Genomic DNA, 62,344 nt, shown 5'->3' with positions numbered 1-62,344 from the left:
AGCGGCGGAGATGAAGAAGAAAAGAAAGGAAGAAAGAAAAAGAAGAAAGAAAGAAAATTTTTTTTTTTTTTTTTTTTTTTTACAAAGAAACCCAGTTTTAGGCGTGGGCACGCCTAACCGCTATGGAGTCCGCAGATCCTGAGCGAAAATTTTTTTTCATCAGGCGTGACCATCTGGCGTGGGCACGTCTAACTGCTATAGCGTCCGCAGATCCTGAACAAAAATTTTTTCTCCTCAAGCGTGACCACCTGGCGTGGGCACGCTTAACTGCCAATTTCCTGCCACCAAGCAACAAATCACTAAATGCAATTAACACTTAACAAAAACTCCGAAAATATAAGAAAACTAAAATAAAGAGCCCTGGGTTGCTTCCCAAGCAGCGCCTTTCTTTAATGTCTTTGGCTAGACATGCTATGCTTGTTCACGGAGGATAAAATCTTGTGGCTCGCTTCAATGTTTCATCTTCAATGCGATCCTGGTAACCCTCATAGATAGAGTAATTCTTGAGCACACGAATTGCGGGATTCCATGGACTAGTAAATGGTGCTAAACAAACAAGTGATGATCTTAAATCTTCACGAGCACTTATTGGTTCGAAATATTTTGCCATCATGACTCTTAACTTATTCCTGGCATGAAATTCAAAATCGTCTGGTATAATAAAATCAATCTCACTAACATGAATTAAAGAGTAAGAGTCAGGAAAATATTGATCAAGGAATGGAGGAGATGTCACCGCATTTGGAGATTGTTCACTGGATTCATTCACTTGAACCATTTGATGTTGGGGTCTCAATTTTTGCTCTTCAACTTTCTTTTCAACTGCATCTTTAGATTCCTCTTCTTGAGACTCTTGCAGTTCCATGTCATTTGTCAGAATAATTGCACTCTCATCTTCCTCATGGTCGATAATAGTTTGTGAGGGCAATTCTTCACTCATTCGAGAAGCCAATGACGTTATCCTAAATGTCAATTGATCCATTTGATCTGCTAGGTTACGCCTGCTCACTTGTGTCTCCTGTTGAATTTGATATGTTAATTCAACTATCTCTTCAAGAGACATACCTGACATAGATGATGATTCTTGAGACTCATACTGCTGAAAATTCATTGGCCCTGTTGTATAATCATAACTGGAGTTATCCCACCATTCTTGATCATACCCGTTTGGATTAGAGTTATACCACGTTTGAGACCAGGGTGAAAAATCTCCATGATTATTGATTGGGACATTCAGATTATCTTGATATTCGGGGCACGTACCGGTTGAATGATCCCTGGCATAACAAATTTTACAGGTTGCAGCAGCCATTCTTTTTTTAATAGAGTTTATTGCCTCTAAATATGCAAACTTAGAAAAACGATCAATCTCATTGCCTTCCCCGAAAACAAAATCCAGTATATCACCAAAATACGGAGTGTTAGAAGCCATAAACTATATAATAAAAAATATAAGAGAAAAATAAATAAATAAAAATAAAAACAAGATGAACTCAAAAAGAAACAAATTAATCTGGCACCAGTCCCCGGCAACGGCGCCAAAAATTGACAGGTGCCGAACCTGTGCAATAATAAATACCTGCTCGAATAAAATACAAATTCTGTATGTAGCGGTAAGCAGGGTCGAATCCACAAGGACTGGGGATAATTTAATTTCTTCTCAAGTTCCAGATATGGGGGATTTTTGAAAATGAGAGTAACTAAATTACTTGGAATGAATTAAAATAAAATAAAATAACTACAACTCAAATAAGTAATTATCACAATAAAAGTAATAATGGACGAACTCTAGCCAAGAGACAACTTCAGAGATGGTTCACTTAATTCGATCACAGATACAAGGATTATTCCAATTACTATCTGATAAATTAGTCATAATTGTCATACACGCGATAAACAACCAACTCTTCCTCAATTCGTCGATAGCCAAGGTACGACCGTTGACTATTTCTCTAATCAGAAAATAACCCTAGGTACGACCACAGAAGTTCAATTCCCTAATTGCATGAATAATTAGAAGAGCCTAATTCTAACCAATCAACACGTTACGAGGGTCTCTTTAAGTTAGCCTGTCTATCTCCCTGACACAAACCCAATCATGCCAGTTGCCACCAGTTTAGAATAATTAAACAATTACGGATTTAACTATCCTAATTGGTTTCAGGTTATTGAATTAATCTAGAATCCGGGCCCTGGATAATCGAATAATAAAACAATCATATGAACATAAAGCAGAAGATAGACAAATACCAGTGAATAATGGAAATAAATAAAAACTAATTCGATCTCACAAATTTAGTAGAACCAAGTCCTCCGTTGTTCTTGACTAGACAAACTTAGCCATGTCTCATGAGAAAATCTTCAAGTAATTTCAATGAGGTCCAGGCCATCAAAAGAGCCAAGAAAGAAAACAAAACTAAACTATCCTAAAAACTATTGATTGATAAGAGTTCTCTGTACGTTTGTCTCCCTTTTTAAAGCCAAAAGGAAGTCTAATGCTATCTCTAGTGGTCCCCACACCAAATTCAAAGTCTTGTACGTTTCTTTTCCTAGAATCCAAATGACTCATGCTTCTTATCCGTGGTCCCCGCACATGTGGACAAAACCTCCAAAGTACTTCTTGCTCCAAGTCTCTTACGTAGCTTTCTTTGAAAAGCCCACATGACTAAATGCCTTGCACTAGCTTGTGGTCCCCACCAATTCAAGGACCCAAAGGTTGAAGCCCTTAGAAATCTGCATTTTTCCATACAAGTCCTTTCTTTTTGGTAATTCTCTGCTTCACTCCTGAAATTGGTTCCGAATACCAAATATGAGTAAATATCAGCAATTAACACAATATTTGTCAGGGATAGAAGGGGAAATCAATATTAAATTTACTAACAAATTATACCCTATCAGAACTTTACCAGTTCGGATCCAACTTGTTGTACGCAAGACCCGACTTACTGAGTTTTTTCGTAAGACTAGATCTCCCGGTTTGAAGGAGAAGTGTCTTACTCTAGCATTGTAGTGTCGCGCGACCTGTCCCTTGTACTAAGCCATTCTTATAGTTGTTTCTTCTCTCTTCTGCTCGAGCAGATCTAAGTTGAACTGCATCTCCCCCTCGTTATCTTGGAGCACGAAATTCTACACCCTGTTTGATGGCATAAGAACTTTTGTCGGGATTGTGACGACCCCACCTCTCCCTAGGGCATATCTTAGAGTTTAGCAGACCGCCTGTCCAACTTTCGTCAGGACTCATTCCCTCACGTTAACAAAAATGGGTGCAACCTCAAGAATAAAAGAAATAATAGTTCCTAAGTTTGAAACGTACAAATACATTCATTTCGATCTCAAACATCCATACAATCCCTAATATATCAAAATATTTAAAATTCAGGTACATTCAACCCTAATTGAGTGACTAGTGCGAGTACAATCGCAAAATTTTCAAAAACTAGACTATGCTAACTTGTACCAGTCTCACGCCTCGCTCATACCCCCTGTAAGAAAAACAAATGGCGTGGAATGAACTAAAAATCCAGTGAGGTTCCAAATAGTAAGTTGAACATTATTTAAAAGTGCAAGTATCAAAGTAATAAAGTAGCGAGTATAAGAGTTCATAAAAGTGAGCAATAATACTTCAAATAGCAAATATTAAAATGAGCGAGTGTAAAGTTTTTAAAAAGAAATAATAACTTGATAAGTAATAATCATGTCAGAATATGAGGGTACGGATGGCTCTCAAGAGCCAAAATTTTCATTATTTCACCAGAGCTTGATCAAATAGTAGTTGACATTCCGTTAACTTTCAAGTAAAGTAACCAATCTAGTAGAGCACCACTTAGCTACAATCTCCGTCCACCATCCAAACCCCTTACCGGGCCCAAAATTCTCAATAAACATGGGTGATAATTCTCGAGTATACTGATTAATCGAGGAGGTATCACTCCACTCAACAAACCAAGAGACCCAGGGTTCGTTACCCAATCGACCAAACCCTTGCCGGTTCGATTCGAGCAACTTGCCACAGGGTTTCTAGAATTTCCGGAAATGCGCGCATCATACACAAGTATCTCAAATCAATTGCAACAAATAAATAAGTATATATCACATTAGGACAAGTGCGATAAAATACACTCTTACCTGACCAAATCAATCACATATCAAGTATTTAAATCAAGTATCACGTTCAATCATGTACTTGGAAACACTAACCAAAGATTTAATACTTGTCAAAATCACGTTCAGGTGTAACTCCTTGGTTGGAGTCCAAATCTACAATAAAATATCATTTAAGAGTTTGAAATCAACTAGGGTCCGAAACTTAAGAGTTTCGCATAAAGAAAATCAAGTAACTAAAACTCGTTTAAGCAGTATTCAAGTTTCTTATTAAACTCTAGAAAATTCATGCTCGCTAATTTAGTTTCGATAAAGAAGTGAATAATACTTTTGAAGTCTCACTTGGTATAAAAGATCGAGAAAATCGTATTTATTTGTGTCGCTACTTTCACTTTTTAAAGTGTACGAGTTCCGGCAAAATTTCAGCTTATATACCTCTTCTAAAGAAAACTCGAATACCCTAGGCAATCCAAATTCAATTCAACTTCAAATCATTGCTTAAGTTGCGAGCACACAAACCTAATCCTCGAGTGAAAAGTTGGGCAGCATACCCTTTGTATTTAGCTATTTTCCAGCCATTTATGGATTCATTATTTTCCTCAACTCAACCCAATTTCCATACATAAATAAGCTTAACACAATAGCTCTTCAATTTGATTCAATGTCATCCAAATATAAGTCAATTCGAGTAATGCAACCATCCAAATCAAAGCTAGAAACTAGTATTAAAGAAGAATAACTAAGTAACAGGTTTAACATCTTCTGGCGTTTTGGTCACAGCTGATGCTACGCTTATTGGATTGGAGTACACTTTATGGCGTTTCGCAGCCAAGATAGAGAACTACATTTTCTATGAAGATATCAATACCCAATTCGTGCATTTTCAAGGTCAAAATGTGAAATCTTAGAGAAAACAGAAGCTGCCCGTGAAAAAGGGCATTTGGCAGTCAGGGGTATTTTAGTCATTTTACAAGCTACGATGCTCCGATTAAGCTAAAATATTTCAGGTAGATATTTAATTCCATTCCCTATAACTTTTATGTTTCGATCAAGACCTGATTCGGCCTTTATCATGTTTGAATATGCAGTGCAGAAATAGGGCAGATTCTACTACACTTGTTGGAATTTGATGTTTCAATGCTTAAAACTAACATTTATGCCTTGAATCACTACCTCAAGTCCTAATCCAAGCTCATCATTATCATATGCTAACTAAACAACGATAATCACAACTGAAATTTTTAAACTCTAGCTAAACATTCCACCATATCATTCAAAACTAACTAATTAACCATAGGAAACCAAGAACACATGCTTATTTTCCAATTTTAACAAGATTAAATATAAGAAAAGGAACGGAAACCATTATACCTTACAAAAACTGCTTGTAGGTGAAAACCAACCCCTTTCTTTCAAAATTTTACCACACAAAACTTGTCAAACACCACAAGGTATGTTTAATCGGTTTAGATTTTGAGATTTCACTCAAACAAGATGGATTCAAGATAGAAGTTGAACTTTTCTCTCTTGATTTTTTTTCTCTCCTCAAACTTGGCCAACATGGAGTAAATGGAGAAGAAATGAAACCAAGAGAAAGATAAGAAGATAGGAAATTGGTTTGGTCAAAGTTGGATGAATTGCCGTCAAGTGTCGCCGCAAGATTAAAGCTCAATTTTTTTCTTTTTTTCCTCTTTTCTTGGTCAACATTTTCGGCCACTTAAGGCTAATGAAGGGCTGATATTTCTGAAATAATAGCAAGGATATTAAGGTAATAAAGTAGTGTTCAAGTGGCGTATTCAATCGGTAACAACCGGTGTACGTCGGTTCAAACCGTTTTTCCCTAACTCTCGCGTACTAGTGTTTTAACTTATGATTTACTAACTTATTATTATCACTTCTAATCACACACTTTTTCTTATGTAAACTTACACTTAACCACCAAATTTAGTACACATTCCGTACCGATTAATGATACTATTAAAAGACATAAAAACCCTAATTTACCCTAATGATGAAAGTAAAGGGGAAACTCTTAATTCTATTCTTTATTCCAACTATTGAGGGAGTAAATGAGTTGTAAAACTATCATAAAGTAATTTATTCGAAATAAAAGGAAATTTGAAGAAAATATGAAGAATTTTGCGAGTCCTCACAGGGATTACTGCTTCCGCTCCATAAGTTGAAGCAAATGGAATTTCTTGGATGGCCGTCTGGGGTGTAGTTCGGTAAGTCCAGAGTATGGCAGGCAATTCATTCATCCAACCAATTCGAGCGGACTCTATTCGAGTCTTTAAACCGTGCAGGATAATTCGGTTGACATTTTCTACCTGACCATTAGCTTGGAGGTGTCCCACGGAAGTGAAATGTTGCCAAATCCTGAACTCGGAGCACCAATCTTGAAATGAACTGTCGGCGAACTGTCGGCCGTTGTCAAAGACCAGAACTCGTGGTATGCCAAACCGAGGGACTATGTTCCTCCAGAAGAACTTTTGGATCAACCTGCTGCTGATGGTGTTGAGTAGTTCGACTTCTATCCACTTAGTAAAGTTGTCTATTGCCACCATCAGATGCTCATACCTTCCTGGAGCCCAGGGAAATGGGCCAAGCAGATCTATTCCCCCTTGGAAGAACGGTCATGGACTTTGAAGAGGAACCAGCTCTTGAGTCGAGGTGTGATGAATTGGTGCGTGTAGTTGGCATGACATGCACCTTACCACCAGTTCAGCCGAGTCTCGAAAGATGGTAGGCCAGTAATACTCGAACAACATCTCCTTCTTGGCCAGAACCCGTGGGCCAACATGATTTTCGCAGATACCCTCATGCAATTCGTGCAGGATGTAGTTTCCCTCATCAGGTGTCACACACTTCAACCACGGACGCAAGTAGGATCTTCTATATAGCACTTCATCCATGAGCACATACCTTTGTGACTTGAGAATGATTTTTCGAGCCTCTACCTTATTTGAGGGGAGCTCTCCGTTGGCTAAGTACCGCACAATAGCATCCATCCATGAGTTCATCACTTGAATCACTGCAGTGTCTAACTACTCGTACGCCTGACCTTTGATGTCTTCTACTAACACTTCCTTGTTCAGCGTGCCAAACGAAGTGGAGGCTAGTTTGGACAAGACATCAGCTCTTTTATTCCGACTCCAAGGAACCTGTTTGAGCGTGAACTGCTTGAACTGACTCCTCAGCTCTTGTGCCTTGGCGACGTATTTTTTCAACGATTCTTCTTTGACTTCGTAATTTTTCAAGACTTGGTTCACTATCAGCTGCGAGTCGCTATAGATCTTTATTGATTCAATCTCTAATTTTCGAGCCATTTCCATCCCCGCAATCAGAGTCTCATATTCGGATTCGTTATTAAAGGCTCTGAAATTGAACCTCAAGGCGTAAGCCAACTTTTCCCCCGTAGTGTTGATCAAGAGGAGCCCAGCTCTACACCTTTCTCTGCCTCTGCTTGAAGCTCCATCGACATACAACGTCCAGGTCGAGACGATCCGTATCGCAGCCCCTTTGGTTGTCCTGCCTCAGCAACTTATTTGACCTACTTGGCCTCGGTTGCTTCTCCAGCCTGGGCAGCCTCTATAGCCTGTTCGGTCTCGGCTGTCTCTACGGCCTGTTCGGTCTCGACAGTCTCTTTGGTCCGTCTGGCCTCAGCAGTCTCTATGGCCTGTTCGATTTCGGCTGCTTCTCTAGTCTTAGCAGCCTTGACGGCCTGTTAGGTCTTGACTGCTTCTCCGGCCTGTTCGGCCTCAGCCCCTTGTAGCCCGAAGGAGACACCTTCCGCTATGAAGTCCGCTAGCGCTTGTGCCTTGATGGCCGTCAGAGACTGGTAACTGAGGTCATATTCGGACAGCTCCACAGCCCACTTGACCATCCTTCCAGACACATCCGGCTTAGATAGGATCTGTTTCAGGACTAATCGGTCACCACTACGATGGGATGAATTTGGAAGTATGATCTAAGTTTTCGGGCAGTGTGAACTAGCATCAGGACATACCGCTCAACCGCAGAGTATCTGGTCTTCGCCTCTTGCAGAGCACGGCTGATGCAGTATACTGATTTTTGGACCTTGTCTTCCTCCCGAACTAGCACCGTGCTGACTGCTTCCTTTCCTACGGCTAGGTAGACGAACAGGGTTTCGCCCAGGCCGGGAGAGGTCAAGGTTGGCAGTTTGGCGATGTGATCCTTCAGTTCGTCGAATATTTTTTGGCATCTCGAGGTCCACTCGAACTGGGGGCCTCTTCTTAAGGCCTTGAAGAAAGGAGACCCCCGAACTGCTAATTTCGATAGGAATCTGTTCAAGGTTGTCATCCTACCAATTAATCGCTCACTTCCTTTATATTTCGGGGAGGAGCCATGTCCATGATAGTCTTCACTTTGTTGAGATTAGCTCTTATTTCATTTTTGGATATCATGTATCTTAGGAATTTGTCCGACCAGACCCCAAAAATGCATTTCTTAGGGTTCAACCGCATCCGCAAGTTCCGAAGGACGTCGAATATCTCTCTAAGGTCTGTGATGAACTGCTCCTGAGTTCGGCTTTTCACCAGCATGTCGTCCACGTAGACCTCCATATTTCGGCCTATCTGATCTTTGAACAGCTTGTTCACTAACCTTTGGTATGTCGCGCCTGCGTTTTTTAGTCCAAACGGCATGGTGACATAACAATAGGTACCGTACTCAATGATGAATGAGGTCTTCTCCTGATTTTCCTCATCCATAGCTATCTAGTGGTATCCTTTGAAGGCATCCAAGAAATAAAAGATCTCGTATTTCGTTGTTTAGTCCACAAATAGGTCAATTCGGGGAAGAGGGTAGCAATCCTTTGGGCAAGGTTTGTTCAGGTCGGAGAAGTCCACGCACATCCTCCAAACCTTATCATTCTTTTTGACCAGCACAGGATTAGCCAGCTAGGTCGAGTAGAAGACCTCCTTCACGATCTTGGCCTCTAATAGTTTGCCAACCTTATCCTTGACGACCTTATTCCGTGCAGGCGCAAAATTCCTCTTCTTTTGTTTCACAGGCTGAGCACTGGAATCCACGTGCAGCTTGTGAACTGCTAGTTCGGAAGAAATTTCGAGCATGTCCTCTGCACTCCAGGTGAAGATTTCTGCATATTCCGTCAGAAGGGATTCTAGCACCTTTTTGGTCAGTTCTTTCAGGCATGAGCCGATCTTAACTACGTAATCTGGTCGTTCCGGGCTGATCGGCAGTTCTTGCAACCCTTTATCTGTCTCCAATCTTTTCTTCTTCTCTGTTGGCTCCCAAGGCTCTAAGTAGGCTGTTTGACCTACCAGTTTCTCCTTATCCTTAAGACTGGCGGTATAGCAAATCCGAGTTACCTCTGGGTCTTCTAGCACTTCAGCTACTCCCGCAGGCATGAGAAATTTCATGTTGAGGTGCGGGGTCGAGCAGACAGCTCGGAGTGTGTTCAGGGTAGGCCGCTCCAAAATCATATTATACGATGATGGCTCCTTTACCACTGCGAAGTTTATTGTGACAGTTCGGGATTTTGGCGACACTCCTACCGTGACTATGACAGTGATCATCCCTTTAGGCTGTATCGATGGGCCCGCGAAACCAATCAATGAAGTTCGGACGGGGATGAGTTGCTTGTCTTCCAGCTGCAGCTTTTTAAAGGTCTTATAATATAGCACATCAATGATGCTCCCATTGTCTATGTACATATTTTTCACTTTGTAGTTGCATGTTATGATCTTTATCACGATAGTTTCATGATTGTTAGAGGCAAGAGGTATCGCGTCCTCAGGTCCGTAGATGATCTCTTCGTATATCTTCAGTCGTTTGCTCGGATTCTCTCCCATAGGAAGAGGCAGTTGCTCCGCCGAGCTGCATGACTATTTCCTTCGACAGGTCCTCTAGCAATGGTGTTGATTACTCCTGCCAAGTTCTGCGCTTCCAATTCGGGAGTTCGGTTACGGGGACCCCGAGGTTGGTCGCGCGGGTAGTTTACGCGTTCTCGTTTGTACCCCCTTGTCTCTGGTCAGCTCGTTCATCCCATATGAACTGTGTTAGGTGTCCCCGTTTGATCAACTCTTCGATGTCTTTCTTGAGGTGATGACAGTTTTCGGTATCGTGTCCTATATCACGATGATAAGCACAATACAACCTTTGATCTCGCCTGCTCTTATCGCCGACCAATTGTCGGGGGGGCCGAAAGAGACCCTCTTGTTCCATTATTGCGAGGACCTGAGCCTTAGGAGCTGCAAGGGAGATCCAGGCCCTTTCTCTCAAAGGGCCAATTCCTGGACAAGCGGTCAAAGGTATTCTTCCGTGCCTGACTAGGTCGCGCGTCCCCCGATCTGTGCTTTTTCAGCGCCTGTCGTCCCTCAGTCTTTCCTGTGTGCTCTTTAGGCGGTTGGCCTCCTCTGCATTAGTTTTCTTGTGAGTTCGGTCCAGCATCTCCCGAACTGACTTGGGAGGTTTCTCGATGAACTCGGTGTACAGTTTCTGTTTACGCAATCCATTGATGAAAGCAGCCATGACAACCTTATCGTCCCGGTCCCAGACCTGAAGGGACTCATTATTGAACTGCACCATGTATTCGCGCAGTGATTCCTCAGGCTTTTGTAGAATGGTTGATTTTATTGAAAAAGACCGAAGCCGCAGTATTTATTTCACTCAAGATTGGGTCTCTACCAGGTGTTATACCCCTGGCTTCAGGAGGTATGCACGTTTGGCATATTCTTGCTTTGACCGAGATCTTTGGGAATGATTCTGTATTACAGTTCGGTGGAGGAACTTTAGGACACCCCTGGGGTAATGCGCCAAGTGCTGTAGTGAATCGAGTAGCTCTAGAAGCATGTGTAAAAGCTCGTAATGAAGGGCGTGATCTTGCTGCTGAGGGTAATGAAATTATCCGCAAGGCCAGTAAATGGAGTCCTGAACTAGCTGCTGCTTGTGAGGTATGGAAGGAAATCCGATTTAATTTTGAAGCGGTGGATAAATTGAATAAAGAGAAAGAGTTGTAATTACCTTTTTTCTCTTAGTTAAATTTCAATTAAACTCGGGCCCAATCTTTTATTAAAAGATTGAGTCGAATACAACGATTCTATTGTATCTATTTTAGATAAATATATACTTATCTAGATAAATATTATTTTAGATTAAATAAAAAAAATCTAAGAATCAAATCTTTCTATTACTGTTTTGGATCCACAATTAATTCTCTGGATCCTAAGGGTTGGCATATTCTTTTATATTGTGCAGTTTTTCCTAAGCAAGCCGTTTTATACCTATCCTGTATATTGTCCTTTTCGTTCCCTATTGATGGAATAAAACCTTAAGTTATTACTTATTATTAGTTACTTATTAGACGAGATTTTATGAAAAAAAGATTTATAGAATAAAACAAATATTTCTTTTTTTTCGATGCGAATTTGACACGACATAGGAGAAAGTACTCTTTATCATGATATTTATAATGAAGAGGGGTTCCATCATATTATATTCATGTATAGTGACATATTACCCCTGAATTTCCACAAAACAAAAAAGAATTCTTTTTAATACTCAAACTCCCTATTTTATTAGTTACTAAAAAAATTCTAGTGATTGGATTTCTATGTTTATTTTATATAGGAAATAAAATATTCAAATTCAAATAAATAAATTTTGGATCGAATGACTATTCATCTATAGTATTTTCATGCAAATAGGAGGCAAGAAAAGTCTATGGAAAGATGGTGGTTTAATTCGATGTTGTTTAAGAAGGAGTTCAAATGCCGGTGTGGGCTAAATAAATCAACGGAAAGTCTTGGTTCTATTGAAAATGCTAGTGAATGTGATGAGCCGGATATAAAAGATAGGACTAAAAACATTTGGGGGGGTCGTGACGATTCTAGTTACAGTAAGGTTGATCATTTGTTCGTCGTTAAAAACATTCGGAATTCATCTCCGATGACACTTTTTAGTTAAGGATAGTAATGAAGATAATTTTTCCATATATTTTGATATTGAAAATCAAATTTTTGAGATTGACAACAATCATTCGTTTCGGAGTGAACTAAAAAATACTTATTGGAATTCTAGTTATTTGAATAATGGATCTACGAGCGAAGATACCTGCTATAATCATTACATGTATAATACTCAATATAGTTGGAATAATCGTATTAATAGTTACATTGACAGTTATCTTCAATCTCAAATTTGGATTGAGACTTCCATTGTAAGTGGAGGGGATAATTACAGCGATAGTTATATCTATAGTTCCATTTGTGGTGAAAGTAGAAATAATAGTGAAGGAGAGGTTTCGAATATACAAACCCACATGAAGGGGAGCGATTTTACTATAATAGAGAGTTCTAATGATCTCGATGTAACTAAAAAATATAGGCATTTGTGGGTTCAATGTGAAAATTGTTATGGATTAAATTATAAGAAATTTTTGATATAAAAAATGAATATTTGTGAACAATGTGGATATCATTTGAAAATGAGTAGTTCAAAAAGAATCGAACTTTTGATCGATCCTGGTAGTTGGGATCCTATGGATGAAGACATGGCCTCTCTGGATCCCATTGAATTTCATTCCAAGTAGGAACCTTATAAAGATCATATTGATTCTTATCAAAAGAAGACAGGACTAACCGAGGCTGTTCAAACAGGCATAGGCCAATTAAACGACATTGCCGGAGCAGTTGGGGTTATGGATTTTCAGTTTATGGGAGGTAGTATGGGATCTGTAGTTGGGGAAAAAATAACCCGTTTGATTGAATATGCTACCAAAAAGTTGCTACCTCTCATTATAGTATATGCTTCGGGGGGGCACGCGTGAAGAAGGAAGTTTGAGCTTGAAGCAAATGGCTAAAATTTCTTCTGCTTTATATGATTATTAATCAAATAAAAAGTTATTTTATGTATCAATCCTTACATCTCCTACTACTGGCGAAGTAACAGCCAGTTTTGAAATAAAAATTATTTAAGTACAATAACCGGTTCAAGTGTTGTTTTTACTCAAGTCTTTACTACTTCAGGTTTTTTAACTGAAATAGACCAATTTTCAATATTAGTGTCTGCTCTTCAATCCGAATGGTTAATAATGCACGTAACAATGATGATATTGGGAGATGCGTCCCTTTTATGTGGATCATTATTGTCAATAGCACTTCTAGTCATTACATTTAAAAAAAATAAAAAGATTCTTTATAGAAATAATCTTTTATTAAATGAGTCATTTTTCTTTGTTGAAATCGAATATATGAATGAAAGAAGTAATCTTTTGCAAAATACTTCTTTTTTTTCTGCTAAGAATTATTATAGGTCTCAGCTGATTCAACAATTGGATTATTGGAGTTCTCTGGGCATCAGTCTGGGGTTTATATTTTTAACTATACGTATTCTGTCAGGAGCAGTATGGGCTAACGAAGCGTGGGGATCGTATTGGAATTGGGATCCAAAAGAAACTTAGGCATTTATTACTTGGATAATATTCGTGATTTATTTACATACTCGAACAACTAGAAACCCGAAATGTGCAAACTCAGCAATTGTAGCGTCTATAGGCTTTCTTATAATTTAGATTTGCTATTTTGGGGTCAATCTATTAGGAATAGGGCTGCATAGTTATCGTTCATTTACATTACTAGCTAACTGAATTCAAAAATTCATTTAAATTATCTTACGAATACAAGGGAGTGGGGCGCATATAAAAAAATTTATTCAAGTAGGCACGAATCGTATGAATCGAATACAATATTCGATTCATACGATTCGTGCCCATATGATATCGTGTTCAAATTTATTTCTTAACTTTGCTTAGAAATGAAATTTAAGTGAAAAGCTCTCTTTGTTTCATTCTAGAACTTTTTCATTATAATTATAGAATCAATAATTTCAAAATCATAGGCTGTTTTATTTATGAAAACTATTTAGAAAAAGAGTTAGATAGAATAACTTCGACTTCGTCAACTGACAGTGAAAAAATGAAATCGGGGTACATGCCAATGCCGAGTACGGGTAAAAAGAAAGAAATCGAAAGAAATAACTCGCGTGGTCCAGAATAAAAAAAATAAGAGTTTGGAATATTGAAGAACTTGTATCCATAGAATATATGGCGTGACATAGATAATGAATAAATAGGAGTTAATATCATTCCAATTGCCATTACAAAAGTAATTAGTATTTTTGGCATTAAAAGATATTTTTGACTGGTAATTATTCCAAAAAATACTATCAATTCGGCAACAAAACCACTCATATCTGGTAATGCAAGGGACGCCATGGAAAAGGTACTAAATATCGTGAGTATTTTTGGCATTAGGATAGCTATTCTGCCCATTTCATCAAGGTAAACAAGACGTATTCTATCATAAGTCATACCTGCCAAGAAAAAAGTGCAACACCATTAAATCCATGAGAGATTATTTGTAAAAGAGCTCCATTGAGTCCGTATCAGTTATAGAACCAATTCCTGTAATTATGAAACCCATATGAGATACGGAAGAATAAGCTATTCTTTTTTTCAAATTACGTTGGCCAAGAGATGTTGAAGCTGCATAGATTATTTGTATTGTGCCTACTATCAGTAACCAGGACGAAAATATAGAATGGGCGTGAGATAATAATTCCATATTGATGCTAACCAGCCCATATGCTCCCATTTTTAATAAGATTCCGACTAGAAGCATACAACTGCTGTAATGTGCTTCCCCGTAGGTATCTTGTAACCATGTATGTAGGGGTATAATATGCAATTTGACAGTAAAAGCAATAAAAAATCCAATATAGAATATTATTTCCAAAGGTAGAAGATACAACTGATTGGCTGATGTTTCAAAATTTAATGTTGGTTCATTAGAACCATATAAACCGATACCCAAAACTCTCATTAAGAGAAAAATAGAACCCCCCCGCCGTATACAAAATAAATTTTGTAGTCGAGTACAGACGTTTCTTTCCTCCCCACATAGATAGAAGTAGATAAACAGGAATTAATTCTAACTCCCACATAATGAAAAAAAAGTAAAAGGTCTCGAGAAGAAAATAATCCTATTTGAGCACTGTACATCGCTAACATCAGGAAATTAAATAACCGAGAATCCCGAGTAACCGGCCAAGCTGCTAAAGTCACTAAAGTGGTGATGAATCCCATTAGTAAAATAGGTCCTATAGAAAGTCCATCTATTCCTAATCTCCAATGAAAATCAAACAACTGTATCCATTTATAATCCTCCATCAGTTGGATTAATGGATCATCTGTTTGGAAATGATAACATAATGTATATGCCGTTAGAAGGAGTTCGAAAATGCATATAAATATAGTATACCAACGGATGACCCTATTTCCTCTATGGGGAAGAAAAAAATTAAGGAACCTACAAATATTGGAAAAATTACAATTATTGTTAACCAAGGAAAATAATTCATAGTAAAGACAAGATAGACTTGGACCAGAAAAAAAGCTATGCTCAAAATATTGTTGGTAAAAAAAAAATCAAATGGATTCAAGTAAAATTTTTTCAAACGTATCAATAAGTTAGACACATGCTGCGGGTTGTTTCATGCCATAAATAAACTCGAACACTCAAGAAATCTGTTGGACAGGTGGATTCACATCTTTTAGAACCAACGCAGTCTTCGGTTCTTGGAATAGAAGCAATTTGTTTAGCTTTACATCCGTCCCAAGGTATCATTTCTAATACATTGGTCGGGCAAGCTCGAACACATTGAGTACATCCTATACATGTATCATAAATCTTTACTGAATGTGACATTGAATCTATACATTTTTGAAAGTCATAAATTTTCAACCTAGTAAACTTAATTAACAAATCCTATATTTAGATACCAGATGAATCAACAAGTTATCAGAATTTTTCAAATAAATCTACTTTTGGATTGGTTTATGAGAAAGGTCCAAAATACTTTGATTTCTTAGGTTTTTGAAAACAAGGTCATACTTTAATTTAATATAGCAAACATACTAATTTGAATTCCTTTATGAAGGTGAGCAGCGCTCTTGGAAAAGGCTCGCGACGAAACGAACTGGGCTGCAAATAGTCGCGCGAGCTGGATGAAGGACCAAATTGGCCTGGGGGGTAGTCCCTGGAACCACTGACACGCTTTTCCCTCTGGGAACATTGGAAAGGTCTTGCACCTGATCGCATCAACGGCTGTTTGTAGGCGCATTTGTGTCAGGAATGCGAATAGATGGTCCTCCAGATCCATGGTCGCATCATAGGATTTCATGCTTGGTATTTTGAACTTTGCGGGCAGCGGGTAATTCTCAATGTCTGGTACAAAGGGGGAGGCGGTATATTTGTCCGCCTCCAGGTCTAACAACAGGTCCAGTTCGTCCTGTATCTGGTACTCTTCTTTCCTTGGAGAGGGCTCCCTCCGCGGGAACCCCTGGAAGGGCTCAGGATGCTCTGTTCGGGAGTTTCTGTGAGAGGGCTCCAGAACTTCAATCTATTCGCGTGTGAGCTCCTTCCTTGCCCGCTTTTGCCGGGGGTTGGGGCTTCCTGTTCTAGACTCCGATGGCTCGGTTCCACCCGTCTTCCGAGCCTTAGACTCCTCGTCATGATGATCTCCGGTCTACCCTTTGAGGTAGTTCACGATTGCCTCAAAAGTAGGCAGGTTTTCTGCCACCGCCTGCACTAGTTGTTCAGACGGGATTCGAGAGAGCTCCGTCCCCTCGTCCCCGAGAGTTGGACCTTGGCGAGGATTTTGGGGGTCGCTTCGCTCGTTCCCCTTGGATCTGTCAGCGTTCCTATGAGATCTAGTCTTCAGCATGTTTTTGCAAGAGAAGAATTACGTTCCCACAGACGGCGCTAATTGATGCGACGGCCGAGAGCGTGATCCGAATTGTGCTGTGTCGAGCTGAGTGAACTGGGCTGGAACGAGCTGACGGGAGAGAGGCGAACGAACTGTCCTGCAAAGAGAAGTGAACCGCGGGACTAGTTCCCCGTTATGACTCCGACGGCCAAGTCAGAAATAGTTGAGAGTGTAGCACTAGTATAAAGTACTGTGGATGGTGTACCTTGTTTTGTCTTATTGCATTGTATTTATAGAGCTCTTGGTAGTAGTTTCGTTATAGGATGAGGAGTCCGTCTAGAAAGGGAGTCTTTCTAGGGCTCCGTCCACTACTCCGAAAGGTTCGGGGGCCGCGGCCCGCCAAGCCCATCCGGTTGAGAGACAGCGGCCACGCGCAAACTGTCAACCCATCTGCCCGAGCTGATCTGCCCGAACTACCAAGTCACCATGTCCGAACTGACACATGACCATGGTGGATTGGCCCCACTATAGGTACCATTTTTTTTTAGCATTTTTTAGACCATCTTCATGATGCTCTTTGGACACTGTAATGAATATAGTTACTTTAACGACATCAATACTTCCTACTTGTTGGCTTTAGCTGTACAGAGGGATAATATTCATTACTGTGTTCTAGACTATCGGATGAAGGGATCCTTTCTTCTAGAATATCGGATGAAAGTGACTTGGATATATAGGATGATGCATTAACATCGATTTACATCACAGAATTTGGACTTAGGAAGAAAGCAAAGACTCAGTCTTGGTCATTGAAGCAATTTGAAAATCTCAATATTCTCCACTCTCTTTTTGGACTTTAACATCCTTAATAATCTATTATTAGAGAAAATGATAAATATAGTTACTCACATTTTCCAAAAATAATTTATTTTTCTGGTTAGTCCATCAAGTATAAATTCGGGTTCCTAATCCAAAGAATGATGCCAGAACACTATTTTGAATCAAGATAATTGTATAAATCAAATCTTCATATACACAAAAACACACACACACACATATATGTATATATATATATATATATATGTAAGGAACTAATTGTGCTTGAATAGCAATCCAAAGTCATGATTTTATTACAAGGATAATAAGTAGGAAAAAGTAAGAAGACTGCAACTAGACTTTTTGGAAAATCTAATTGACAACAAACACCATAATACAAATGTTGACGACCACAAGAGATTGTCCGTTACCCATCTTCTCTTAGACGAACTGCACTTTCCATTCACCATTTATCCAGTGTCCAGTGCAAACTTGAGGGATATGAGAAATTGTTTGACAATCTTCACTTTGTTTATCCAAATTCTGCACTTTGTGGATTAGCTCATCACACATGTCAAACAATCGAAGGAATTTAAGCCAGGTCAAGTTTTGGAGGCCCAAAGGCAGGCCCGCCATAAGTTTGCAACCAACAATAATAAATTCTTGGAGACTGGGCATCGATTTCTCTTCCACTCTTACCCATTTCAGTCTTTGTAATTGCACAAGGTCTAATCTCTGGAGTTTTTGGAATCTTCCAGCCTTAAAACACAATGTCTCCCCTTGATAAGCACGAAGGAGAAAAAGATGTACCAGATTGGGCAAATGTCCAAGGCAGCCTATTGCATTCTCATCTTCACTCAACTTACTATTCTGCAAGACTAAAGTGCCCAAGGATTGAAGTGATATTACCCATTCTGGTACTCTCTCTAAATGCCCATTCAACGACAGCCTTATAAGAAATCCAAGTCTTGGAGAGACGGAATGTTGGAGATCAAGGGTCTCCTCTTCTTTAATGGACCCGATGTGTAACTCTCGAAGGTTGGTCAGCCTTGACAGGGAGTAGAGCAACTCTTTTCCATCTTCTCTTCTCAGCTTTGTGATGGATAATTCTCGCAACTGAATGAGCGTCCCAATCTCCCTTACTATTTTACCACCATCTACTTCTATATTATGCAGCCTCTCCAAGGAAGTAAGCTTTCCAATTCCATCAGGAGATTTAAAGCCCCAAAGTGCAAAGTTATTTGAATAATCACCCTCTCTGCCTACAATAAGGGAACGGAGTTTTCTTAGCTTTATAATTTCCACGGGCAACTCCATTATAGTGGTTTCGGCCAGAATTAAAAATTCTAGGTTTTGAAGCTGCCCAATAGATTTTGGAATGATTTTAACTCTTGTGCCACTTAGATCCAGATACTCGAGCTGAAATAGTTTGAAAACCTCCTTTGGGATGTTGTCCAGTTCCGCTCTTGCTAAGTTTAAAACCTTTAGGAACTTGGGACCACCACGTAAAAACATGGACAAAAATGAAGTTGTGAGAGGTTCTTCATACCCGAATGTTTCCACGGACCGAAGACACTTTAAGCTGCTGAAGCCTTGTGGAGGTTTATCAGTGAAGTTATGGATTGCTAGGTGTCGAACTTTGTCAGGCCATCTTGTGCAATATCCAGTGATTATGGCTGTGAAGCTCTGCTCTTTAGATTTTGAAACAATGATTTCACGTAGAAAATCATGAAGACCACATTTCACCAATTTGCCATCATCCCATGTTTCTTTAACTTGGATTAAGCTTCTATTGACGAGTTCTTTTAGATATCTCATAGCTATATCAGTGGCTATCATTCCTTCTTCTTCTTCTATAAATCCTAGTGCTATCCATTTACCAAGTATATCTTCGATATCAATTGGATGATCTTCAGGATAGATACTTAGATATAATAGGCAGTTTTTAAGATGGTGAGGCAAATCACTATAGCTAAGTAAGAGTATCTTTCTAATTCTATCAAGCTTACCGCTACCATCTACCTCATTGGCAAAGCCACGAAAAATCATCTCCCATTCATCTATCTTATCCTTGTCCTTCAAAGCCAAAACACCACCCATTGTTACAATTCCAAGTGGTAGGCCCTCACATTTTTTTAGTATTTTTCTACAAACTTCTTCTAGATTTGAAGGGCAACCATTACTTTGAAATGTTCTATTGCAAAAAAGAATCCAAGAATCTTCATAAGAGAGAGGACTCATCTTATGGATAAAGTCATGGGATGCTAAACAGGATGCAGAAGCTACATCGGTAATTCGTGTTGTCAATACAACACGACTAGCGATGTTGTAGTCAGGCAACACATATTTGATAGCTTCCCAGGCATCTAGACTCCACACATCATCAAGGACAAGGATGTACCTTCTTTCTTTGAGGAAGTCCTTGACAAATTCGCTGAGCCTAATACCATCCATGGATTCCACTTGCGGAGGCACCGGCTGTCTGATTCCCTCGTACAATTGTTGAATCAAGTTCTTGATGATGACTTTGAATTGAAAATTTTGAGAAACAGTTATCCAAGCATGGCTCTGAAATTGTTTCTTCACTGCAGCATCATCGTAGACCTTTTTTACCAGGGTGGTTTTACCGAGTCCCCCCATTCCCACCACTGAAACTAGTTTCAAGTGGGAATGGTCATCAAGGATTTTGGAGATGAGCTCTTTTTTGGGCTGATCGATGCCAACAAGCTTAGCTTCTTCAATTAGGAGTGCCTGATCACGAATATCATAATCTGCATTTGCCACATTGGAAGAGCTGGAGTCTCTTTCTTGAGTACTATATAGAGGCTGGTACCTCTGATGCCTTGCAGAAATATCTACAACCCTGGCCTTGATATCTTTTATCTCCAAAGAAATCCGATGGCGGGCTTTCAGATTTTTTATTGAGTTGTGGATCTTTCCAACACGGCCAAAGAATCCATCTGCGTCACCACGAGCAAAGCGGAAGGCAAAATCATCGAGAACATCCTCTGTAACATAAGCAACTTCTCGAACCTGCTTGACCCATTCTTGGAGTTGAGAGTCCTTGTCCTCCTTTGCTTCAGCTTGTCTGAGGAAAGCCTTCATGCTCCCGAGTTCATCTTTGATGAACTGAACATCTGGTCGAAGTCCACCCAAAAGCGTGCTCTCCTGGGAAAGTAAGGTGGAAAGCTGCTTAATTAGAAATCCAACAGCACTCTCAGCCATATTCCTTGGATAAATTTCACAGGAGTTGGTTTTCTTACCAAAACAATCACAAGAAAGTTGCTAAAATGTGGCAAACTTGGGAAAGTATGCTGTTTTGTCTGCTGCAAAGGGGAGGGTTAACTAGCTCGTTGGAAATATCAAGATCATGTTCAGGAAAGTCGTCCCTTCCTTTCAGGAAAGTTGTCTGTAGAATATCGAATCCGTCTATCCTTTTCATTAGTTGGCAGCTGGATGCGTGGAATCCGGACTGCACTTACCCAGGCGTTGTTTCCTTTATTATATCCCGGACCCGAACTGTTCTTTCTGTAGTTGTTGTTGGGTATGAATTCGTCGTTCCTTAGCATTTATTTGTCTATTGCTCTTGTTCGGTAAGATCTAAGAAGTCGTTGTTCCTTTGTGTGTGACAATACTTTTTGCTTTTAGAAATGAAACGCGTAATTCGTATATATAATAAAAACGCGTGCACTTGATCGTGATTTCGTGCTTTTTATGTTTGCTGCTTTTTTATATGTATAATTGGTACACATAAAAGGCTTATGGGTCCACATGGGCTTAGGCAACCGGTAGGCAATCGTAGCAGAGGAATGTGGGACTTTTCTAAAGGACTAAATTGCATATATGCATATAGACTAGATTCGGTTGTAAATTAATCATCATCTAGGCAAATGCCCAATTGGGAGAACATAAAGAGCCGAGAGACAATAAGACACAAATGCCAAATTCCTTTTCTCAAAGCATGAATCTGATGCCATCATTTTCCAATTTTAATAATATTCAATTTCTATGCATGTGATTGTGAAAAATTTCTCCAATTTCTCTTACGGTAGCCAACTCTATTACTGAACCAAGTAACTAAAACTAACTTTACTAAAAGCTCATTATTCACTATCACTATCATTAGTTAATGATAATGGATTTTTGTTGAACCTATGAAATGTTTGGTAACTAAAAATATATAGGTATACCTTTTACATTTTTTCCCTTTTTCCTACTTTTTTTTCTTCTAAATTTTCTTCACTCTCTCAATTTGTTCAAGTATTTTTTTAAAGTTAATATTATACTAGTGTACAAGACACATTATAAGCGTATGTAAGTAATTAAAATTATAGTAAAACCTCTACAAATTAATGAATTTGAGACCATACAATTTTTATTAATTTAAAGAGGTACTACTTAATTGATAAATTAATGATGTTTTAAGTTCTCGAGTGTACTTACAATTCAAAGAAACATCCGTTTAATCAACTAAAGTTTTATTTTGTTTTATGTAAATTTTGATTTTTACTATAATTTGGTTATCCTTGTCATTAGATAATGTTAATATTCAAAAAGCCAAAAAATTTTGACACTACTTCACTAGTCAAATTTGTGATTTATAGCTTGTCATGTCCAGTATAACTAGTTGCGGAGCTATGACTTAAGTTGATAACCATCTTGTTATTTCAATAGTTGAAATGTTCAATCTTTGAAACCTCTATATTATGTGATTTATGTTTATGATTATTTTATATACAATCTTAATTCTAGTTTCTTGGAGTACTATGTTAATTATGTTTATGATTACTCATCTACAATTCGATTTCAATTTAAAAGTCACAATGTTACATATAATATTACTTATCTAATTTCTAAATTTAAATTAAAATCTACCAGATCAATTATTTCACGATTCTGGTTTCTTGAAGCATTATGTTAATTATGTTTCTAATAAATCATCTATTATTTTGATTCCAGTTAAAAAGCCACTAATCTATGCAACATATAAAGTTAGAGGGATCGCAGTTAGTGTAAACTTTTTTATGTCATTTTTTAAACTTTCTATTTTATCCTTAAAAAAATAATTTTTGCTCTGACTATTTAATCACATTTTGCCATATATAACAACTCTAAATATTGTAACTACTAAATTACAATAACCTTATAAATCAAAATTCTTTGATAAATTTATAATAAATGTAATTACATAAAAAATAATTTTATATCAAATTAATGACAATTTTTGGGTGCAGACAAATACCCATAAGTTATTGAGGGGCATACATGTTATTTCTCCTAAAAGTACAATGGACCTTGTGTGAAACTTCTTCTACTTTCTGGTCACTACTTTTAATAACTTTTCTCTGCCCTGCTCCACAGTGATGTGTTGTTCCTTCCTTTGCTCTTCCCACCATGCATCCGTGAGTCTGCTTCCACCATAGATGAAACCTGTATAATTGAAACTCATGAAAATTGTCTGTTAAATTTTCTTAACTGATTATGTCTATTTGTATCTCTTGTATATAGTATAGGTTTTCTTTTGTACTTGAGAGCTTTTTCTCTTGTAAAAAACGTTATTGCTCATATTAATATAAACTTTTTCAGTTTTGCGTAAACAAGAAAAAACTTATAAAAGCAAATTTAATATTTGTAAATTGACGATTATCATATTTTCCTTTTCTTAATTTGTTTAGCAACCATTTGTCTCCAAATCTTTTTCTTTATTTTTCTTGAGATTTTTTTCATGAATATTTTATTGCTTCTAGCTGTTGATTTCTTATCCTGAATTCCTGATGGCTGGCGATTATTTTATTTGTTCTGCCAGTGCGATTTTCTGAAAATGCCCAAGTTAGCCTTCATTAATCAATCCCTTTAACATTTCATCTAGCTTTGTGCTCTGCCAAGGTCAAAGTTGCAAGGCTGTTTCTGTAGAACCTTTTAGATTTCTTCTTCTTTTTTTTTTTTTTTTTGAATTAGACAAAGTTTTGATTTTTATAGATAAAATTCTGCGCTGCTATGGATTCTGTGATCACCAACAGTACTATCAAATAAACCGCAAACAAAGTAATTTTTATATTCTTCCTGCCGTTTAATAAGTGGATAAGCGAGACAAGAATTCATCAAAAAAAAAAACAAAAGAATTAATTTTTATTAGTTTTATTTAGATATTCAAGAACCTAAAGAAATCATGAATACCAAAGATGAGATATAAGAGGAACTTGAGACATGGATGATAAAGGCAAAGTAAAACAATGGAGGCGGCAGCGTACTAATCAGTGGATTCACCGTCAATATTTTCAAATACTAGATAACATGCATTCTCTTAATTTGGGTATAATAGAGGGGTTAATATTTGTTTTTAGGGGAATTATGTAGTACCTTTCAGATCCTATATTGACGAAATTAAATTTATTATTAAATGAGAGTTACGAATTGTTAGATTATTTCAATAATTTGAACCGTTAGATGATGTGGCAAAATGTAATTGGATTAAAATCATGATACAGTGTTCAAAAGGTATTGTTGCATTTTTTGCATTTCGCATTTTCAAGGAATCGCCGTCAATTGCTTTTTTTTTTTAATCCTATTGTGGCACGAATTCGTACTTATGGTAAGTGTTCTTTGATTTCTCCTTTTTAATCTTTGTTCCTCTAAATTCCCTCTGTTGTCTACGTGTTATTAACCTTCTAAATAATTGTGTGCACTTTATCTTAGAGAAAATATTCTTTGCAATTACAGTCTGTGTTGGTAATTTCCACAAGAGAAATCCAACAAGGCGTTGATATGTTATCAAAGAATATTCTTAAGCAGAAAAAAGAAATTTATCCAACTCTGCTGAATCCTTGCGTCCCCATTAAAAGTTGCAGAATCACTTATTTCGTATATAGCTACAGCAAGAACATGTGACAAAACATGTGTGGTGCTCGGTTGGTTGAGACTTCTAAAATTGCATGGAAAATAATAGAATATCCAAGAACATTAGAGCATGGAAAATTAGAAATTATTTTCTCAAGAAAATAATTGCAAACATATGTTTCAAAAAGAAACTAAAACATTTGTGTTTGGATTGCATTTTCTAGGATTTTTTGTAGAAAAATTACTGTAGCAATTTGATGTATGTGAGGAAAAAAGGTAATAGAAAAATATGATCACGGAAAACGGCACAATTTTCCGGCGGAAAACGGCTATCGAAACAAGGCATTTTCGATGAAAAAAATCCCTTGATCCTTGACCGTTTGGTTTTTCCACTGTTTTGTACATGTTTAAGGGTCTTAATTGGCCAGGGACGTTAGTGGAATAATTGATGTGTGTGAATATAGATGGCAAATCAAACCATTTAATTAAATTTACCCATACCCGCCCATGAATAGATGGGTATGAGTATCTTAAGTTTTTGCATATAGATATAAATGGGTTACCCAATAATACCCTGGGTATTATTAGGTAACCCATCAAACTCAATTAACCCATTTAAAATTGTTTTCCCCCAAATCTCCTCTATTCCCCCACCCATTTTTTTCTGATTTTTTTATTTTATTATGATGTTAACTACTTTTGTTTCATTATTATTATTATTTGTTAGTTTTATTTTATCATTTTATTTTCTCTTAATTTGTTAACTTACTCATTTTTTAGCATTACCAATTTATGATAAGTTTTAGACTCTTTTCCTACCTTTCCAAAATAAAATTTTAAATTTACACATGAAAAAAATATTAGGAGTTCAAAATTTTTGGATTAAATTTTTACGTTAATTTTTATATTCATATTATTCAATTATTAAATAGTATGTAATTTTGTGACATAGAGTACGGATAGGAAAAAAAATTAATAATTAGGCTTATTGAAATTATAAGTAAATATTTAAAAGTAATGATGGGTGCAAAGAGTGGTATAAATTGATAACTTAGTTTGCAAAAATGAATTCAAATGAGTTTACAAAAAAGTTAAAATAAATGAGTTATAAATGGGTAATTGGATTACCCAATTCATTTTTTGACCTATCCATTTATACCCATCTAATTGAATGGGCATAAATGGGTTGACTCACTTATACTCATTACCCATTTTACACAATCTAAACCCGTCCAAGTCACTTATTTTGACACCTCTATGTGTGAAGGCATTTTTGTATGTGGAATTTGTAAGTAAAAGTCAATTGTCTACAGAGATTTATGAGTGATAGCCTATGTTTTCAGAACCGGACCGGATATCAACTCGGCCGAGGTCAGGGGTCAGGGGTCAATGGGTTCAACCGGCGGTCGATAGGGGTCGAACCGGATGACGTCATAAATAAAAATTATTTAAAAATTAATTTATTGTATATAAAATATCCAATAATAAATTGATATTAATAAAGGTATATTCATATATATTTGATGTTTCAAATATATTTAACAAGAAAATACAAAGACATTAGAACAATCAAGTAACAATTTATATTATTTAATAAACATTAACAAGTTTAGAATTAAAATTATGGATTTAATTGAAAAATAACATCAAATTTTAGGACAATATTTATAAAGTATGAAATATTTGAGGTATATTAATAAGTTTTCACAATTTAGGGGGTCAAAACATAATATTAAAAAAATTTGAACTTTTTTTACAACATCTTTTTTTACAACATCTTTAAACAATCAAGTTTTCACAACTATGGATTTCTTTAAATAATTGTATTAAATAGGATTTGATTAAACTATTGATTCTTTGAATCTACGATTAGATTGAAACCATAGTTATTAAACCCGACTCGGAAAAGAACCCGGCGAGGGAGATGGGTCAACGGATCACTGATTCAACTAGTGAGTGATTGATTAAATCAGTGGGTCACTAAATATATTTAAATATTATGTTTTATAATTTTTGATATAGGATATATGATATAAAGTATAATAAAAAATGTCATAGCAAATGCTCCTTTAATTTAATTTGCTATAGAATAATTAATTCATATAAGAATCGACAAAACATAAATTTATTTAGTAATCCATGAAACTTCAAGTGTAAAATTTTATCTGTGTTTAGTGTAATTATCAAGGTTATTTACAAATTTTAAGTGCAAAAAATTATTAAAAACAATATTTGTTTTTAAAATAAATTATGTAATAAGTTATTTGTAAAATCCATTTTATAACTTATAGAATTTGGGGGGTCATAAGTTTTAATTAAAAGATTCCAAATAAATTTGCTTTTGAAAAATAAAAAAATAAAGATAAAATTGACAAAACGTTCATATAATATATGACAAAGTAGTCTAGTGGTAAGCATGTCATAGATATATGCCTAAAGTCTCGAATTCGAATATTAGCAAGAGCTTGTTAAAATTTTCCACAAAATCGATTCGTCCACAAAACCGGGCGGGTTCCCAATTTAATCCAATTGAATCGTTGAGTCATTAACCAATCAACAGGTTTTGTACTTAGACGGTCTAATTAGAGACCCAACCCAACCCAGTGGCAAGTTCACTGAGTTGATTAGTTCGATCATCAGACCGGATCGGGTTTAATATATATGATTGAAACATACAATTGATAGACTTTCTTTGTGTTGCCCAATTATACGGACATCATTGATTGGTAATAACTTATTTTTAACAGATTTTTCAAACATACATCTGATAGTTTTTTTTATAAAGAAAATAATAATAATATCTCTAAATTTAGTATAATCAAATTTTAGATGTTAGAATTGGGTGTGTTTATTTATTAAAACAAGCATCAATAAAATCTGTACGGACTTAACTTAATTATCATGAAATATGTCATAGGACAACATATGTTTTTAATTTTGTTTTATTTGTTTGTATTGTGCTATTTGTTTACCTTATACCGGGAACTTTGACTTTTTTTTCCTTTACTTTAAGAATAAGTAATGCATTTATTAAAACAAGCATTCATGTTAGTAGTATAATTACCAGCTAATAAAATATTAAATTACATGAAAGCAAGCATTTATGTTATTCCTTATTCGTTATTATGTTCTCATTGTCCAATGTCCATATCAGGTGAAAAAAATATTTATACATTTGCTCGAAAACAAACAATTTAAACCTGGTCAAAATGCAATTGCAATCAAATTTCTACCCTTCAAAAAAAAAAAGATCAAGTAGAATAGAAGGGGTCATATACTCATACAAAATCATCTGAGTCATAAAATAGATTTGTTCAAACATTAGTACGGAATAATATAGCCAAAAGTACACCTGAGCTTTTCACGTGTAGAAGAACATGAATCGTACCTAAAACTAACTTTTGACAAAATTCACAACATGGCCTCAGCAAAGATAAACAAACAAAAAAAAAAAAAAAATAGCGACCAAAGCCCACACATATCCTGAACTAAATAACTCAAACATAGTATGAGTGGCAATGTACAGTTTCCCCCCATGCTGGGAATAGGGCAGTATGCAATTAAGTGATTCAAAAATTCGAATTTGAAGATAATCCCAAGAAAATGCGAAGGGAAATGTAAAGGCAATTACAAAAAATGTTGGACAATATCCATTTCATCAAAAAAATAATAATAGTAGAAGAGAGTTTCCACATATCAGGCATAGATGATTAACCAAATAATTCCCACCTCCAAATTTTCAATTGCGTACAAATATTTACAGATATCTTGCAAGAAAAAGCAAAACCGTTTACAAAACTCAATATAGGCAAGTAGTAATTGTCAGTTCTTTCGTTATCCATCGATTAGTATACTAGAAAAAGTCACAACTTTAATTCTTAACCTGACCAAATGAAAATAACAAATAAATAGATCAAAGGCGTGATTTCAAGGCAGCTAATTATAACTGCCCTGCCCTTGTTTCCTTGAAAGTTTAGCTGAGGATAGGATATCTGTCTTGCTCTGGGAAGCCAATAGATGGGAGAGGATATAATACAGGGGTGGATTTGTGGTGGTGTTGGAGGCGGACGGTGGAGGGGGAGGCGCTAGTGAAGGAGAGAAGAAGGGCGGAAGACGGAGGTGGTGGCTCTAGATATTGCAGAGAAAGTTTTGATTTGGAACTATCAACGTGTGTGTTTGGATTGTACATTATTTATACTTTATTTACACACATTGATTTGTTTGCATCATCAACATATTTTTCAACCAGCTTTTTATCTCACACATATTACATCAAAGAAGTGCTACAATATTTTTTTTAACGAATTTATCCCAAATAATCTCCTATCCAAACACACTTAACGGTTGCTGGTTACATCCAACGTTTTAAAGTCTTCAAAAGTCAATGTTTGATTAAAAATATGACTTTAGTAAAAAACCAAAAAAGAAAAAAAAATCCCCTCTCTTTTATACTCTTCTATTAAGCCATGCCATTTTTCTTCTTCATCTTATGTTTTCCTTTTTATTCATTTTTTTATTTTTAAATGGGAAACAAAATATATAGAATTAATTTTGAGTAGAAAAATATGCACTGAAAAAATTTTCAGCACTAAATCACGTGGTTTTTTGAAGAAGAAATGTTCTATTTCCTTAAGGAAACAAAAATAGGAGTATTCTTCACATTTTTGTCAAAAGTACACTATAAATACACGAAGGTTAACAAACAGCACCAAAATGTGCGCATGTTCGACCTCTAGCACTCCTCCCACAACCAAGATGTCCATCTTCTTGCTCCCTCAACAGCTTCCTACAAACTGGTGTCCGTATTGGTCTATCAATTTTATGAGTACGAGAGAATAAGAAAAATCGAGGTGGATAACTCCTTTTAGGTTACTAGAAGTAAAATTCCAAGAAGCAATTAACCAACTTTGGATTGCAAATAGAAGTTTCTTGTTGACTGCTTTTGCACACATCACAAAATTTTTTTTAACTTTATAGATTTAATCAAATTGAGTACTGCTTCAAAGCATTTAAAGAGTGGAATGTACAAGATTTGTCTATAACTAAGAACTATAATTCACATTGCTCCACCTCGTCTCATTTGGCTCTCATTTATAACCTGAATAAACTCATTCCTGATTGCTTGTAATCCACTGAGGACATCTTTAATATTCATCCTGTTCCTCTGAATTTCTTCAGAGCATGAAACACCAATCCGAAACATCGATAGGTAGCATTCCACTTGACTGATGATGCTGCCTTTGCTTGTATTGGTGATCATGCCTGCTATGGATTCTGCTTCCATTGAGATCTTTGGATCAACAATTTCCATTACTTGATGGGGAAGAGCCATCTTAACATAACTATGGAGACTAAAATCTTCTGTGAACATGCTGTCAGTAGGCCTTTTTCCTGTAAACAATTCAAGCAATAGAATACCATATCTGTATACATCTCCTTGTGTTGATACCTCTCCACCCATGCCATATTCTGCAATTTCAAGGACGGACAAGAATTATTAGGTGAAATGCTGAAGGGAATGAAAGGTCGAATAATTGTGCACATTCTAATTGAAAGTTTGTTTAAACTTAAGAAGGCATGTAATTGTACCTGGAGCAACATATCCAACTGTTCCTCTAATTGCTACTGAGCTGCTTTGATGTTGATGGGATTTACCTTCGATGGAGGAAAGAAATTTTGCTAGGCCAAAATCACTAACCAAGGCGCGAAAATCATCACCTAGAAGTATGTTGCTCGGCTTTAGATCACAGTGGATAATCGGTGTCCCACAATGGTTATGAAGGTAATCCAAGGCGGACGCAATGTCGATTGCAATATTCAGTCTCTGTATCAACTGGAGCTTCATTAGGCTTTCTCCTTCTTCCTCAGCTGAACTTGGATGTAACCAATTCTCTAAACTTCCATTGGGCACATATTCGAAAATCAAAGCTTTGAAATCGTTGTGTTTGAAGTCTAAACTTGAACAAGAGGGTATGATCTTGACGAGGTTTCGATGGCGGATGTTTCTCAACGCTGCACATTCAGCCAAGAAGCTCTTATGGGCACCATGTTGGTGGAGCTTAAGAACCTTAACAGCAACCATTTGCTCACCAGGTTTGAGGACCCCTTTGTAAACAGAGCCATATTTACCTTCACCAATCAAATTTTCTGGAGAAAAACCATTGGTGGAATCATATAATTCTGCATATGAGCGCTTCTGATTCTGTTTTTCTACTGCAGAGGTAAAAGGTAATTGTTGTTTTGAGTTGCTTAGTCTATGAATTGCATAGGCCGATATGAGCAGTAAAACTATAGCTAGAGGAATAGTAATGGCAATGACTATTACTATAGGAGTAGACAGCTTTGCTTTCTTTTTGGTAGGTTTAGGACAAGATGATAAGTTCAATGCTTTGATTCCTCCGCATAGCTTTCCATTCCCCAGTGCTGAAAAGGCACTATAGTTTGCAAAGACTCCATCCATTGGCACTTCACCCTCTAGCATATTATAGGAAAGATTTAGAGTGCTGATGAAGTTTAATTTTGCCAAAGAAGCTGGAATTTGCACTGACAAATTATTCTGAGATAGATCTATGACCTGAATGCTTTTCAATTCTCCTAAAGTAGAAGGTACAGAGCCTTCCAAAATGTTACCTTTCAACCGAAGATATTCCAACATCTCACAACCATCAATAGAGGTTGGAATTTCACCAGATAATTTGTTTTCTGAAATATCCAATGACACAAGATTCTTCAAATTGCCAACTTCTGATGGTAATGATCCGGTGAATTGGTTTTGAGCTAAGAGGAGGCCAAGAGAGAGAGATGAAAGACCAAGAAGTTCTTTAGGTAAAGCTCCACTTAGGCGATTCTGAGTAACAGTAAATCCTTGCAAGTTACTGCAGTTACTCAAAGAAACAGGAATGTTACCTGTAAGCATGTTCTGTTCTAGTACAAGAATCTGTAGTTCAGAAATGTCACCGATTGTTGAAGGAATTTCTCCTGTGAAGCTATTTTCAGACAGATAAAGCTCCTGCATTTTAACAAGTTTCCCCACGGAATCAGGAATAATACCTGAGAGAGAATTGTTACGTACATCGAGATAGCCCAAGCTTGCAAGGTTTCCAATCCCAGAAGGTAAGCTACCAGATATAATGTTATCATTCAGCCACAAAGATGTGAGTTTGGTTGAAAGATTGGCAATGGCAGTTGGTAGTATGCCTCCAATTTGAATTCTTGACAAACTCAATATTTGTAGATTTGTGCAATTTGATAAGGAGGAAATAAAGCTAATATCATTTGCTTTATCAGTTCCAAGGGGATTATGGCCAAAATGTAAAACCTGAAGTTCTTTCAGGCTACCTAGATTTTGTGGAATTGGTCCTGTGAGTGAATTGTCTCCTATGCTAATTTTTATGAGCCCTGAAGCATTTGCTAATGTAGTGGGAATTGATCCAAAGAATTGGTTCAAATCAGCCAAAAATAAAGTAAGGTTTGGAAGAGTCAATCCCACAGTAGCAGGAAACTGTCCACTTAATAGATTGTTAGTAATAGAAAAGATCTGGAGTGTCGAAATGTTGTAGAGCTGAGGAGGAACTGCACCTAAAAGTTTATTTGAGGACAGCTCAAGGACATGCAGATTTGAAAGCCGACTAATCTCAGCTGGAATATTTCCACCTAGATTGTTTCTTGATATGCTAAGTATCTGAAGAGAGGAAATATTACCCAAAGATGATGGAATGCTGCCTGAGAAATTATTCCTGGAAAGGCTCAGAGCACGAAGCTTAGATAAAGTGCTCAAGTCATCTCGAATTCGCCCGATGAGCCTGTTACCCCCTAAACCAAGAATACTTAGCTCTGAACAACCCGTGATATTTAATGGAAGTTCTCCCTCAAAGGAATTATTGGCAAAACGAAGATACTGAAGCCGAAAAAGTCTGCCTACTTCTTCAGGAATCGTACCATGAAAGTTGTTATTGACAGGTGTCGTGCCTGTGCAATAATAAATACCTGCTTAAGAAAAATAAATTTTCTGTGTATAGTAGTAAGCAGGGTCGAATCCACAGGGACTGGGAAAAAATTCGATTCTTTTTAAATTCGAGACACGGGGGATTTTTATCAAAATGAAATTAAAAATAAACAATTAAACAATTTAACTAAAAATAATTAACCAAAAATAAATAATTAATTAATACAATTGTAAATAGCAATTAAATAGATGATAAATAAATTCTAGCCAAGGATACAACTACGCAGACACAGTCCATTCATCCGATCATTGATGCAAAGAAGGTTCACTTAATTTTATTAACAGGTTAGTTATAGTCGTCGATAAGCTCTAACGACCAGCTTTTCCTTAATTTATTGATAACCAAGGTACGACCATTGATTACCCCTAACCAGGAAATACTCCTAGGTACGACCGTAGGAATTAATTTCCTAATTGCATTAAAAACTAGAAAAGCCTAACCCAAATTAATAACACGCTACGAGGGTTATTTAAATCAGATTGCATGTTCCCCTAGTATGTGAAAATACTAATTGTCACTAATATTAACCAACTAAACAATTACGGATTTAATTGATTACAAGAGATTAATAAGTCAAATTGCACATCGGGCCCTTGATATCCAATTAACAAAATAATCCCATGGAAATTAAAATAGAAAACATGCAAATATTAACAAATTAAGGAACACGTAAAATTAATTAGATCTCACAGATATATGGGACTGCGTCTTCGTATTGATCCTTGACTAGAGGAGAAAATTAGCCACGCCTCATAAGAAAATTCCCACGCAATTCAATTGAATTCATAGACATAAATAACTCTTGCTAGTCTCCGTAATCTAATGAAATAGAACTAGTTTCATGAAAGAAACTAGTCTAAAGGAAGAGACGGAAAAAATACAAAACAAACCAACTGAAGAGATCTTCACATCCCACCAACTGAAGAGATCTTCACATCCCACAAAACATGAAAGAACAAAATCATATTTTATGACTAAGACTACCTATCTTCCTCTCTGTAGAGAGAAACTAATCTAATGTCTTATATAGCACTCGTCTAGTGCCTTTCCTTTATTTTATTTTAGCACTAGTTTCCTAAGAGAACTAGTGACGTAGGAAGCAAATTAGAAAAGCTCAATCATCAAAGCCAAAGCTCAATCATCAAAGCCAACACCTTGACTAATGAGTATATCTCCCACAATAAGAACAAACTTTCTACGTGGTCCCCGCTTGATTTCTTATTGCTAGTGGATTTCATCATATCAATTCAATTCTTCAGCAATTCCGTTGGTTTGCACAATTTGGGCTAATGGTGGAAAGCTTTTAGAAGCTTTCACGTGTGGAGAAATCTTCTCAAGAAGGTCCCCTTTTAGCACTTTTCTGCTCCACTTTCTGAAATTATATCCAAATACCAAATATAAATATATATTGACAATTAAAACAATATTTGGCAAGGATAAAGAGGAAAATTAATGATAAAATTACTAACAATTAATACCCTATCAATTCCCCCCACACTTAAATCATACTTGTCCTCAAGTATGGGAATACTAAACTCAACAATGGCTAACTCTCATTTCATTTACTGCCAAGCTACGCTTATCCCAAAATCAAGTTTTAGTGGCTAAGTGTCAAAACATATTTCTCCCGGTTAGCTCCTGAAATCATAGACTCGTCCAATTCATGGCTAACTCGTCTAAGAAATTAAAATATTAAACTAGCAAAAGTTAGCAATTGGGTCAACTGAAAATCAAAATCTCAACATTGAAGAACAAGGATCGGCAGGCCAACATGATCATAAGCTTGCACATATTTTGTTTTTTTTTTTTTTTTTTTTTTAATAAATGCTCAGTCCCAAGCTATTCAAGTCTTTTGACGTGAATTCTAACATTTTTAGATGAAAGAGCCCAGTTACTCAACTTTTCACAGCTTCAGGACTAACTACTCATAGATATCGCCACTTTTTGACGCGAAAGTCGACACTTGTGGTGAAGACTCCCGGTTACTGGGTGACGGCACTAGCGGAGTAGAGTCATTTATTAATCACAATTAAAGCATCAGAAAACCAAATAATTAAAGATCATGGCCCACGTCATCTCTTAATATGGAGAACTAAGATCAACAATCGCCCAATCCACACAACAATTGCTAGTAAAATATTTATATTGCCTAAACAATTTAACCACAATTTGCACCAAGTCCTTAAACTCATGATATTCACCAAGATAATATGCTTTTACTTGCCATCTAAACAAAATTCATAGGATAAAACACAACTAGCAATAGAAGAGTGAGTTGCCACATTTATTCATTAAGACAACAATAAGAAAAGCAACAATTTAAAGAAACTCCAATCAAATCCAAATCCCCCCCACACTTAAAATATACATTGCCCTCAATGTAACAAATATATAGAAAAAGTAAGAAGAAGGGCAACGAAACTCCCCTGAAATCGTCAAGACATCGGTGGATTAGCCCTTGGGGTTGATCTGAGTCTCACCATTTTCTCCAAATATCACTCCAATCAACAATAGACAACCATTTCCAACAAATTGTAATAACAATTGTAATAAATATTGGGGCCTCTCGCTTAGTTAATTTAAACAACAAAATGCACACTTCAATTACCCACAAGCTATACAAATACCCCAACACTTATAGTAAATGCAATCAATAAGCACTTGTGGTTCCAAACGTAGCCAAATGCAATAACAATGCACCTCAAAATCACCCCAATCAACGTAATAATTGAAATGAAAAAGACAAAAGACTCTCACACAAGGCAACTACTTCAATAAGCAAATTTAAGTGTTAAAGGCACCTCCCAATTGAACAAACAACTGTAGCAAGTTACCCACAGTTAGACACAAAGTACAGCAGATTAAACACAATTCGACCTAAAATATATATATATATATATATAATGATTAACGATTGGACATTCAATTCTAAAAATTGACAGGTGTTGAAGTAAAATCAATAAAGATATGCAAAACACCCTAAACTAGTATCATCGGTGCACGCATAAGGAATAAGTAAATCACACGACTAACCACAAGTCAATCTACTAAATAAATAAAAATCAAGCAAAGTAAAAAGAAACAAGCAAAGTAACACAGAAGTACCCAACTAAGGAGGAATAGAAATGTCAGGTAGTCCAAACACGCAAAATTTTCAAAAACGTACTGTACTAAAAATAATAAAAACATACTGCAATAATAAAATAAGAAAATAAAAAAAAATAATAGAAAGAGATTGAGACAGGCGCGTGCATACGAAGCCAGTGGTGCGATGAATGTGGTGGCTGTGGGAGAGAAGAGTTTGCGGCAGCTGGATCTGGTGGTGCGCGGCTTTCGGGGCTTCAGGCGGATCTTGGAGGCGGTGGCTATGGCAAGGGTGAAGGAGGTCAGATGAGCTGGTGGTCACCCTTGGCGAGGAGAGGCGAGGCAGCGGCGAGAAGAGCTGGGGTGGGCGGCGGTGGGGTGAGCGGCGGTGAGGTTCACAGCCGAAGAAGAAAGAAAAAGAAGGAGAAAGAAAGAAAGGAAAGAAAGAAAAGAAAAAGAAGGAAAGAAAAAGAAAAGAAAGAAAAGAGAAAAAGAAAGGAAAAAATAATTTTTTTTTTTGATCTTACAATTTTTTTTTTTTTCAGAATTGAATTGCTGAAAAACTAAAATGAATGTTAAGAAGGAAAATAACAGCATTTTGATTTTGATTTTGATTTTTTTTTTTTTGGTTCGTCAAACATGGCGTGGGCATGCCAAGATTAGAAAACATCCTCTGACCTTAAAGTTGGAACTTGTGAGATTAATGCGTGCCCTCTCCGCGCGGGCACGCCATGATCACCTGTCCTGATCATAGTAGAGAAAATATCAAATTTAAGCAATACCCAGATGAGAAACGACATATTTAACGAATTGAACAACAAAAACCAACAAAATCAAAAATTGGGTTGCCTCCCAAAAGCGCCTTTCTTTAACGTTTTTGGCTAGACGGAGTCCAGAATTTGCTTAAACTAAGCAAACCGGGTCTTCCAATTGCATCATCTCCACCCGTTCCACTGGAAATTCTTCATAATACGGCTTGAGACGGTGACCATTCACCACAAATTTCTTCTCCGTTTTCAAACTTTGGATCTTTACTGCACCATAATGAAAGACATTAGTCACAACAAAAGGGCCAATCCAACGAGAACGTAATTTACTTGGAAATAGTTTCAATTTGGAGTGGTATAGTAAAACTTTTTGCCCGCAGACGAATGTCTTCCTAGAGATCTGTTGGTCATGAAAGATCCGATTCTTCTCTTTATAGATCACTGCATTCTCATATGCTTCATTTCGGATTTCTTCCAACTCTTGTAATTGCAACTTCCTTTGAATTCCGCCCTCCTCGATATCCATATTGCATTGCTTGACCGCCCAAAACGCTCTATGCTCAAACTCTACCGGGAGATGACATGGTTTTCCAAATACCAATCGGTAAGGGGACATGCCAATAGGTGTCTTGTATGCCGTCCTATATGCCCATAGTGCATCCTCTAATCTCATATTCCAATCCTTCCTATCGGGTCGGACCATCTTTTCTAGAATTGATTTGATCTCTCGGTTCGATGCTTCCGCCTGACCATTTGTCTGAGGATGGTAGGATGTAGAGACTTTGTGCAAGACACCGTATCTCTTAAAAATTGCAGCGATCGTTTTGTTGCAGAAATGAGTACCCCGATCACTTACAATTGCTCGTGGCATCCCAAAGCGGACAAAAATATTAGACTTAACGAATTCTGCAACCACTTTGGAATCATTAGTGCGGGTGGCCTTTGCTTCTACCCACTTCGAAACATAATCTACAGCAAGCAATATATACAAAAAACCAAAGGACGAAGGAAAAGGACCCATAAAATCAATGCCCCAAACGTCAAAAATTTCAACAAAAATCATTGGGGTTTGAGTCATTTGATCCCTACGAGAGATATTACCCACTCTTTGACACTTATCACATGACTTACAAAATGAGTAGGCATCTTTGAATAGAGTTGGCCAATAGAATCCACTCTCTAGCACCTTACGAGCCGTTCTCTTCGGTCCAAAGTGACCTCCACATGCAAAAGAATGACAATAGGCTAGAATGGATTGAAATTCAGCTTCACTTACACATCTACGGATGATTTGATCGGCGCCCCGCTTCCAGAGGTAAGGATCATCCCAAATGTAGAACTTTGCATCGCTCCTCAACTTGTCTCTCTTTGCCTTAGGCCATCCTGTAGGAAATTTGTCAGTGACTAGAAAATTAACAATATCTGCATACCAAGGCAAAGATGAATTAATAGAAAATAAATGCTCCTCGGGGAATGCTTCTCTCAATGGGATGTCATCTTCGACGACTTGTACTCGACTCAAGTGATCTGCTACCAGATTCTCCGCCCCTTTCTTATCTCGGATCTCCAGGTTGAACTCTTGTAGCAACAATATCCACCGTATCAATCGCGGTTTTGCCTCATTTTTGGTCAACAAATACCGCAAAGCTGCATGATCAGAAAAAATAATAACTTTAGCACCAAGCAAATAAGACCGAAATTTTTCTAAGGCAAAAACAACTGCTAAAAGCTCCTTTTCGGTGGTTGAATAGTTCAATTGAGCTCCGTTCAAGGCTCGAGATGCGTAGTAGATAGCATGAGCTGCCTTTCCTACTCTTTGACCCAATACCGCACCCACTGCATAGTCGCTGGCGTCACACATGATCTCGAATGGGAGGTTCCAGTCAGGGGGTTGGATAATAGGTGAGGTGGTCAATAACTCCTTTAACTTATTGAATGCCCCCTTACATGTTTCATCGAATTCGAAGGATACATCTTTTTGCAAAAGTTGGAACAAGGGTGCTCCAATTTTCGAGAAGTCCTTGATGAACCTTCTATAGAAACCTGCGTGACCCAAGAAGGAACGAACTTCCCGCACAGTCGCGGGGTAAGGTAAAGTAGATATAACATCTATTTTTGCCTTATCAACCTCAATACCTGTAGATGATACTACATGACCCAAAACTATCCCGTGTTCAACCATAAAATGACATTTTTCCCAATTAAGCACGAGATTAGTTTCTATACACCTTACTAAGATCAATTTCAGGTTATCTAGACAGTTTTCAAAACTTTCACCATATACACTGAAATCGTCCATGAAAACCTCAATAATCTTCTCAACATATTCTGAAAAGATACTTACCATGCATCTTTGGAAGGTAGCAGGTGCATTACACAATCCAAATGGCATCCTTCGGTATGCAAAGGTTCCAAATGGGCAGGTGAAAGTAGTCTTTTCTTGGTCCTCGGGTGCGATGGCAATTTGAAAATAATCTGAAAATCCATCCAAGAAACAATAGTAAGCTCGACATGCTAATCGCTCCACCATTTGGTCAATGAAAGGGAGGGGGAAATGGTCCTTTTTCGTGACGGCATTTAGCTTTCGGTAATCAATACACTGTCGCCATCCGGTGGGCTTTCAAATTGGTACGAGCTCACCCTCTTGGTTTGATTCTACCGTCACCCCTGCCTTCTTCGGGACCACCTGTACTGGACTTACCCATGGGCTGTCTGATATTGCAAATATAATTCCAACGTCCAGCAGCTTTAAAATCTCTTTCTTTACGACCTCCATCATGAGAGGATTTAATCTCCGTTGAGCTTGCCGTACGGGTTTAGCATTCTCCTCGAGTCGAATTCGGTGCATACACACCGCGGGACTAATTCCCTTGATATCGGCGATGGTCCATCCTATCGCCTGCTTATGTTCCCTGAGAACTCGAAATAGTTTCTCTTCTTGAACCTTTGATAAACCCGCGGAGATGATTACTGGAAGTGTCTCCCCTTCACCTAAGTATACATACTTTAGGTGTTTCGGCAGTGGTTTTAGTTCCAAGACAGGTGCCTGCACCACAGATGGAAGTAACCTTTTGTGAGGTTCAGGTATAAAAATGGGTGCGAGGTCATACCTTGTCTTCATGGTTGGTAACGTTTTCAACGATCCAATCACGCATTTAAGCTCTTCACTCAACTCTACTCCAGAGGTCGTTTCGGACTCGAAGTGCCTGGTCAGAACGACCTCTAGCTCATCCCTACCTTCAATTTCAAAAACCTCCTGTATAGTAGGGTCAATAACATTTACCGAGAAAACAGAGCCAACATTTGAATCGGATGGATATTTCATGGTCTCAAAGATGTTAAAGTGAACAATCTCACCATCAAATTCCATAGACAAAGTACCCTTATTAACATCAATTTTGGTTCGGCCTGTGCTCAAAAAGGGTCTACCTAACAACAAAGGTGACGGATCACGGGAGTGTTCATCCTCCATGTCGAGCACATAAAAATCAGCTGGAAAAACTAATTCATTAATTTTTACCAAAACATCTTCAAGCAACCCGTCAGGGTATGCATTGGTCCTGTCAGCTAGTTGGATTATTATTCCAGTTTCTTTCAAATGGCCTAAGTTCAAAGAAGCATAAATAGATTTCGGCATGACATTAATCGATGCTCCTAGATCTAACATGGCCTTTCCAATCAAAATATTACCTATCCTACAAGGAATAGTAAACATACCTGGATCTCCGCATTTCGGTGGAAGCTTTCTTTGTAGAATTGCTGAAACATTCTCCCCAACTATAACTCGTTCATCTCCCTTCAACCGCTTGCGGTTGGCACACAGGTCCCTCAAAAATTTTGCGTACCTGGGTACTTGTTTAATCGCATCCAGTAGGGGTATGTTGATCTCCACCTTGCGAAAGATCTCCAGGACCTCTTTTTCCTTGTCTTGCTTCTTTGGTTTCTCTAACCTGCTAGGAAAGGGAGGTGGATTAGTTTTAGCTGTAGGAATTGGGTTCGAGGGTACCTTTGCATTTTTGTTGTCTCTGCCCTCCTCTTCCAATTCTTTCTCAATCCGTTCCTCGTCCTTGTCTTTAGGAATCACCAGTTCGGGTCCTTGGACTTCCTTGCCACTTCTCAAGGTCATTGCACTTATATTCTTTGGATTCGCCTCAGGTTGAGATGGCAACTTTCCTTGAACTTGGGACTCCAGACGGTTGATCGTTATGGCCATTTGATTCATTTGATTTTGCAATGATTGCACCTGTCCCAATTGATTTCTCATGCTTTGCAGGTCTGAATCCGTCTTTTGTTGGTTAGCAAGTAATTGCTTCATCATCTCTTCCATGGACGGATTTGAGTTTGAAGGGGGTGGTGGTGGTGATGGGCGAGGATGGTACTGCTGTTGGTGTCCTTGCTGTCTATTTGGCACAAAGTTAGACTGTCTATTTCCTCCATAGCTAAGATTGGGGTGATCCCTCCAACCAGGATTGTAGGTGTTTGAGTACGGGTCGTACTGCTTTCTTGGCGCGGGCGCGGGTGCGTAGCCAGCCATGTTCACCTGTTCTGCAGTTTCTTCTTGAACCAGTGGGCACATTTCCGTAGGATGACCCACGGCAGTGCACACCCCACACACTTTGGCTTGTGAAGCACTCCCCACAGCTAATTGTCTTATGAAAGATGTTAATTCGGAGATCTGTTGTTGGATAGAGGACGTTTCTACCTCATTCACCCTACGCGTAGGGATGTCCTCTCTTGAACCAAACTGCTGTGAGTTCTCAGCCATCCCTTCAATCAACTCCCATGCTCCTCGAGGGGTTTTGTTCACCAACGCCCCTCCACTTGCAGCATCGATTATGCTTCTGTCCCTGAAAAGCAACCCCTCATAGAAATATTGAATAAGCAGTTGCTCACTTATCTGATGCTGAGGGCATTTGGTGCACAGTTTCTTAAACCTCTCCCAGTACTCATAGAGTGACTCGCCTGGGTGTTGTTTGATGCCACATATCTCCTTCCTTAGGCTTGCAGCTCGAGATGCCGGAAAGTACTTGTCCAAGAATTTTTTCTTCAGTTGGTCCCACGTGGTGATACTACCAGGTGGTAGGTAGTAGAGCCAGTCTTTTGCAGAGTCCTTCAAAGAGAAGGGGAAAGCCCTCATCTTTATTTGCTCTTCTGTAATTTCCGGGGGTTTCATACTGTTGCAAACGACGTCGAACTCTTGCAAGTGCTTGTAGGGCTCCTCACCTGGTAGACCATGGAAAGATGGCAAGAGATGAATTAGACCAGATTTTAGTTCAAAGGGAGTGTCATCATTTAAATTTGAAAAAGTAATGCACAAGGGCTGCTGATTTAAATCAGGAGCAGCCAACTCCCTTAGTGTTCGTGCATTTGCCATAGTGACTTCCTCTTGGTCTGAATCACTCAAATTGTCACCAGACAAATTTGTCGGTTCAACCTCTGGATCAAGTCCCTGAGGTGCAATACCGTATTGCTCTTCTCTGAGCCGCCTGGTTTCTTTCCTCGTTCTACGCGCGGTCTTCTCTACTTCAGGGTCAAAAACTAATTCGCCTGTACGAGAAGAGCGAGGCATAAACTAGAAAAAAAATACCAGAAAATTAGAACAAAAATGAATTTTAAAAAGAAACAAATAATTAACGCCAGTCCCCGGCAGCGGCGCCAAAAATTGACAGGTGTCGTGCCTGTGCAATAATAAATACCTGCTTAAGAAAAATAAATTTTCTGTGTATAGTAGTAAGCAGGGTCGAATCCACAGGGACTGGGAAAAAATTCGATTCTTTTTAAATTCGAGACACGGGGGATTTTTATCAAAATGAAATTAAAAATAAACAATTAAACAATTTAACTAAAAATAATTAACCAAAAATAAATAAATAATTAATACAATTGTAAATAGCAATTAAATAGATGATAAATAAATTCTAGCCAAGGATACAACTACGCAGACACAGTCCATTCATCCGATCATTGATGCAAAGAAGGTTCACTTAATTTTATTAACAGGTTAGTTATAGTCGTCGATAAGCTCTAACGACCAGCTTTTCCTTAATTTATTGATAACCAAGGTACGACCATTGATTACCCCTAACCAGGAAATACTCCTAGGTACGACCGTAGGAATTAATTTCCTAATTGCATTAAAAACTAGAAAAGCCTAACCCAAATTAATAACACGCTACGAGGGTTATTTAAATCAGATTGCATGTTCCCCTAGTATGTGAAAATACTAATTGTCACTAATATTAACCAACTAAACAATTACGGATTTAATTGATTACAAGAGATTAATAAGTCAAATTGCACATCGGTCCCTTGATATCCAATTAACAAAATAATCCCATGGAAATTAAAATAGAAAACATGCAAATATTAACAAATTAAGGAACACGTAAAATTAATTAGATCTCACAGATATATGGGACTGCGTCTTCGTATTGATCCTTGACTAGAGGAGAAAATTAGCCACGCCTCATAAGAAAATTCCCACGCAATTCAATTGAATTCATAGACATAAATAACTCTTGCTAGTCTCCGTAATCTAATGAAATAGAACTAGTTTCATGAAAGAAACTAGTCTAAAGGAAGAGACGGAAAAAATACAAAACAAACCAACTGAAGAGATCTTCACATCCCACAAAACATGAAAGAACAAAATCCTATTTTATGACTAAGACTACCTATCTTCCTCTCTGTAGAGAGAAACTAATCTAATGTCTTATATAGCACTCGTCTAGTGCCTTTCCCTTATTTTATTTTAGCACTAGTTTCCTAATAGAACTAGTGACGTAGGAAGCAAATTAGAAAAGCTCAATCATCAAAGCCAAAGCTCAATCATCAAAGCCAACACCTTGACTAATGAGTATATCTCCCACAATAAGAACAAACTTTCTACGTGGTCCCCGCTTGATTTCTTATTGCTAGTGGATTTCATCATATCAATTCAATTCTTCAGCAATTCCGTTGGTTTGCACAATTTGGGCTAATGGTGGAAAGCTTTTAGAAGCTTTCACGTGTGGAGAAATCTTCTCAAGAAGGTCCCCTTTTAGCACTTTTCTGCTCCACTTTCTGAAATTATATCCAAATACCAAATATAAATATATATTGACAATTAAAACAATATTTGGCAAGGATAAAGAGGAAAATTAATGATAAAATTACTAACAATTAATACCCTATCAGTTATCCTGAATATTGAGTTCTCTGAGAAAGGTAAGGTTTCCCATGGAGGGGGAAAGAGAACCAACCAACTGAAATGGTGACATATTCAAGACAGTGACTCTTTGATGAAGCCGGCCACATGTGACACCACGCCAATCACAAAAATGAATGGAATCATTCCAGGAGCTCAGAGCCTGGACTGGATCTCCTTTTATTAGACCCTTGATGTCAAGCGGAGATTGGTAGTCTGTCTCATTACTTGTCTTAAAATGAATTGCAGCAGCAGAAGCAATAATAAAGATATGAAAGAGAGTAGAAAACAAAAAACGAGATGAGCTAGCTAGCCTGAAATTCTTCCTTTCATATGCCATTGCGTACAAGAATTAAAGCTCAGAAAAGCAGATATGCATAGTTAACTACTCAGAACGAGGATAACGCATATATGCAACAAAAGCATATGCATCTTCTCCTGTGTTGATGTTTCATAAGAAGTTGACTAGTATCCTCTCTTCCTGTTCATGGCGTAAGCAGGAAAATGACCTTTCACTTGGTATCATGCATCGAAGTGAGTGAGGAACAGGGGACGAAAATGTGCAAGGGTGGAATTTATGTATTTGCGTTTTTAGATTAGTTATCCACTGTTGTCTTTAGTTGAACCTTTGCATTTAGCAAGAACATCACCTCCAATAGTCAACTTCTTGAACTGCTAATTCATGTAATCCTTTAAGTCAAATTTTCCATTTACTTAGTTTGGAATTTGGATTGGCATCTACGCTGCATTTGATGGAATACTACGAAAGCCTGCAACTGATGTCAAGTAAAAGATGTGATTAAATTCAAGGCTGAATGTGAACTCAATGCCTAACCTCCTAACATCAGACCAGACAGGCACCCGCTATTGAAATATTTAGAAAAGCCTAGATAAGAATGCAAGCGCTACATCCAAGGAGAGCTTTAAATTCCTAGCGGCCAACTCAGCTGGTTCTATAAACTTTTGTCAAGATATGTATTTGTTCTTGAGAAAAGAAGAATGATATCATAAAAGATATCCGCGTACGTTAAAGCAGTTAGAGATATCGGATGAAACGCTGCAGGGGTCTTTTCTTCTAGAATATCGGATGAAAGTGACTTAGAGATATATAGGATGATATATTAATATCTGTTATTGTATCACATAATTTGGACTTAGCAAGGGACCCAGTCTGGATCATCAAAGCAATTTGAAAGCATTCTCTGCCCACTTTTTGGACTTTAACATCATTAGTAATATATTAGGAAATATGCTAAATATAGTCCCTCACGTTTCTTGAAAATATTTAATTCATTTTTTATTTTTTATATAACTTTAATATTTTTTATTTATTAAATTTCTTTTAGTCTTATTGTGAATTTGTATTTTCATGAATTCATTTTTTCATCAAATGGGGAGTGTAATGCAATTTCCGACAAAATCATATTACCATAAAAAATGATCTTTGAGTTAGCAAGTAGCAGCATTGGGTAATCAAATTAGTCCACTGAGCCTGAATAACATTGATTTACACTCTAGAATGATCAATAATTGCTTAAAAAAGATATGACATTTTGGTAAGAATGAACATATCTTCTCCCTGGATTAAACCAAAAGAATGAACATTTTGGTTTATTCATATATGAAGTTGACGTTTTCACTTCCTCAAAAGCATGAAAACAAAAAGGCAAAGGAAATAGCTAACAAGAAATAAACATGCAAGTGCCTTATACTCATGATTCCCACCAAAAATTAAATTAACAAATAAAGGAAAAAATAGATATATAGTCATATTCCAACAGATATCAAGATGGCCAAGGCACTTAGGTTGTTAAATATTTATCCTCATCATTGTCCAAAGATAGCAGGTCTAAACTGACTGAAATGCTAGAAATTCTTGTGGATCATGACGAGTAAGACTACTAGATTATATTCGCTGGTATGACTAGAAAAACTGTTAGAGATAATTTTTGAATAAATTAAATTTTTTGGTGAGATATTTGGGCCCAATGAGTACCCAAGTATTTTCCAAAATTTCCTATCAATTAATGGGTACAATTGAAATTTGTCCCATTTTAAACCCAATATCAAATTATAATACCCCTCTCGTCCAAAGTCTCTATGGGCATGGGTAGCCCATTGAGACTTGGAACAAATTGCCACTCTATCCTAATTGAAAGAGTGATACTAGAACACTGTTTCGAATTTTGTTTTTGAGCAAAAAAAATAACTTTTTCAAAATCAAAAAACAAAAGACACAAGAAAAGGAAAAAGAAAAGGATTTATTACAAAGAATCAAGATAATTTTACAAATCAAATCTTTATGCACATAAAAACACATACATATCTAAGGACTAAATGTGGTTGAACAACAATCTAGAGTCACGCCTTTATTAGAAAGATAAGAAGTAGGAAAAAGTAAGAAGGCCACAACTAGATTTTTTTTTTCCCCTAAAAATATAATTGACATCGAAGACTGTAAGTCAAATATTGAGATTGTCTTTTACCTATTCTTCTCTTAAAGGAACTCTATTTCCCATCGATCATTTGTCCAGTATCCACTGACAACTTGAGGGATATGAGAAATTGTTTGATAATCTTCACTTTGCTTATCCAAATTTCGTACTTTGTAAATTAGCTCGTCAAATATATCATACAAAAGCTGTAGAACTTTTTAAATGTAAAGTTTGAAACAAAAGCTACAAGAGGATATTTCAGTGATTAATCCGTTCCGAATTTTGCAGCTCCAAACTGTAATCTGCTGGTAGATTATACCAAAGCAATCTTCATGTTACAAGCAATATAAAAGACAACACCAACCCAATTGAATACCTTGATAAATCAAACCCGAACTGAAAGTTTCTTTTTTTTTTTTTTTTAATTAGACCAAGTTATAAATTTTGAAGATAAATTTTTGCTCTGTTATGTGTTCTGTGATCACCAGCACTATCAAATAAACCACAAACAAAGTAACTATTGACAAAAAATAAATCAAGCATATTTAGAAATTTAGTAGCTTTAGAAATATATTTTTATTTAGTAACTAGAATAGAATTATTGCCAAAATTGGTGTAGGAATTGAGTTAAGTTGTGTTTTAATTAAAATAAGTTTATTGTAGTAAAGTCTAATAAGGATTTGTTAGCTTCTTTCCTTTATATAGGCCTTATGGCTGAAGGTTCAATTGAGCAATCCCATGTAAAAGTTGAGTCAGTAGCATATGTTAAGCATTGCTCCAATACATTCGTGCCTTATTCGGTTCTTGCATATGTATTAGTGAGTTGTTTATCATCTATCTGTGTTTGCAACTTCAATTCCTTCTTGTTTATTAGTTTGTGAAGCTTTTAATCTCTTCCCTACGTGATTTTTTTTTTGTGTTAACAAGTAGTATCAAGGCTCTAGGTTCAAAAGTTTGATTCTAGAGTGTTTGTGATACCCAGAGGGTATACAGAGTTTGTGATAGAAAAATTTATACCACAGAAGCGCAGTACCTGTGTATATTGAAGAATTGGATCACAAGTGTTTTTGTAGTGATCGGGGACTCTATTATTGATTGTGATTGTTACTGCAAGTGGGCCGAGAAATTCAAGTAGGGGAAAAAAAGTTATTTGTGAAGGTACACAAATTATTTTCAAGCTGCCATGGAAAGAGAATTTATCAATAGTACAAAAATTAAAATTTTACACACACTAAGTACGTATGATGAAAGATTAGAATGGGAGCCAGTAGTGGAGAAATATCTCAAAGGATGTGATTTGGATAATATTCTTAAAATAAATCCTTTCTGTGGTTTGTTAAAAGAAAATGAGAAAAAAGAAGGCAAAGTTATTTATCAAAATTATGCAGAAATCCATGATTATGCAGAATATTATATGAGAGTCTTTGTTGACTCTCAATCACTTGAATGGTTTTGGTTAGATGTCTATGGAACTTGATTATGAGTCCAATCCTAAGTTTGACATAGGAAGTTGGTTTGACAGAAGATATGTTAATTGGTATGTGAGAGATTTTTGAAAATTTTGATATAGTTGAAAATTATGATTTGCATACATTATTTTAGGTAACTGATGAAGATGAATTTGTCAGTGAATGTTTTGATTTGAATGAAAACGTGCATGAAAATATCTATGGAGGTGGATGAATCTATTGAAAACTTTTGTGGCAAAAATTATTTGCAAAAAGAAAGGCATGAACTATTGTTTGGAAATTGTTTGCAAAAAGAGACCCAGTCTTGATCATTGAATCAATTTGAAAATCTCAGCATTCTCCACTCTCGTTTTGGACTTTTACATCCTTAATAATCTCTTACTAGCGAAAATGATAAATATAGTCCCCCACATTTCCAAAAATATTTATTTTCCATTTAGTCCATCAAGTATACATTCAAGTTCCTAATCCATAAAATGACGCTTGGACACTACTGCCACAAGGAGAAAAAGGGATTTACTAATAAACCAAAAAGGAAAACGTCACCACAAATTCTGTAGAAGTCCAGGAAATAATGTATATACCCTTTATGAATTAGCGAGGTTTCCCTACTCCTAATGAAAATTTATCCATATTACTAATTTATTCCCCATTTTCAATTATAGAAGAGGGAAAATTGAACTTGTAATTGTTGCAACAGGCAATCCCACAATATTCATAAACGTAGAAACACATATATGTCTAACTATCTAAGGAACTAATTATGGTTGAATAGCAATATAGAGTCATGATTTTATTACAAGGATAAGAAGTAGGAAAAAGCAATTGACAACAAACATCATAATTTAAATGTTGATGACTGCAACAGATTGTCCTTTACCTATCTTTTCTTAGAGGAACTCTTCTTTCCATTCACCATTTATCCAGTGTCCAATGCAAACTTGAGAGATATGAGAAATTGTCTGATAATCTTCACTCTGTTTATCCAAATTCTGTATTTCGTGGATTAGCTCATCAGACATGTCAGCCAATGCAAGAACTTTAAGCTCGGTCAAGTTTTGGAGGCCCAAAGGCAGGCCCTCCATAAGCTTGCAACCAACAATAACAAACTGTTGGAGATTGGGCATCGATTCCTCTTCCACGCTTACCCATTTCAGTCTTTTTAATTGCACAATGCCTAATTCCTTGAGTTTTGGGAATCCTCCAGCCTTAAAACACAATGTCTCCCCTTCATAAGCACCAGAGAGAGCAAGGTCTACCAGATTGGGCAAGTGTCCAAGGCAGTCTATTGCATTCTCATCTTCAGTCAACTCACTATTCAGCAAGGCTAAAGTGCCCAAGGATTGAAGTGACATTACCCATTCCGGTACTCTCTCTAAACGCCCAGTCAGCGACAGCCTCGTAAGAAATCCAAGTCTTGGAGAGACGGAATGTTGGAGATCAAGGGTCTCCTCTTCTTTAATGGAGTAGATATACAACTCTCGAAGGTTGGTCAGCCTCAATAGGGAGGAGACCAACTCCTTTCCATCTTCTCTCCTCAGCTTTGTGATGGATAATTCTCGCAACCGAATGAGCTTCCCAATCTCCCTTACTATTTTACCACTGTTTGCTTCTATAATTCTTAGAGCTTCCAAGGAGGTAAGCTTTCCAATTCCATCCGGAGATTTAAAGCCCCAAACTGAAAAGTTATTTGAATAATCACCCATTCTGCCTACGACAAGGGAACGGAGTTTTCTCAGCTTTAGAATTTCCACGGGCAACTCCGTTATAGTGGTTTCGGCCAGATTGAAAGATTCTAGGTTTTGAAGCTGCCCAATAGATTTTGGAATGATTTTAACTCTGGTGCCACTTAGATCCAGATACTCGAGATGAAATAGTTTGAAAACTGCCTTTGGGATGCTGTCCAGTTCCGCACTTGCTAAGTTTAAAACCTTCAGGAACTTGGGACCACCACATAAAAACTTGGACAAAAATGAAGTTGTGAGAAAATCTTTATTCCCGAATGTTTCCACGGACCGAAGACACTTTAAGCTGCTGAAGCCTTGTGGAGGATTACCAGTGAAGTTATGGATTGCCAGGTGTCGAACTTTGTCAGGCCATCTTGTGCAATATCCAGTGATTATGGCTGTGAAGCTCTGCTCTTTAGATTTTGAAACAATGATTTCACGCAAAATATCATGAAGACCACATTCCTCCAATTGGCCATCATACCATGTGTCCTTAACTTGGATTAAGCTTCTGTTGATGAGTTCTTTTAGATATCTCATAGCAATATCAGTGGCTATCATTCCTTCTTCTTCTTCTACAAATCCTAGTGCTATCCATTTACCATCACCACCCATTACAACAATTCCAAGTGGTAGGCCCTCACATTTTTTTAGTATTTTTCTACAAACTTTTTCTAGATTTGAAGGGCAACCATTACTTTGAAATGTTCTATTGCAAAAAAGAGTCCAAGAATCTTCATAAGAGAGAGGACTCATCTTATGGATAAAGTCATGGGATGCTAAACAGGATGCAGAAGCTACATCGGTAATTCGTGTTGTCAATACAACACGACTAGCGATGTTGTAGTCAGGCAACACGTATTTGATAGCTTCCCAGGCATCTAGACTCCACACATCATCAAGGACAAGGATGTACCTTCTTTCTTTGAGGAAGTCTCTGACAAATTGACTCAGTCTAACACGATTCATGGATTCCACTTGCGGAGGCACCGGCTGTCTGATTTCCTCGTACAATTGTTGAATCAAGTCCTTGATGATGACATTGAACTGAAAATTTTGAGAAAGGGTTATCCAGGCATGGCTCTGAAATTGTTTCTTCACAACAGCATCGTCGTAGACCTTTTTCACCAGGGTGGTCTTACCGAGTCCCCCCATTCCCACCACTGAAACTACTTTCAAGTGGGAATTGTCATCAAGGACTTCAGAAATGAGTTCTTTTTTGGGCTGATCGATGCCAACAAGTTTAGCTTCTTCAATTAGGAGTGCCTGATCACGAATATCATAATCTGCATTTGCCACATTGGAAGAGCTGGAGCCTATTTCTTGAGTACCATACAGAGACTGGTACCTCTGATGCCTTGCAGAAATCTCTACAACTCTGGCCTTGATATCTTTTATCTCCAAAGAAATCTGATGGCGGGCTTTCAGATTCATTATTGAGTTGTAGATCTTTCCAACACGGCCAATGAATCCATCCGCATGTCCACGAGCAAAGCGGAAGGCAAAATCATCAAGAACATCCACTGTATCATAAGCAACTTCTCGAACCTGCTTGACCCATTCTTGGAGTTGAGAGTCATTGTCCTCCTTTGCTTCAGCTTGTCTGAGGAAAGCCTTCATGCTCCCGAGTTCATCTTTGATGAACTGAACATCTGGTCGAAGTCCCCCCAAAAGTTTGGTCTCTTGGGAAAGTAAGGCTGAGAGTTGGTTAATCAGAAAGCCTACAACACTCTCAGCCATATTGCTGAAAAAAATTTCTTGAGTGCTAGTTTTCTTATCAAGAAAATTTCAAGAATTTTTGCAAATTTCGGAAAATGTGCTGTTTTTCATTTTTCTTTTGTAGTACAGAGGTTGTGAAAGATTAGCTACTCAAGAATGATATGATTTCAAAAGAATAGCTACTCAAGAATTATATGAATTTAGGAAAATATGTTTTTTTTTCCTTTCCCAGTATACAGATTGAGTTTTATTTGGCACATTGGTAGTATGCCCAGAATGACCAAAACTTGTTGTAGAGAAAAAGTGAAAGATTAGTCTACTTGAAAAGAAAAGCATAGAGAGCATAACCTAAGAAATAGGCAAAGGATAGCTATTCTCTTGGTCTAAGAAAGGCATAGAGAAAATTTACTTTTTAAAAAAAAAAAATTAGATACTTTAAGTAGGAAAGGAAGGTATTTGTCTTATAGAATCTAATAATCTTGAGATAATATTCAATTCCCTTCTCTTATTTTCTTAACTTGCTCTAAAAAGAAACATCTATCTATAATTATAAGTAAAACCACTAGATAGAAAAAGAACATGACCTTGAAGTAGAGGCATTAGTCAATGACGTCCCTGGTTCAACTCTCACACCTCTCCCTTTCCCCCTTTTCCCTTGCAAGAGTTGAAGGAAAAAATGTAATTTTTTTTTGTGCTATAAAGGATGTGTCTTACATAATCTATCCGATTCAAGAATCATATCAATTTCAAAGACGATCGTTCTTTAAATTGGCATAATACTTGCAAAGTAACGTAATGATTGTGAAATCATGAAAGGTTAGTCCACCTGGAAGGAAAAGCATATTGAGAATAATATAAGCAATGGCTCAAGCATATAGAATACATATTCATTTATGCTACGAAGGCAAAGATAAAATTTTGACTCTTTAAGTTGGAAGATATACAATATTACGATGTTCTGTTCAATTCCCCATTTATGTTGTTCCTTTTTCTTTTTCTTTTTCTTTTTTTTTTTGGTGCATAGAATATGCGTTTTTCATGACCTTAGCCAATTCAAAAATGATATGAATTTCAAAGAATATTGTTCTTGAAATTTGCACTTTGTTGCAAAATAACATAAATTCATCTTAGTGAAAAAGTGAGACATTAGTCTACCTTGAAGAGAAAAGCATATTGAGCATAACCTAAGAAATGTGCCAAGCATTTCTGACCTATTAGTATACTGACCTATTATAGAAGGCACAGATAAAATTTTGATTTGTTTTTTCGGAAAGGAATCTTTAAATTCTAAGGTTTTTGGCATCATACTGGATATCAAATGCCAATGGAAATTGGAAACTAAACAATTGAAGATACGTTTGACTAATAGCCTTCTATGAATTCTATACGAGAATTTCATCTTCTACAGTAAAACCATTTCTTTTTTCTGTTTCTTCTTGCATCTCTGTTCCACGCCCCCCCCCCCCCCCCTCCCAAAGAGAGCAATTATGTCTTAATTGGTCATGCCGGGATTGTTTTCAATTAGTTCATAAAACATTTGCTGGTTACGGACCTCGATTGCAACTTTGTGTATGGATGAAGAAAGACCCTTCTAGACTACAAATCGAGGAAGATCAAAGATGCAAGAAAGGCATAATTGGCGATAATTGAGTGAACTTTAAGTAAAGATCTGATGCTTTGCGATTCTTCTATTGATGATTTAACTGAAGTACAATATTTTTGCAGGAACCATAAAGTTTTGTCTAAAAAATTTTTGCTTCCTGAGAGCTTTAGTCGATGCTGAATATTCTTGAACTGGGCATATTATTTCCAATGTACTGCAATCTTATGAATATGTACTTACTAAACCTGTTGAATGACTGAAGGCACGTAAATCTCTCGTCATGGTTGAGACTTCAATTCTTTTTATTCTTGCAGTCGAGCATTATGGCTATCAGGCCATAAGATGGGACAATCGCTTATATATTCGAGTGTAAAATTTTTCATATGCGAATGTACAATCCAAAAACTTGTTTCAGAAAGTCTTTTTCTTTTACTGTGAGAAGTATTATTATTACTGATTATTCTTTACAATAAAATCTCTATAAATAACAACCTTGGAATGATACAAATTCTATTGATTTAAAGAGGCATTAATTAATTGATAAATTAATAATTTATTAATCTGTCTAGTGTACTCACATTTCAATAAAAAAAAACACTCATTTAATCAATTATCTAATGAATTATCTGAATGAAAAATGATACAAGTTCAAAGGTATCAAGTTTAGAAGAAATTGTCTCTAGTATCACTCAAAATTCTACTAATGATGAAACTGAGGATGACATACTAGCTTTGGAGCTTGTTACGCGGAAGAAAGCACTCAAAGCATCAATAACTTTTCATCGCTTCTTATTGCAATATGAGAATTCAAGTCCAAAACTTTTAGATGCAGTAAGAAAAATTAGGAATGAGACTTAGGTAGATTTAAATTTTAAGAAGAAAAAACAACAATAGACTCATATTTTAGGAAATATGATATATAATTTTAGTGAATTATTAATATATGATATGAATGAGACCAAAAAGGTCATGTAAGATTTTCAAAAAAATTATTATCTCATTATTTTATCAAAATTATTAATTTAGCTTGTTAGCTTAAGTGAGGACCAAGAAAATTATTATTTAATAGGGGTTAATAATTTATCGAGTATTAATCTATATGTATATTAAAGCACCAATATGATTTAATGATTAAGTTTACACTTTCTAATAATACACTTATAATTATATAACGAGGCGTACAACAGACTCCCTATATGAATGTCAACTCCAATGCCATTTTACCGTTAGTGAGGGTATCTTTTATCTTGGGAAGAGGAACATTTAGGAACTGAATCAAACTCAGAATCAAATTATATTAGTGTTAATTCCTAAAAAAAAAAGATATTGAAAAACCAAAATTTCAAGGATTCGGAATTGAAATAAAGTTACGGTAATTAGTTATAATATATGTTTAGAAATAGGATTCATCATATCATGTAAAGAAACGGAAACCATATTGCTCAAAGAAATGGAAATGTCAGCTCACAGTCATAGATATATAACTCACGAAAAAATCAGTTATGCATTATACACTTTTTGTAGCCAATGAAAGATTGGTTGCAGGTCATTGTAAGAAGGCGAAACTCTTTGGGGCTAAAATAACAGTTGTTGTTTGGGTAAGACCTAGACAACCAAAAAAAAAAAAATTCGTGCCAATATAATTTGTTGATTTAATGATTTAGCTTTTCTTTTTCATAATCAGTCTATCTAACGGGCGTTCATAAGATACTCATTAAGATGTATTTTAGGTGTTAGATTTTTAGAAATATAAAATTAATTAAGGAAAGCATATAAATGCAAGGGAATTAATTAGAGAAAGCATATAAATGCAAGTGAAAGTAGCAATTGTTAGTGTGTGCATATACATGACAGGTTGGATGGAATATAGATGTGTTAACGAGTGTCCTATAGGCATCCTTTAGAAAACCCCTTCCATAATACCCTTATCATTAAAATAAATGAAAAACTACATCTAGACCCCACATTCCAATGCCGTCCCTAACGACATGGTGGTGCAGTTTTGTAGTATGAACATTGATGCCTTATGTGAGGAATGGGATTTTTAATTTGGACGTGAAATTATAATTCAATTTGGAATAAAGTTATGTTAGTGTTAATTTCTTAAAAAAGGAAATTATACAATTTATGAAACCAAATTAGATTTGGGACAAAGGTACATTTAGTAATACTTTCTAAAAGAAAAAGAATTCCAAGCAACAAACCAAAATAAAATTAGATTTAGTACTACAAGATCATAAATTTTTCTTGCTTTTTTCTACAAGATCATAAAACCTTTGCAAAATGTGGTTCAAGCCCTTTTGTATAATATTCTTCTCTATGGCACTCTTGCTATTTCTCCATCATTATCAACAAGTTTTTTTCTTGCTTTTTTCTCTTTTCTTTTTTAGTTTTATTCCATTATATTTTCTACCAAATAATCTTTCCTTACAGTTTTTTGGAGTGATCATAAAATTTGATTAAATTTGGGGTGCAATTTTGTTGCAATTATAGTGAGATTCGAATTCTCATTTTTTGAGTAATTTTTATTGCAATTATACCAATGTTGTAATTTTTTTCTTTTCTTTTTTCTTTTTCCAATTCACTCTAGTACTATCAAATTATAGATTTTGTATAGAGTTTTTTTAAGGTTTTATATTATATGAAATTGGGTTCAATTGTAGATCATGAGTAAGTCTTGTGACTTGTTGCTTGCATAGGAGTAAATCAAGAGTTGTTTTTTGTGAGGGTAAGAGTTGTTCAATTATTATATGAATATTAACTTCAACATGTGTCCATATATTTTTTATTAACTAGACTAATGTAATTTAAAATTGCATTATGTTCTACATCCTGTAAATATTGAGGGAAAAGTGTGTCTACATTTTCATTTAGATTTTTAGTTGCTTGAGTTAAACCATGGTGTATTTGCCAAAAAGTAACTTTTAAATCATGTTCTACATCCCATCATGTTGTAAAAAACTCAAAATTAAATCAGTGAGTCGTGAAAATAATAGATAAACAAATTAAAAAGAGAAAAGAAGAAGGCAAACGAGTCAATTAATTAGAGAGAAAAGGAAAAGAGTAATTAGTAGACAATGAACCCAGTAAAATCAATCAAAATATATGAGATTGATTCATTAAGGGTAATGTTGGTATTTGAATAAAAAACACTCTAGTTGGAAGATTATCGGTATAGCAGTATCGCCAGCTTCTTTAAAAAGACCCGAGCTAATTACTCGATTCACTAATTCACTCCTTCCGATTATAAGAATTCTAAAAGGGAAAGAAATCTAAACAAGAAAACCAAAATAAAATTAGATATAGTTTGAATTTATGCTAATCAAAATAAAACTATTTAAGCCTATTTGTGTAGTACCAATATATAGTCTATTAAACCCTGTTTGATAACCCAATTTTTCAGTTAAACTTAATGTATTCAAATATTACATATTTAGACGTATTTGATAATAAAAATAGAACACCTTAATTAATTATAATTACTCCAGTGACACTTAATTTTCTAGACAAAATTTACCCCAAAAAATAAGTGATAACATATTTACTTATCAGTTAATGCAAAATATACTCAAGTGTTAAGATTTTAATACTTAACAATTTAGTAACTTAATAAATTCAATTTTCAATTTCATCAAATGCACCCTCCTTAGGAAGAGGATGTTATTGCATTAAATTTGCTTATCAAATAGAATTGTCTGGAATGAAGGTACACTAATAATACTATGTAAAAAGAAAAGGAAACCGAACAAGAAAACTAAAGAACAAAGCTGCACGAAATAGTATCACCACAATTGAAGTCAGTGGTTTTGGAAGTTGGATGACCTCTGTAAATCCATTAAATGAAAAAGTTTTCTTATCCTAATAATGAATGGATAAAAACCTGAAAAAGCCTTTGAATGGGCTATGTTTTGGCAGGAATATGACAAATCGTGTTTTCAGGTGATCAGAATTGCTAACCTTGCTAGAGATTGTAATTTCTTATAGCAGAAGTCTAGGTTTTTTATTCTTTGTTTTAATTTCGTTAGGTAAAAGAATCAATTAGACCAAATCTTTTTCGTTATGACTTCGTATATAAGTGAACAATACATTTGCAGAATAATACATTTGAAAGGAAAGAGAATAGAAATTTAATTTAGGTGAAAACTTTGGGATGGTACAGTTTTCATTAGTAGACTTGTGTGGGTACGTACTCAATTTTTTTCTCCTTCTTGATGTCTTCAATTTTGTTATTTGATTTTAGATTATTATGCAATCAGTATTTCTTTACCATGTGTTTAGGTCCGTCATAAAGTTAATGTTTTGTAACAAATATTTAGGTAAAAAGGTTATAGAGCGAAATTATATAAGCATCTCACTCCTCCCTTAAGTCCTATTCCTTCCTTGCTAGAAAAATTTTTTTTTAAAAAAAAAGGTTACAGAGCAAAATTATATAGGCACCTAAGTAACAAATAGAGCAAGAACTTCCGGACGAGGACCCTTTTTTTTCCATCTTTTTATATCTAGCAGGTCAAAGGATCCACGTGAACCCATAGAGTCTCCATTTACAAAGAGGCACATTATTAGATTGTCATACAAATGACATTTATATGAAGATATGTACATAATGTGTGTACATTCAACAATACATTATGTACAAAACTAAGTGATAGGATGCATTTTTGTTATTAAATTTATGATTATTTTTTCCATAATTTTAGTCAAATATTATATTAATTGTTAGATTCTAGTTATATTTGATAATTGGTGTTGGTTGCAGGGATCCGACCAAAAAGGAATTAAAGATGTGATTTTTAACTAGATTTTTATGCAATTCGGCATGGATGCATCAAAATCTAATTCTGCATGTCCGGAGGCTTGAAATTTGGTACGTGAATTCCAATCTTAAATTGAAACCAGACTCTTACCGCATGACTAGTCTCTTATTTCTATTAGGACACTAGACTAGTGTACCTATCTGAATTTGTGGAAAGAATCCATTATTTAGTGGGAATTTGATTTCGTTTAGAAAAGGAACCTTCAGTTGATATAGGAAAGGAAGTCCGGAACATTAACATCATGACATTTTTTCTCCTTTCTCACAAGAAACAAAGGGACGTTTTCCTTTGTTTTTCTTCTTTTTCCTCTTGACACTTCATCTCATATTTGGAGAGCGATTTCTTCAATAGAGATAAACTAAACGTGTCATTCTATTCTAGGAATAACAGAGGATTTGGTTCAACTAAAATTGTGAAATTGAATTGATTAAATTTATTTTTTTATTTACTAGTATTTGTATGTTTCCTGATTTAATTTCTTATTATTATTATATTATTTGAATATCCAGGGTTCGGTGTTTAAATTAATCTAATAATTTAGAACTAATTAGAACAATTAAATTCGTAATTATTTAATTATTTTAAAATAGTAATAACTGGCATGATTGGATTTGTGTCAGGGAGACATATGGGTTAATTTAAAATAAGCCTCATGGTATGTTATTTGGTTAAAACAAGACTTTTCTAATATTCAAAGTAATTGAAAAATTGAACTCTAAGATTGTACTTCGAATTATTTCTTGATTATCGTAAGAAGAAATTGATTGTCATCGTTTATTTAACAGTTACAACTTATTTATCGATGAGTAAATGAAATTATCATTGTATCAGTGATCAATTGAATGAACCGTCTCCAAAGTCATTTCTTGACTAGAATTTATGAAATTATATTGCATTGGTGATCAATTGAGTGAACCATCTCCAAAGTTATTTCTTGACTAGAGTTTGTTTATTATTGATTCAATTTCAATTAATCGTAATTTAGCCCTTTTTATTTTAGTTGTTTAATTATTCTTGATTTTATAAAAATTTCCCATACATTGAATTCTATAAGAAACAAATTTTCAATCCCTGTGAATTCGACCCTACTCACTGCTATATACAAAAATTTGTTTTATATTTGAGCAGATATTTATTATTGTATGGGACCGACACCTGTCAATTTTTGGTGCCATTGTCGGGGACTAGTATCTGATTAATTTGTTTCTTTTTGAATTCATCTTATTTTCTTTGAATTTTTATTTTTATTTATTAATTTTTTTGCTAGTTTATGGCTGCTAATATTTGATATTTTTGTAATAGACTAAATTTTATTTCTAGAAGAATTAATGAGACTCATGTTTCTTTTAATGATCAATATCTAGATACATTGACCTCTCTTGTAGAAAATTAGCTGTTACAACCTGTGAAATTTGTTATGTTTGGATCATTCAACCGACATGTGCCCTATATTTCAAGTGATCTGAGTGTCCCAATCAATACTTTTGGAGACTTCCCAACCCCGTCTCAAACGTAGAATGACCCTTATTCAAACTTGTATGATTAAGAATTGTAGGACAACTCCAACTTTAATTATGCAACAGAGCCAATAAATTTTCAACATCAATATCAATAGCAACAACCATAATCCACGTTAGGTATATCTTTTAAAGAAATTATTAAATCACTAGCTACTAACACATATCGATTTCAACAAAAAACAATCATTAGAATTAGGAACTTGGCGGATCAAATATGTCTAATGACATCTAACGTGACGCAATTGACTTCTCAAATTTGTGATGAATTGTTCTCACAAACCATTATCGACCTTACGAAATATGAGAGTGCAATTAACCTAGCAAGTGATATGGAACTACAAAAGTCTCAAGAATACGGATATAAAAATGGAGTTGAACGAGAAGTTGAAAAGGAAGAAATGAGATACCAACCTCAAATCATTCTAGTAAACAAATCTAGCGAACAATTTTCAAATGTAGTGACACCTCCTCCATTTTTTAGCCCGACATGTTCCTAAATCTTACTCTGTAATTTCTGTTAGTGCGATTGACTTTGTTATATCAGAAGTTTTTGAGTTTTATGACAAGACTAAATTAGTAATTGTGATGGCCAAATATTTTGAATTTGTAATTTTTCATGATGGAGGAATGAGTAAAGAATTAAAATCATTGCTTACTTGTTTGGCACTATCTACCAGTCAATTGAAAAAGTAACTCGTGTGCTTAAGAATCATTTTACTTATGAAAATTATTAGGATTACATAGAGGATAAAGTACTGAAAAAAGCTACACAATTTTATTTTTCTCTAACAAGCATGGCAATATCTAGCCAAAAATGTTAGAAAAAAGCACTTATAAGGAGACAACCCAATTCATTTTTAGTTCACTTTAATTACTTTTATTTTAGATTTTTTGTGTTTTGTCCATTGGATTTTGATTTTGTTGTTTTAGTTGACAGAGGTCTACTACCTGACATGCCACACCCACGCCTAACTAGCTGATCAATTCAAAAGATATGTTCAGAAATTCCAAAAAACAACTAATCGACAAGATGTGCCCATATTTATGAGTCATCCTAAAATTGACAAGTTGAAAATTTTTTACCAAAAAACTCCGTATGTTTTAGGTGTGCCTGCATCTAAAATGACTAAAGAATTTGGTGACTACTTTCATTCTATTGGGTTCACCCTCACTTTTGCTCCACATCCTTAGCAGTGCGATACCATCTACCTTGTTAAGGAAAGTTTTGTTGTCCTCCTTTCCTTTTCTTTTGTGTTTTATTTCTTACATTGGAGATAATATAAGATTTAGGTGTAGGGGAGTAGTATATTGAAAAAATGCAAGTGTAGACATTTTTGTTGAAATTTTTTGTTCGTTTTTTTTTTCAAATTTTATCTAATTGTTGTCGCTTCTCATGCATTTTTGTGGTTATCTCTGATATATGATGGTTAGATTTTCAAATTTGATTATTGTTAAGGTTTTATACTCTAGAATGTGTTAAGTATAACGTGGTAAGGTTTAAGGGTGTCTTTCTAGTGAATATTTGAGATTTTGTGACTTTTGTAATTTTTGATTAACTCTTTTAGGTATTGTAAATTTTTTTCTAAAATTTTTTATGTAAATTGGTTCATCTATTAATATTAATTCTTCATATTTGAAAAATGAAACGGGCTTGTGATCTTTAATTTTACTTTGTTGCTTATTTGTTAATAGTATTTGGTTATACTCCGTTAGTATCATTGTCTAGTAATCGGAGGATTTTCACCATAAGTGTCGATTTTCAGATAAAAAAGTACCAATAGTTATGAGTATATGGCCCTTAAACTATGAGAGTTGAGTAACCGACTCTTTCATTTAGTGTACGTCAGAGTTCATGTCAAAAGATTTGAATGGTTAAGAACTAAATATTTCCCCTAAAAAGAAAAAAAATCAAGTATGGGGAACATCTTTAATATATATATATATATATATATATATATATATATATATATATATATATATATATATATATATATAGTGTGTATATGAATATGAGAGAATATGACTAGTTGTATCAGCCTGATGATCTATGAGTTTAATATTGAGATTTTACTTAATAGTTGAATCATTTACTGATGAATATTGGTTCACTACTTTATATTCTTATATTAGTTAGTCAAAAATTGAAAAAAGTCCTTAACCGGAGAGAAATCTTTTGGAGATCGGTCATTAATGCTTGACATTTGCTTTAATTATATCTTGACAATAGATTATTTGAGTAATAACCATTGTTTGAACTCAATTATTTAGTAGTACTTGATTAATTATTCTCATGTTTGGCGACAAACCTGACTTAGGTGTAGAGAAAATTGATAAGATACATTTTTGTTATTAAATTTATGATTGTTTTCCCCATGATTTTAACCAAAGCTTGGTAAATTCTATTTATATTTGGTAATTGGTGTTGGTTGTAATGATCCGAGCAAAAAAGAATTAAAATGTGATTTTTAACTACATTTTTGTGCAATTCGGCGTGGGCACATTAAAATCTAATACTGCATGTCTGAAGATTCGGGATTTGGTTCATGAATTCCAATCTTAAATTGAAATCAGACTCTTCACCGGATGACTAGTCTCTTATTTCTGTTAGGACACTAATCTGGTTTATCTATCTTAAGTTTGTGGAAAGAACCCATTATCTAGTGGGAATTTGATTCCGTTTAGAAAAGGAACTTTTAGACATAGGAAAGGAAGTCCGCTGTGACCACCCCACCTCTCTCCTAGGGCGTACCCAAGGGTTTGGCAGACCATCTGCCCATCTCTTGCCAGGATTCACTCACTAATGTTCTTGAAATAGCCGTTCAAGCCTCGAAATTAACATAAAAGTTTCATTTCCAACCAAAAATTCAAATTTAATTCACAATCCAAAAGTAAAACATAGGATTACATTTCTAAAGATTCAAAATACATCTCATCTACAAAAGTACAAGTACAAGAGATTATAAATACTAGTTCACGGCTACTTGCTCCAGTCTCCACCCCTATAAGGAAAACAAACTAATGGGATGAGTTAAAAGTTCAGTGAGGTTTCCAAACAAACAAACAAGCATGTAAACACTGGAACATTTATACTTAGCACTTTGCACACTTGGCACAGTAATAAGCAGTCATTCAAGAATCAATCATTCATTCATTGAAAGGATGCATGCTCATTTGGAGCCATTCATTCATTCGCCAACCATTTTTCCTTATCCCTCCGATGTTAGAAAACATTTGCACGTGAAAACTCCTTCAGTGTTCATGTCATTCATTCATCGATTTATTGCATTGAATTCACTGGCCAGTTTTTCACCAGATTTCGTGGTAATACTTGATGTGAGACGGATCTAGACGAACACCAAGTTGGGATGTTTGGCGGAACTTTGACCCTTCTAGAATCACAAGCCACGAACTAAGGAGATTCCTTAACCCACGACTAGCAAATTTAGTGAACCAAAAGTATAGATAGAAGAACGCCATAATCAAGGAGACTACTTGATTGATAAGTTCGATGAA

At 36.0% G+C, this 62,344-nt stretch overlaps 4 protein-coding genes and 1 non-coding gene across 5 annotated transcripts in view; 1 reads left to right on the top strand and 4 right to left on the bottom strand.

The window, feature by feature from the left end:
- The window catches only part of LOC140013776 (uncharacterized), a 9,731-nt gene extending 1,310 nt beyond the window's left edge, over positions 1–8,421 (bottom strand). Inside the window, exons 1-4 of the mRNA XM_072063887.1 lie at positions 8,108–8,421; positions 7,656–7,799; positions 7,163–7,560; positions 6,429–6,682 (exon numbers count right to left, since the gene is read on the bottom strand). Of these exons, the coding sequence (XP_071919988.1) occupies positions 6,429–6,682; positions 7,163–7,560; positions 7,656–7,799; positions 8,108–8,421 (1,110 nt within the window). The remainder of the gene's footprint in view (positions 1–6,428; positions 6,683–7,162; positions 7,561–7,655; positions 7,800–8,107) is intronic.
- Positions 8,422–9,020: 599 nt separating this feature from the next.
- Positions 9,021–9,935, bottom strand: LOC140013775 (uncharacterized). Its single transcript, XM_072063886.1, has one exon. It carries the CDS (start codon positions 9,933–9,935, stop codon positions 9,021–9,023), a length of 915 nt encoding a protein of 304 aa, XP_071919987.1.
- An 8,170-nt stretch (positions 9,936–18,105) lies between these two features.
- LOC113706598 (disease resistance protein RPM1-like) lies at positions 18,106–20,889 on the bottom strand. Its single transcript, XM_027228529.2, has one exon. It carries the CDS (start codon positions 20,887–20,889, stop codon positions 18,106–18,108), a length of 2,784 nt encoding a protein of 927 aa, XP_027084330.1.
- Positions 20,890–41,253: 20,364 nt separating this feature from the next.
- Positions 41,254–41,360, top strand: LOC113707495 (small nucleolar RNA R71). The gene has a single exon (XR_003452224.1). It is a non-coding gene; the product is annotated as a small nucleolar RNA R71 (small nucleolar RNA).
- A 6,978-nt stretch (positions 41,361–48,338) lies between these two features.
- Positions 48,339–50,915, bottom strand: LOC113706589 (disease resistance protein RPM1-like). Its single transcript, XM_027228515.2, has one exon. The coding sequence runs from the start codon at positions 50,913–50,915 to the stop codon at positions 48,339–48,341; it is 2,577 nt and encodes an 858-aa protein (XP_027084316.2).
- Positions 50,916–62,344: the final 11,429 nt, after the last annotated feature.

This window comes from Coffea arabica, chromosome 8c (genome assembly GCF_036785885.1).
Source record: "Coffea arabica cultivar ET-39 chromosome 8c, Coffea Arabica ET-39 HiFi, whole genome shotgun sequence".
NCBI lineage: Eukaryota > Viridiplantae > Streptophyta > Magnoliopsida > Gentianales > Rubiaceae > Coffea > Coffea arabica.
This window is presented reverse-complemented; position numbering and strand designations above follow the sequence as displayed.

Bases quoted from the DNA above. Each gene is read 5' to 3' on its own strand.
- LOC140013775 (XM_072063886.1), bottom strand. From the start codon at position 9,935: ATGGGAGAGAATCCGAGCAAACGACTGAAGATATACGAAGAGATCATC.
- LOC113706598 (XM_027228529.2), bottom strand. From the start codon at position 20,889: ATGGCTGAGAGTGCTGTTGGATTTCTAATTAAGCAGCTTTCCACCTTA.
- LOC113706589 (XM_027228515.2), bottom strand. From the start codon at position 50,915: ATGGCTGAGAGTGTTGTAGGCTTTCTGATTAACCAACTCTCAGCCTTA.